The sequence below is a fragment of the Canis aureus genome, chromosome 12, assembly GCF_053574225.1.
Source record: "Canis aureus isolate CA01 chromosome 12, VMU_Caureus_v.1.0, whole genome shotgun sequence".
NCBI lineage: Eukaryota > Metazoa > Chordata > Mammalia > Carnivora > Canidae > Canis > Canis aureus.
Window position 1 is genome coordinate 52,893,908 of NC_135622.1, and position 72,089 is coordinate 52,965,996.

Consider the following 72,089-nt stretch of genomic DNA (forward strand, 5'->3'; position numbering starts at 1 on the left):
TGGATTTCTCTGTGGCCTGGGTTTCTTCACTTTGCTTTCAGTTTCAGATTTCTTCTCTACCAAATGATGATACTGTCATATACCTTTCAACTTTGTCAGCACGATGTGTGATTTGGGTAAAGCATCCAACTCAAAGCCTGGCAAAGAGTTGGTGCTAAATAATGGCTCTCTCACTCATTTTCTATCTTTTGCTCTCCTTCCCCCAACTGACACACACCCTTCTTTCTCTCTCTCCCTCTGTGTCTCTCTCTGTCTCTTTCTCTCTCCTTACATCACACACCATTCCCTCCATTCCTCTTGGATGCATGTTCTATACACACTGTTCCATGGATTTCATATCTTAATGATATTGTCCTTCATAGTAGGGCCACACAAAGCCCTATATTATCCCAGAAAACTGACTAAGGTCAGATGTGGTGGTGCCCCACTGCTGGTTCAGAGCAGAGGTGTCTCTGCTGCCAGGTGAAGATGCCCTCTCTGGGGCAGACCAACACTACACAGCGGAAGCAAAGGCAACCAATCACTCACTGAGCATGTGGGGTTTATGCTTTCTTTTACAAAAAGCAAATGGAATTAATAACGAGTATGTCACTTAGTAATTAAAATTAGATCCTTAAATAAACAAGTCAATAAGAATGATGAAAGCTTTAGAATGGAAATTAAAACAAGAAATATTTCTGTCAATTTATTTTGACCACATAGTTCAATAGGTTATTTTGAGCACAGGAAAACAGCTGGAAATAAGACATACGAAGAAATTCCAGAGTCTTCTGTCTCCAATTTACTTTTTTGGATAAGGATCCTATTTGTGGGATGCTTTGCAGCCATGTCTTTTTATGAATGAACTGAAGAAGCCAGGTGAGTATATTGAGATTCAAGAGGTGGACCCGTGGAAGGACTTGCTTTCACTTTATTTAATGAAAGAGTTTGGACTAAGGTTCCATTGTTGATTTGAGATGCTGTAGTGCAAAAGAAAGTACCAACAGGCAGATCTGGGACATATCCCCTGCCCTACCTCATATGAGCTATGTGACGTTGGTCAGAATCTTAACGTGATCTTCGGAGTCCTCATCTATAAAATATAGCCAACAACTTCTACCTTATGTATTGTGGAGTTTAACACAAAATAATCCAAAATAAAGCAGGTAGTACAATCCGAACACATAATAGGCACTCATAATGATAGTTCGTTATCATTGTAATAATTATTTTATCATTATCATCATCACATGGAACTTTCTCCTGGTGTCTGGGTCCTGTCTCCAAATAGGAGCTCTTCCAGCCTCCTTCTGCTTCAGTCCTTTGGATTTCCCCAGCACATATGGGCCAGACCACACTCAAGTCACCTTGTGAGTTTTGTATCATTTTTGGTTGTTGTCTCATTGCCCTGGGAGTTCATGCCATCTCCTTTATTAAATTGTATTCTACTTAAAGAAAGGGATTTTCAATATTCTGTTTCCTTTAGGGTGCCTAAGAGTGTCAGCACTTGTACCTAGTCAAGATTTCAAGGATGGTGCTACGGGTAGAACTTTGGATTTGAGAACAGAAGACCTGGGCTTGAAGTCCAGTGTTCTTTCTTTCACATCCCACCATGTCTCTGGAAGAGTGTCATCAACATTGATGTTTAGGGACATAGGAGTCCACATCCCATACCCGCCCATACCCCTCAAGCACATGATGCACTGATACTGAGCCCTTGCACAGTGAGACCATCAGATTTGTGCTACTAAAAAACCTAAATAAGACCATGTTCTAGTGGGAGAGGATATGTTGTGGGAATGGAAGTTTCAGGAGAAGTAAGGATGTAAATGTGAGGGGCCTAGAGGTGCTAAGGGAGGAGCATAGTGGGTTGGCTTCATCCCACATCTTTCAAGTGGTTCCAACCTACCCCATCACCCAGCACAGGGAGCTTGGAAGATCCAGCCATGCTCCATTGTGCCCTGGCTCTGATAGTGACCCAGAGAACCTCCTCCACATGTTCCTTCCTACTGCTGCTTTTGCTCAATCTTACTGTCTCTCCCACATTTTGACTATGTTATCTGATTCCTCAAATAAGCCTGGGGCCCTCCTTGTTTGGACAACCTATTTAGACCTTTTCTCCATTTTAATTATCCACAGATCTCAACTTGCACAGCCCCAAATACCTCCCTTCTGCAACATGGTAAGAGGTGATCCTGCTACCTGCCTCACCCCATAAGACCGTGGCATTTGCTCAGCTCCCCCATGAAAATGCTGGGGAGTTGTCAGGGGCAAGTGGAGAGGAAGGGCTGGGAGGAAGGAGCAGTCTGCTTAAGTCATGTGTCAATCCAGTCAGAAACTCTCATAATGTCTTGCCAATTTCAGGATTAGCGCTGATACTGGTTTATAATTGCATGTCAAATTGTTCAAACTCATGAGCCTCTTTTTTATAATCCTTCAGATTTTATGTAGTCTTGTGAAGCAAGAGAACATGATAGAATTTAGACCTCACCACTCTTACTCTTTGCCCAGGTCATGTGCGGAGAGAAAATATCCCATGTTAAAGGCAGGTGGCTGGATCGCCACCAAAAAATGTTTGTAAATTCCACAGTAATTTGTGAAAAGTCCAGGTGATTACCAATGCATTTTTGCCAAGACATGCAAAAATTTAAAAGGGGAAACTAAAAGCACAATTTGAATTGGTAATGGCGGGTTCAAACAGTACAGAATGAGTCTGTCACAAAACTAAAAATCCACGGAGTTGCAGCAGCCCTCCCTGAACAGCCAGCGGAGGACTGCCTCTAAGATTAAATGTTTACCTTGAATAGGACTAGTTTGTTTTGAAAGGGGAGATTTTTCCTAGAAGTTTTATTTGCTGCATTTAAAAATCTATTTTTAGCATTATTTCAAGTATTTTCCCCAACACCTTATTTGTAGTAAGACCTTTATTCTTCTTGCCAACTCAGGATTTTCAACCTTGGTGTTTTTCAGACAACGGTACCCATAGTTGCTGAGGGATTAGGGATTACTGTATGTATTTCCTTTTTAGCACCAGGCTTGCATTTTAGCTGAACGCATATTAGGCCAAATGAGCTAAATGATTAGGTTGGCCATATCTGAGCCATAGAGTATGTACTGTATAAGCAAGCCAGATTTTTATTCCAGAAAATAATACCTGCTAAATCAAAACACAATTGATACATATCTGCCAATGCTTCTCTTTTATTTTTTTCCCATCTATTCTACAAAAGGATTTGAAATGATGGTTATTATTTCACATGCATCATCAATTTAAAGCAAGATTTCAGATTTCCATCTGGTGATAGAATTTTAATCATTCATTCTCTGAGTCAACAAAAAACTAAGGAGTGTGTTCTTATGCCAGGCATTGGGGGTACTACGGTGAAAGTAACACGATTCCTCAATGGACTCAAAGAATACAAGAATGAAAGATCCAGAATTTCAAGCCTCACTACAATAAACAGAATAACTCAGTTATTCGTTATTTATCTTGACAGATTCCCCATCACAACTGCATTGAATAGTGTTTTCTCTCTCTCTGCTTCAAATAAATAAATAAAATCTTTAGGGAAAAAAAAAAAAAAAAAAAGGAATGACTTTCCATTGTTGACTCCAAAATAGGAGGCGCTCTGTTTTCACCGGTTTATTGTTGTTGTTTTGGGGTGTTTTTTTTTTTTTTTTTTGGTTGGTGTTTTGTTTTGTCTTTTAGTTTTTATTGTGATTCCTTTGTTATGGTTGTTGCTCTTTGTTTCTCTATCCAATATCAACATTTTCTTTAAAGAAGGAGAACTGTTATGAAAGGGTTAGAACTCAAAACCCAGAAATAAAAATAGATAAAGGTCCATAGGAAAAGTTTCTGAACTTACCACCCTGCATTCCTATCCGGGCTGTTTGATCTGACCTATGGAATATTGCAGAAAATTGCAGAAACATCCCAGTTAAGGGAGATAACTCAGTAACCACCACAAAACAGGTCTCTGAATTCCAGAATCTTTTGTGAAAAGGTCAGGTGATTGCAGATGCATCTTGGTAAAACTTGCAAAGACAAAGAAAGGGAGGCTGTATTTCTTTCCAATCGGGCCCCAAATCTACCAGTAAACAAGATGCCTAATCTATTTACCAAACCAGGCCAGCTTGCCTGCCCACCCTTGGCTCTCCAGACAGAGTTTCTAATTCTAAATGTGGCTTTTATAGAAATTTAGAATCTCCTTTGCAGAGAAGAAATACCGAGCATGTAAGGCAACCAAATAATTTATTGCCCAAACCAGTACACTTATGAATGTGGAAGAGGCACTGTTAGTAATTATTTCTAGGGGGCACCTAAGTGGCTCAGTCAGTTAAGCCTCTGCTTTGGCTCTGGGCATTGGGCTCCCTGCTCAGCGGGGAGCCTGCTTCTCTCTCTGCCCCCACCCCAATGCTCATACTCTCTCTTTCTCTTTTTCCTTTCAACTAAATAAATAAATCTTTAAAAAAAACAATTATTTATAGACAATAGATATTAATTACAACTTCCTAGGGAAACTGGGATATGTCCTCACCCTAGGTATAGGAAAAGAGCTTTGTATTTGAGGTCAGACCAACCTGAGATGGAGTCAGCACCCTACTTCGTACAGGCTGAGCTGATACCTTTCTGTGAAAGACAGATAATAGGGCATGTTTTGCAGCGTGTTGTTGTTTAGGACTCGCTGGTAAAGCTCATGGCACCTGATAGGTTTTCAACTAAAGGTAGCCACAACTAGCAGAGCAACCCTATGAGATGGGTATGACTGTTATCTGATTACAATGTTCAGGAAACTGAGGCACCGCATGGCTGAGTACGTTGTCCAAGGCCACAGAGCTTGAGTAGTAGAGCTGAGACACACACTCCACCCTGGCCAGTCTAGTTTCATCACCTGCCCTTCTATATTGGCTTATCTGTCAGTGAATGTGAACTGTGTAAGGCAAGTCTACCTGCATGTGAGGTAAGTGCCTTATGGAAGAGGCAGTGAGATGGGTGGTGGTTTGGGAAGGGGTGGAGGTGGAGCGAGGGAGGGGAGGGCTGCCAACACGTGACAGGGTGACTCCGGAAGATTGGGCATGGTGGATTCGCAAGTCTTAGCACACTTCCTCATTTCCCTTGGCACTGCAAAATTAAATACCCTGAAGCTCACTTGCTAAGTGACCATAAAAGCCCCCCTCTCTAAAATCCATTTTCTAACCTGTCAGGGAGGATGTTGGAGGAAAGAGGCCCCCAGCTCGCCTGCCTGTTCTTCAAGATGAAGGTATTTCCACTTCTCTTCAGAACTTGACTCAACTTTTGGCTGTGCCTCTGAGGTCCTGGAAAACCTCGAAAGGCCCCGAAACAGCCGGGGCCCCCAGGAGGAGTGGGCTCGCCTTCTCCTTAGAGTGCCTCTGGGCAAGACACAGCATCCTGGGCTATGTGGGCGAGGAGCGGATTCCCGCACACCCACACCTCGGCCAACCAGAGAAACTGACCACCCAGGCTCGAGCCTGCCCTGGCCACATCAGACAGCAGCCTGGGTGGCCTCTCTGTCACTGCAGGCAGAGCTGTCCACCAGGATTAGCTGGACCAGCCGCAATGGCTCTTGCCCAGCTCCTTGTTCCTGGGGTTTCTGATGCAAGGCATTCATCTCTGAGGTCTTCCGGCTGCTTGTTGGTATGGAGCTCCCTATGAAAAGCAATAAAATCTCCATCAGGGGGGAAGAAAATCTGTTCTGGCAAGATGTCCTGAGCCTGCATGTGGATCAGACTTCTGAAAATTTATGAGTAGAAAGCCCCAGGGAGATGCTCTAGCCCATTTTCATTCATTTATTCAGTCATGTATTCAACAGACATTTCTTTAACATCTATTGCCGGATATAATACTAGATGTTAGGGATTGAAAGATGACTCAAACATAATCTTCATTTAAAAAGCAAAACGAAACAAATTGAAACGTCCTAGTAAATTGAAGAGCAATCACGAAAATAAGTTATTTCTCTCTAATAGAAGTCAGATCCAGAAATGATATTCACAAAGGACTACAGGACCCCAGAGGGGAAAAGCCAACTGGTATCTCTGCTCAGGAAGGGGAGGAGGGCAGGGGTCATAAGGCTGTTTCTTAGGGGCAGGGATTCACAGCACAGGTCTTAGAATAGGAGCTAGAGGGATGAAAGGGATGAGAAAAAGCCATACAGGCGGAGAAGTGTCCAGGCATCATTCATATTGATGGATCTGCAGCATAGAGTGTGGAGGAAGGACAAACAAGAAAGGAGGCTGGGGAGAGAAGGGCTAGCTCAATGAGGACCTTACAACCAGGCTAAATAAGCATGGCCTTTATCTTTTGGGGGATGGGGAGCCATTGCAGTGTTTTAAGTGAGCCGGTGTAATGCAGAGATCCCTTATGGAAGGACCATTCCAGCAACTGTGCACACTCAGTAGCTCTAGAGGCAGAGACTACTAGTGAAGAATCAGTGACCCACCGGGAGGATGTGAGCCCTTACCTGAGTTCAGAGACCAATATGGAGAAATGGCTTCTCTGAAGTCACACGGTGGGTTTGTGACAGAGCAGAGTAGAGAATTCAAACCCTCATGCTAGACAGACCAATGTGCCTCCGGCTTAGTAATGACATAGGCCTCGGAGAAAAAGGAAGGCTCTCAGAGAAGGGGCACAAGACTAGCTCAAGGTGGACTCTGTCCACCGGTTCTGTGACACTTTCCCAGTCAGCTAGGCATTCTGAGGCCCAACATTCATGTCTGTAAAATGAGATCATTCTCCTTGGTCAGCTTATCCCCTCAATCTGCTGTAAGGCCCAAGTGTGAAGAAAAGGAAATGGTTTTGTAGAGTAGGAGACATGCCTAAGGAAAAACAGAAAAAAATGCCTTGGAAGCCTGTGTTTTGGGGGCTCCCCTCCCCCAGGGATTTGAATGCCTAGATTAGAGACATTCCTTTCCATTGAATTTTTTCTTTACTTCACGTTGGCCGTGACAATCGGGCTGTGGTTGAGCAGTTTCCCATTCCTGGAAAGAGGAGAAAGAGAAGCCATTGCCTCCAGTGCTATTAGCGACAGGCCTCATTTGAACATATGATACCCGTGATATATTCAATCATATCTTAATTGACAGTCACTGGCATTGTAAAATTTAAGGTTCTCTATATAGCAAATCCTTTGATATGATGAAGGAAATTGCAGTCCAAGTTACAGAAATAGAACTGGTACATATATACAATGACAGATCAATACATTCTGAAGCTCCCTCTCAACTTTAAGGTGTAGACTTGCCCCTAGGAAAAGTCAATAGGAAGCTAATATCATGCTTTCTGTCTCAGCCTTTAGCGAGAACCAGCTATCCAAACCCTAAATAGCAGTTGAAACTGGGCCAGTGTCCCTCCATCTGTTCCCCACATAGCCACTCGCTCCATCTTCTGTGACCAGGGGGGAGGTGGTCTCCGTCTATTGTTTCTTTCATTTGGGTGGCCTTTGGGCTCTTTCTCATCACGGACTTGGATTTCCCTGGAGGTTTGTTTGTACTCCTCATTTCAGACTATCCTTCTGCCTCTGAAGTGAGAAATAAGCTGCTTCTCCCTTTTGCTATCCTGGAGGGAAAAAAAAAAAAAAGTGACTTCCCTGGATGAGTAGGTGATCTGGCTCCATGTCTGTGTAATGGCTATGCGACTCCAGGCTTACATTTTAGCTGAGCTCAGATTAGGCCAAATGAGCCAACCGGGCAGGTTACTTTGGTTCTTTGGCAATTCTCTTTATTGGGGCACTGGGCAGAGAGGTCCTTGCCCGCACCTGCAACTGGATGACAAGTCGGGGGACAGGTTTCCACAATAATTCCCCCAACACAGGACTACAAACAGACTTCACTAGGTGAACTGTGTGTGCGCGCATGTCTGCGTGCTCCTTATACTGAATAAAGCTCTTTATCTATCAACCATCAATATCCCCAAATCATACTGTTCATCACCATCTAATTACTAATTTGGGGGTTATCTTATGTGTGATTATTGGTTGGCCTGTTCGATAATTACTATGATCTGAATTACTATTAACTATTCTCACAATAACTTTGGGTTATGTTTATATAATGTTTACAAACAAGTCTTCTTAGAGGAAGAATGTACGCACGGTGGCAAAGTGAAGTGTGGTGTTTTCCAAATCTCCAGCTAGACTAGCGATCTGCATGGTGGAAATGTAGATTGTCCCAGCCTGGACCCTGCCCCCGCAGACTTCACCTTCCACACAAGCTCTCCCCTGAGGCAGGCTGCTCTCCTCATTTCCCCACGGACCTGTCTTTGCTCACACAGTCTTTTACACCAAGAATGCCCTCTGCATTTTCAGAGCACAATCTAAATCCTGCATTTCACACAGATCTACTAAGACAACAGCTGTGATATGGGAAAAGGGACACAGGCCATCTGGCCTGCCCCTGCCCATGGACCTGTCCTTCTTGTCTGTCTCTATCTGGTCTTGTGAAGGTTTGAAGGAGGCACAGATGAAATCGGCTTTGAATTGGGGAGGTGGGGAAGAGAAGCTCTTGGGATTTTAAATAAAGGGAGTACCTACCTCTACTGGTTATTGAGGACCACCTGTCTTCCCCAACCAAATCCCAGTACTTCCACAAATCCCACTACTGTGACCATAGTAGTGGGATTTGCTGAGCCACACATTTCTAAAAGACGGAATGCAGTTTATTGTTTCTGTGGTCCATTGCCAAGCACAGTGTAAGCACAGAATAGTTGCTCAGTGAATGTTATGCAATTATTAACTCATTCTTTGTTGAATAAATGCTTACAGGGGTTGCCAGCCTGGCCTCATGTACACTCAGTAGCTGGGAGCGCTCTTTCTCATAAGATAACCCTTTGCACGTGTGAACGGTTTTTACCATCAGAAATTTAGTCCTTCAGTTGGTTCTAAATCCATATCAATGTAACTTCCATGCCATTGGCTTCAGCTGTGCCCTGCAGAGGCACTCAGAACAAATAACCTCCTTCAGTGGAGGTGTGCAGGCAGTGACATGTTCTCCTAAACATCTCTACTCTGTGTCCATCAACCCCAGGTCCTTCAGCTACTCCTCAGAGCATGTGATTTTGAGTCTTCACTATGACTTTTCCTGATGGACTACACTCCCTACGACTCCCCTCAAAGTCCCAGTGTTTCAGCCTAACAGAAGCTCGTTCGAGGGACCAAAGAGTCTGGCAAGAGGCTCTTTTGGAGGAGAAAGGAGGGCAGATTGTAGCCCTCTCCTGAGTGGGACAAACTGATTCTCTCCTGGAGTTACCAGCTCATGGCTCCGTGTTTCTGAAGAGCCTCCTGATACATCAATTGCCTTTAAGGTCAGCGTATGACTGTCCAGGACGACAGAAGTGTGGCCACCTCCCCACCATGGCTCACTCACTTGGACTGAGGGATTATGAATCTAGGGATAAATTCTCCCTTGTTCTCTAGCCAAAGCAGAATGAGTTGGGGTGCAAAGGGGAAAATACATGGCTTTGGTTACCTGCATGTCTGGATTCCCTGTGCACAACAGCAAAAGGTGTGCACATGCCTGGGAATTTTCTAAAATGTGTTGTTTGGATGCTGAGGCTGGGCAAACACGAGTCCAGCTCAGGAACCATTTTGGTCACCCCCTTACCCCCCTCTCTGTCAGCCTCCTATCCTTGTGATCATCAGGAGCCAAGAACTGGATCTATAAGCTCAGAACCTCCCAGAAGTTCAAGGTCAGGAGATCTTTAAAGGTCATTGTTTCTACCACCATCCATCCCTCACCGACTCCCAAATAGAAGACTGACATTACTTACACCGTATCACTCTTTGATGGCCATCAAGCCTCTGAATATGGGGAATTCGTTATCTTCAGAAGCAGTACCATCTTGTCTTGCTACAGATTTTAAAGGCTGTACTTGGACAAGCAGAGATATGAGAACGGAGACTGGGAATCAGGAGGCGGAGGTCTGGCGCCCTCTCCTTCACCACGTGACACTGGAACTCTGCCAGTCATAGATCTGAGGCTCTAAAAAGACTTTAGGCTCAGTAATGTTTCACCAATAAGCATGCTGCAAGTAATAAATAGCATTATTTATTACTATAAATAAATAGTATATAGGTCATCATATCACATGAGCATTCCACTTACATGCTGTCAACCTTGAACATTGTCTCTCTGTCCTTGTCTCTCTTTAGGCATTTACTTTCAGGCTCTGCAATTATGTAATACATATGGGGACAAGGGCACCTGGGTGGCTTAATGGCTGAGCATCTGCCTTTGGCTCAGGTCATGATCCCGAGGTCCTGGGATCTAGTCCCGCATAGGGCTCCCCACAGGGAGTCGGCTTCTCCCTCTGCCTGTGTCTCTGCCTCTCTCTTTCTTTGTCTCTCATGAACAAATAAATAAAATCTTAAAAAAATACAATTGGGGACAAAGTGCCATCAGATAAAATCCTCTATATTGTGCAGAAATAAAGAAATCGTTTACACCTATGTACTGCATTAAAGTTTATATAGGGGGTTCACATGTTTCCTTGTTTCCTCTCTTGATTCTCACAATGAGCCTTGACTACACCTCCATTTGCCAAATGAGAAAACTCAGGTACAGAAAGAGAAGCGATTCACTCAAATACTTGCAAAGAGATGGTAGTGGATGTGGGACTCGAACCCAGGTCTGGCTGACCCAAGTCTGGGCTGCCTTCCCATGTGGCCAGCAGTTCAACAATGCCAAACTAATAGTCTATGTAAAGGAAGGTCCTTTACAGGATGGGAAGACCTTGGTAGGTGAGAGCGCCCATGTAATGAGTGACAAAGAATTTTTGAGGCAATCAACACTGAGTCTCCTAGAAATTGCATATTCCAAAGCAGTTCTAAAAATGATTATAATAAGCATTTGCAAATTATTTTGCAAAAGACTCTGAGTGTCTTCTATACTCATTGGAGTTGAGAAGACACACATTGCCTTCTGAACAAAGGACAGCCTCTGGTCTGTGCTGCCTAGAACCGGTGAGCATAGCAAGCCAACTTTACTTTAAAGGTGGAGTACTTGAGGAATACCTGGGTGGCTCAGCAGTTCAGCACCTGCCTTAGACCCAGGGCCTTATCCTGGAGTCTCAGGATTGAGTCCCACATCGGGCTCCCTGCAGGGAGCCCACTTCTCCCTCTACCTATGTCTCTGCCTCTCTGTCTCTCACGAGTAAATAAATAATCCTTTTAAAAAATTTTTAAAAAAGGTGGAGTACTTGAGAAATAAAAAATGTTATTTTGACTATTGTTAGGAATATGTTTGCATAGAGAGCTGATTATTATTGAGAACGTGGAAAATGGTGGTCAAAGCCTATTTGAAGTACAAATCTGATGAGGTGCCTGGTTGGCTCAGTTGATAGCGCATGTAATTCTGGATCTCAGGGCTGTGAGTTCAAGCCCTGTGTTGGATGTAGAAATTATTTATTCTTAAATAATTTTTAAGATTAAAAATTATTTTTGAAAAATAATTTTTAAATTATTTTAAAAAAGGAAATACAGATCTGACATAACAGTTAATTTTTAAAGATTTTTATCTAATACTTGCTATATATTAAGCCCTGTGCTTGGTGAGAGGAGCCCAAAGAGGAAGGGACTTCTTATCCTCTTGACCTTCTTGTCTAACCCTCAGACCTTCAAATCTTTATCCATTTACTACAGACATTTTTACATTCATTTTTTTAAAAAAAATATCTATTCAGAGCAGTCAAATGAAAAGAATGATGGTTTGTTTTTTTAAGATTTTATTTATTTGTTTGACAGAGAGACAGCACAAGCAGGAGGAGCAGCAGGCAGAGGGAGAGGGAGAAGCAGGCTGCCCCCTGAGCAGGGAGCCCGATGTAGGGCTCCATCCTGGGAACCCGGGATCATGAGACGAGTAGAAGGCAGATGCCCAACCAATTGAGCCACCCAGGCACCCTGAAAAGAATAAGGTTTACCTTAAAGTGTGATTGATAGTTTTATCCCTTAATTTTAAAAAGTAGAATTTCCTGAGGTCTGTGTAATAACTGAAATGCTTGTCTCTAGGGGTTTTGGATGAATTTGATTCCTCAGTGACCCCGGGGGCTCATCAGTTCAATGGCAGTGGTCCCCTCCTGAAGGCAGCAAGCTGGTTCAGACCATGGTTGGCAGGTCCTTGCTATTCTGAGGGCTATGACAGTAGGACACTTGGCATGGGTACCCAGCTGGCCTAGCGTTATCCCAGCCTGTGCTCTATAAACTCTCTTTACTCCGCTGAGTTCATTTCTGCGCAGACTTCCCAGATGCAAAACAATTGCATAAGTCTCTGCTAGTTAGCTTAATTGGCATATTTCAGGTTAGTCATATAAACCCAGTTCTTTTTATATTTTGCCAGTCTTTCATAGTGTAACAGGACTGTTCCCATGTTAAGAATTTCAAATAAGTGTTTCCTGGTGTGATTAGAATCTGACTAGACCACGCTCAGCAATTACCTGCAAGCACGTTGACGCTTGTGTCTGATGGTGGATAACAAGAGTTCTAAAGGCACCTCCATGCCATCCTTCATCGCCTCCTTGGAGCAGGAAGGGAACCAGCTGTACTGGGGTGGAGGCTATACCTCGGGGAGGAGTTTTGGGGGCTTTGGAGCTGTTACATGCTGGGCCTCCCCGCATTTTGTGCCTTTTTCTGCCACCACACAGGATCAGTCACCAAATATACCGCTCCTTCAGTTTTCTTGGGTCCTAAAACTCTTTCCAATCTCCAGGGCTACCACCCTTCACTCTCTGTCTCTGGCCTTAATGACAATAATAGCTTTCAGCTCATCCCCCTCAAACCTTTTGCTTGGAGGAACCTCTGGGAAATACAAATCTGAAAACCTCTTCCACTCTTTCAACCTTTTCTTAAGGGGTTCCCCACTGCCAGTAGAATGGGCACTGAGGAGAGTCCACAGGCTTTTTTTCTGGCCTGGGCCCTGCCCACTTGTCAAATCTCATTTCTTTCTACTGCCACCTTTCTCCTTAAACTCCAGAAAAAAACTAATCCCTGCCAGAGGTCAAGAACCATGAAGTTCAATCTCTTAGGCAGGACGATTGCTGGTTTTGTCAGCTGCTGGTGCTTAAGAAACTCAGGCAAGGTTGCACTGTAGGACAGAGATGGAGTTTATCTCTGGGACCCTTCTAGTTTCTCATCATGGAAAGCCCAGAAAGATTCCATCTAACTCTGGCAACGGGAGAGGAAAAGGGACCATTTAAAAATAGTCCAGAGTGTTCTCCATGCCAAAGGACTACTCTAGAGGCAAGGCTTTACCAGAGCCTTATCCCATCTGGAGGAGGCATTTCTCCCACTCCAGCCCGTCTGGTCTTCCTGTGTCACCTGAAGGGAGTAAAGAAGGTAAAATAATAATAATAATAATAATAATAATAATAATAATAATAAATGTCTGCTAGGAAACTTGTGTGAATTCCAAGCATCCTGGGAATCTTAAGTCTTCAGAGGAGGACCTTGTAGGGAGTTGAGCTCATCTGCAGAACCAAACCTTAGCTGCCCTGCAGGAGTCAGAATCCTACTGACCTCCAGGTTCCCTAGCCCTTTGTTGATTCCTAACTCAGACCTTCTTCCAGTCTACTGTGCACTTCAGTAAAGGATGAAGCAGCAGTACCTGGGCATGGGGGCAGTCAGGGAATCCTGTGAGGAGAAATGCCCCAGCAGTAGCCCCCTCCCACAACAATAGCCTTCCCAGGTGACCACTGGAAGTCCACTCTTCCTTCCTGGCTTTCACAGTCAGGCCTCAGGGATGGAGTCTTCTCTTCCAGTCAGCCTATGCTCAGGGCCACTAACTAGGAGCCCAAAGTCCATGACTACATGCCAGTTTGGAGCATACGTGTACATGTATAGCTTTTTGAGGTCAAGCGATCCATTATGTTCTATCTAACACATTCTTGAATCTGTTCACCAAAAAAAGGCAAAGTCTACCAAAATGAAGTCCCTTTTTTGGAGTGTGCCTTGCAGGGGGGTGGGTATGTATTTCTAAAGAAAGGTGTTTAAAATAAATCTGACCAGAGATCAGCGTCTTTCGCAAGCTGAGACCATAAATGAAACAGCCAATATTTAGGGCTACATAAGGAGTTAGAAGCACACGGTGCAACCAGGACCTTTCCTTCACTTCCCTCCACATCACAGCCGCCATAAACAAGACATAAATGATCAATGGGAAAACCGTTTGCAATTTAAGAGACAAAAATAATATCAGTAACATATAAAGGGCTCTTGATAAAGCAAATCTCTGAATTTACAAGAAAAAGGGGGGGGTGGTTAAGAAAAGCATAAACAGGTTTGTCTAGCAGGAAAAAAATGTAAATGGCCAGGAAATATGAAAAGTCATTCAACCTCACAAAAAACTGAATTACAAAATATGAATGTATCATTTTTAATCTCAAGAATTGACAAGGACTTAAAAAACAAACAAAACTGATATTGATGAGTGTCTAAAGAACTGGTTCTCAACCCTGGCTGCTCAGTGGAATAACCCAATGGACCTTATAAAATATTGATGCCAACATCTGCTTCTGACCACAAAGGATTAGCTGCTATGGGAATTCTTCTCCCACCACAAACAGCTAGAAAATGAGGTAAATAGATGAAACAACTCTTTTTAGATACTGAGCAAGAGGCAGAACAGGACTGCTATCCCTGAGGGAAGAGAAACAAATGAGATGAGCCTGATGACTGCCCACATTGCTGCCTGGAGGCAGCCCTCAGGACATAGAGCAGAACAGAGAACCCAAACAAAACTCAATTCACTGAGTTGAAGACAGAGAGCAGAGTTCCAGGAAGCCAATTTGCAGGATCAGAGTTTGCAGAGTGAATGCTAAAAAAGAGAAAATGCAGAGAGATGTCCAGAGATCTGCAGGGAGGTTCCCTCCAATCATTGACTAGTGTGGACGACATACTTGGGAAAAACTTTATGAAATGAGTGGGGAAGAGAGGGAGGAAGAGCAGGAGGCTGAGCAATTCCAGGGGCTCAAGAAGGACTGTTCACAGCGGGTACAGTCATCTATTAAGGTATCCACTCGGTAATACATCTAAATCAGTCCTAGACTAAAAGTTACTCTAGGTTGTTTCTAACAAAGCTTAAAAGCTGTCCTAAGGAGGCTCAGGCTGATGATGCTAAGTAACTTAACTGCATGAAAAAAAAATCACACTAATTAAAAGATTGCAACAAACTCCAAACCCCAACATTGTAAAGCGCACAATGTAGATCATCCAATAAAAATTAATGGGAATACAAAGATCTTTGACCAGCAGAAAAATCAATCAGTAGAAACAGACACTAAAATGACAGATATGATGATATCAGCAGATAGAACATTAAAACAGCTATAATAAATACACTCTGGCAACGCAAGAATGTAAAGGAAAACATGAATGTGATGAGAAGTTAAGTGGAAGATATAAAAAGACTCAAATGGAACTTTTAAGAGATGAAAAATGCATTATCTGACAAGAAAAACACATGAAAAGAAATTTGCAGCGCATTAGACATGCAGAAGAAACCATCAGTGAATGAAAAAAATATAGCAATGAAAATAAACTAAAAGGAAACACAGAAAGAAAACTAATGAGAATAAACAAATACATAGAGCATCAGTGACCTGTAAGACTGTATCAAGGACGTAAGCCAAGATCCAGAAGGAGAAGAAAAATATAGGGGAGGGATGGAGGGAGAAGCGATGGCTGGAAGTTTTTCCAAATTTGATGAAAACTATAAACACACAGATCCCAAAAGCTCAATGGATCTAAACAGAAGAAACAAAGTAAGCCACAGCAAAGCACATCATAATGAAATTTCTAAAAACCAGTAATAAGGAAAACTTTTTAAAGCAGACAGAAAAAAAATCCACAGTAGGAACAGAGGAACACCAACACAAAATCACAACAGACTTCTAACAGAAGCTATGCAAAATAGAAGATAACGAGCAATATTTTTAAAAGTGAAAGAAAAAAATGCAAATCTCGAATTTATTACCAACTGAACTTGAAAAATAAAAATGGAATAAAGACTTTGCTTAGAAAACCTGAAAGAATTCACCTACGTGAGGTATGTACCATTTAAAAATGTGAAAGGAAATTCTTGAAGCCGAAGGAGAAATCTGGATCTATACGAAGGAATGAGAAGCACCAAAAATAGTAAATACATAGGTAAATCTTAAAGGTATTTCTCTTTCTTTCTTCCTTCCTTCCTTCCTTCCTTCCTTCCTTCCTTCCTTCCTTCCTTCCTTTCTTTTCTTTCTTTCTTTCTTTCTTTCTTTCTTTCTTTCTTTCTTTCTTTCTTTCTTCTTTTTTTTCTCTTTTTCTTTCTTTTTTCTTTCTTTTCCTCTTACTTTCTTTTTAACTTTCTTAAATTATAGAATAGTTTAAGGTAAAAAAAATAGTAACTATCCTGTGGGTTTATAACACACAAACTGTATGACAAGAGTATAGAGGACTAACGGGGAAAATGGAAGTAATTAAAAACAAAACAAATTAGAGTTAAAAAAGGATCCTAAAATATGCAATTAAAAATACACAAAAACTCATATAGAGGGGAAAAGGCCAAAAATAGGCAAGAAGAAAACTGATACCAAGCTAGTTGCTTTAAACTCAACCATATTGACAACTACATTAAATGTAATGATTTAACAGTTCCAATAAGATGCAGAGATTAATAGATTGGTTAAAAGAAGAAGAAGAAGAAGAAGAAGAAGAAGAAGAAGAAGAAGAAGAAGAAGAAGAAGAAGAAGCAAAACCCAACTGATCCATAGATGCGCTTTCTACAATGAACCCACTGGAAATATAAGGATAAAGGTACATTAAAGAATGGAAAAAGATATACCATGCAAATACTAACCCTTAGGAAGATAGAGTGTCTACACTGATGTCAAAGTAGTTTCAAGGGGTGCCTGGGTGGCTCAGTTGGTTAAGCATCTGCCTTTGGGTCAGGTCATGATCCTGGAGTTCTGGAAACGAACCCCGCCTCTGGTTCCCTGCTCAGTGGGGAGACTGCTTGCCCCACTCCCCCTCTTGTGCTTTCTCGCTCACGCCCTCACTCTCTAGATCAAATAAATAAATAAAATCTTAAAAAAGAAAAGTAGTTTCAAAATGAAAAATAGTACCAGGGATAAAGAGAGACTTTCATAAACATTATATGGCAAATTAATCAGGAGGTTATATCAATCCTAAATCGGTATAAGCCAAATAACAGAGCTCAAAGAAATCTTAAGCTGTAACGGTTATAATTGCAACAAGAGATAAACAAATCCACAATTATACTTGGACATTTTAATACTTTTTTCTCTGTAATTGATAAAACAGAAAAATCATGAAGGGCAGAGCAGAATAGAGCCATACCATAAACCAGTTTGATCAATTTGACATTTACGGAATATGTAATGCAAAAGTAACAATGCAAATTAAGTTCAAGAGTACATAAAACATCTACCAAGGTAAATCATGTTCTGGGACATAAAATAACCTCGAAACAGTTTTTTTTTTTAAGACTATTTATTCATGAGAGACAGAGAGAGAGGCAAAGACATAGACAGAGAAGCAGGCTCCAAGCAGAGAGCCTGATGTGGGACTCGATCCTGGGACTCCAGGATCACACCCTGAGCCAAAGTCAGACGCTCAACCGCTGAGCCACCCAGGCTTCCCATTTTCTTTCTTTCTTTTTTTTTTTTTGTAAATCTTGAAATAGTTAAGTAAATTGAGATCATATGACATAGGCTTTCTGATTATGGCAGAATTAGACTAAAAATGAGTAGCAAAAATATATTTGAAAAATAACTCAAGTATTTATAAATTTAAAGCCAAAAAACTTAATTATTTCTGTTAAAAAAAGAAATTATAATGGTAGTTATAAAATATTTTGAACTAAATAAAAATAAAACAACATATTGACATTTGTAGGATGTAAAGAAATGGTTAAAAAGAAAAAAAATGGTTAAACCATGGTAGATCCAAATGGCTCAATAATCTGAATTTTTTAATATTATAATATATAGATCTATATTTTTTGGTTACAAAAAATGGCTATGAGGTATTATTGAATGAAAAATACATTATGGAAAACATGTATAATATCTAACGTATAGGACACTTTTGTAAAGGGACCATATATTTGCCATTAATGTATGACATGATGATCATCACACTGTTAGCAAGGTTCCTTCTTAAGGGAAAGACTTCAGATGACTTTTTATTTCTCTACATTTTAACATGTGTGAATTTTGTATGACATACAAGTATGTTTATTGTCAGAAAAAAATAAAGTATATTTTTATGATTAAAAAATGAAAAATCATTTATTTACTTACTCAAGGCATTTGTCAAATATTATCTACGTGCCTGATTTTGCTAGATGCTGGGGATAGAAAGATGAACAAATAAGAGTGGGGTTCCCTCCTCCTGGGCATGGCACTGTGAGTACAAAGCTGACTGTCCCTCATTTCCTAATCTGCACAAGTGGGTATAATCGCAGTATATACCTAACTTGATTATCATGAGATAATGGGTGGAGGGGCTCTTGCCCTGCTTACCCCTTTGCCTCTGTAGACATAGGGTGGCCCTAGCCCAATCCTGGAGATAAATAGGCACAGTGAGGAAAGAAAGGTCTCAGTGTTCTTTAGGCTGCCTTAGCTCCTGTGCAACATGGGAGCTGAGATGAGAGCCAGGGGGCCTGCATGGGTGACTTTGCAGTGATTAGCGGTGGACAACCCAGGGCCATGAGTCTCATGGAGGACATGGGAGAGATCTGCATGGTCAGTGAGAAGGGACCAGGGCCTCAGGCAGCAAGAAGCATCACAGAGCTCTGGCCAACCTCAACTTTTAAATTTGCCATTTTTAAAAACCACCCATAACCATTATTTCATAAAATAAGGGGTTTCCAAAAGTCAGACCGATATTACCTCAGAATAAAGAACAGAACTTTTTTAAAAAGTTAAATAAATTCTAATCAACGTAGCTTTATGAACAACCTGCCACATTGCCCTTCCTTTGTCTCATGTAGCCGTGGACCAATGAAAACTTAGCAGGATGGGCCAGGCCTTGTCCCTGGGTCCACACTTGGAGTGCACCGCTATAGATCATTTTATGATATCTGAAAGTAATGGAGAGTTGTAAGACTTTAAGTAGAGAAGAGAAGTGATGCGATAGTGTCAAATATATAATGCAGACAGCTCATTCAGGCCTCAGTATTCAGGAGGGATTATGTAGGAGAGGGGGAGGCAGGGAGGCCAGTTAAGAGGCTCTTTTAATTGTCTAAGTGAAAAGCCTTAAGGCCCTGAGTTAGAGAAGACCATTGAGTATTTCTCTAATGAGACAGTTATTTTGACTTTTATCCCCCTTCCAACTAAAGTAAACCCTGCATTTTCTTTTTAAATCACCAATAAAAAAAACTACGTTAGGTCATTGGTTTTCATATTTGGAGTAAGTACTGGAGGCACCACGCTTAACTGAGACTAGTATTAGGCAAGTGTTTGTATTTGATGAATTCGTCAGGACATTTCTTTGAGCCTCTGAATGATATGTTAAGGGTTTTCTTTAAGATCAGCTCCTCAACTTTCTTTTTATTGGTTGGGAGCACTGTAGCTTTGGCCTGTATGTGTCACTCTACACTAGACTTGTGTTTAATTAACACTGACAAAATTAATGTTATTATAGTTGGTATTTTATTAGAACATGGGGATGCATTTTTCTAAACTAATTTTATCTACTTCTAAACAAAATGAGTTGAGATGAAAGTATTGTCTCGAGACATGGATTTTTTTGTCTTTTATGCAAAGTGGATTTTGGTACTGAAAATTGAGATAGCCTTGAAAAATTAGTTCAGAATAACTTTTACACATGTACCTTCGTTGCTACCTTATAAATGAAGTGTAAAAACCACTCACGTAGTTACTGCCTCATAAATGAAGTTGAAAAACCACTTGAATTTTACCAGTTACAAAAGTGTTTCTGGAAAACATTGAGAAGAAATGAATTATCACCATCTTGTCCCATTAGCAAGGAAAAGTGAGGAAGAGCATCAAAGCAGATATGGTTGTTTTGTGTTTTAAAATTATTCCCTGGGTAATAACTAGTTCAATGGTGGTTAATGGTGATTGAGAAACTAAAAATGACTCTACATGTGCCTTTGGTTTTGTAGAATGGAGATGACTAATTTTGAAGGGATGTCTTTTGCTGCATGGATTTAATTTCAACAAACATTTGCAGAATATTTACTATACATTAGGCCAGAAATATTTTCTGTGGAGAGGGAGAGGACGAGAGATGAAGTCAGCACAGTTTCCACTAGCAAAGAACTCTTCTAGTGGTAGGTCCAAGCATACAACACAACTCTATAATTACAAGGCAGAACTAAGTGAGGATTGTGTCTAATAATAGCTGTAAATGGTGGGCTTCCTGAAGACAAAGGCTTTCTTTCTATTGACAAACACTTCATGACACTGTTGTGTGACAACAGTGTCATGAAGTGGAAGCCCAGTTATTGACAATGAGTATTAATAGATTCTAGACTGCATACTCCGTGAAAATAAGGGCCAATTATTATGCATATCTGTAGTCTCAGTATCTGACACAGACAAGGCACATGGTAAATGCTCAATGAACTCTGTTAAATTACTGAGCTCTGAATTAATAAATGAGCAATCAAATGTTGAAGAGCATAGGGAAAACTCACAATTCAAATTTACTGGGATAATTCAGGACAATGAGGACAGTTTTTAGAATCAGTGCCAATTCTTTTATTATTTTTTATTTTTTTAAAGATTTTATTTATTTATTCATGAGACACACAGAGAGAGAGAGAGAGAGAGAGAGAGAGAGGCAGAGACACAGGCAGAAGGAGAAGCAGGCTCCATGCAGGGAGCCCGATGCGGGACTCGATCCCGGGACTCCAAGATCACACCTTGGGCTGAAGGCAGGCACCAAACTGCTGAGCCACCCAGGGACCCGAATCAGTGCCGATTCAATGTATGTTTGCATATTCTAAAGGGCTCTCTAAAAGATGAAGGCCTAGAGACAGATATCAAACTCAGTCATCTGGAATCCAGCCAGGCAAGATAGAAGTCCCAAAAACGACTTCCTAAGCCTAACAGTATGAAGTTGGCTCTGTAATCATATGGGCACCTCATAAGTGGTCTCAGCCCACCTCTCCAGAATTATCTCCCTTTATTCAAGAGCCCCTAGCCACGCTGCCTCTAGGTTGGTCTCCTCTCAGCCCCAGAGTTGCCCATTCCTAATCCTGCCACCAGTGATGCCTATAATGCCCTAAATGCAATTCACTGATGAACAATAGGGAGCTATAGCAGTTTCTGGATCAGAATACTGACGTGACATAATTTATATTTTAGAACACAGTACAGATAGGCTCCTGTAGTAGTTAGGGTATATGTTTAGGTGCTTTAACGAGCAGAACAGGAGTGCCTGGGTGGCTCAGCAGTTAAATGGTTGACTCTTGATTTTGGTTCAGGTCATGAACTCAGGGTCATGAGACTGAACCTTCCATCAGGCTCCATGCTCAGAGGGGAGTCTGCTTAAGGTTCTCTCTCTCTCCCTTTTCTCCTCCTCTCTTGCTCTCTGTCTCCCTCCCTCCCTCTCTCTCTGTCTCAAATAAATAAATAAATAAATAAATAAATAAATAAATAAATATGAATGAATAAATAAATAAATAAAATCTTTTTTAAAATGAACAAAATAAGTAAGACTAAAGCAAAATAGTTTTATTGTTTCCTCTAACATAAGAGTCTGAAGTGTCAGATGATCCCAGAGGCCTAAGAAGCTCTGCTCCACAAAGTCATCCAGGCACCCAGGCTCCTATTTTTGTATCTTTTCCACCTATTGAGATATTGCCTTCATCTATAGGCTAAAGCTGATTTACTGTCATTGTGTACATGTTCTTACCTGTGGGAAGAGAAAGAAGAGGTAGAAGGCAAGTGGCGCAGTACAGAAGTTGTACACATCCTCACTTCCACTGGTAGAATCTGGTCACATTGGGAAATGTAGTTTTTAGATGAGAAATCCTGTGCGGGACCAGAATGTGTGTTCTATCACTAACAAGAAGATAGGATATTAAGGAACATTTAGCTGACTCTAATATAGTTTCTTTTCCTTCATCTCTGTACTGCTATAAGCTGTATTGTCCCAGCAATGACATTGACCTACTGATATATGAATAGAGGACCAGAGCCTGACAAGTAAGGCGGTGTGTACCTTATGTACCTACAACGTGGCCTACGCCATAATTGCTTTACATATGCTATTACAATCAATACTCAAAGCAATAGTGAAAGGTAGATATCATGACCCCTAATATAGTTGATGAATCAAGCTTCAAAAACTTCATGGTCACAAAACTATGTAATAGAAACTGGCTTTGCACTCGGGTGCATGTACCTCCAACCCCCCTTCACTACAGCATTAGTGCTTAAGCCTGATTCTGGACTGATAGATAAGCTTAGAACTTTTCCCCTTCCTGGTATATGCAAGTCAAACTTTTTCCCCACATACTTAATAATTATCCATGCCTGCAGGGAAACTCAATCCACATATTGTCTAATTTCTTGTCCTTGACCATCCTGAAATTGAGTATAATATGGTGTTTCTTGACCAAGCAATATCTGAGAAACTGTGGTGATTTTAGCAAATGCTAGATTTCCCATTCCAGGGACCACACAAGGAAAGCCAAGTTGTCTTTTCTGTTTGGCTTTTTGGGTTTTTTTTCATCTTCCCTTTCTTTTTTCTTTTCTTTCTTTCTTTTTTTTTTTTTTTTTTAAATCAACTGAGAAAACATTCTGTTTAAATTCTGGATGCTACATGAGAATTCATATTTACTTTTCATCAACATCAATGAATACCCTCCTCTTCATCGGACACTGAGGATCCTGATCTATTAAACAGGTCTCCTGATCACTCCTTCCATGGGGCCAGGATGCAATTTGCTAGCAAATTGGAATCAGAATTGGGTTTTTAAAGAGAACCTTCCCACAGTTATAAACATCCTTAATTTTTACAGCAACACATTGACTTCAAACCGGACTCCTAATTATTGCAATATTTCCTTTAAAAGCCTGCAGTGTAGATTCAGCAAGGTCCAGACATCTGCTTCAAATCCAGAAATTTCTTTCCTTTCTCAAAAAAGGTTGCTCTCCTCCAATTAGCCTCACCAGAGCAGCGGGAGCAAGTGGAGCTCTGTGGATGGGGTTTCATGTTTACTGGGCACATTCCAACCTCACCCGCCTTTTCCCACATGGGACCATAATAACCACTTTGCCTGTTGGACCCAGGACCAAATGGCTTTTGAAGTACGAAAGAGATATGTCTTGAGTCTTTTTTTAAATATCCTCTTGCAAACCTTGGTTTATCATAAACAGATACAGTTTACCTAAGGCAATGCATTCTTTACCATTTCTATTTTAAGTATTGGACATAAATTTTAAGTATTGGTGAGAGAACACTTTTGTTGTTGTTGCTGAGGCCTATCTTTACACACCTGAAACACAAAATTCTGGAGGCTATTTGGCAGGAGTTGATGGTTGGAGGCAGTAACTGTTATTATCTAAAACCCTATGGGCATAGTAATGATCATTTCAACTGATACTTAAACCAGATTTCAAAGTTTGGACTTCATAAAAATATACATTGAGATTGCAAGTCTATTATTTAGTATAAATGACCTTATATGAAACTTTTACCCTCCAGGCTCAGTGTATGTCAGCCTCATGTCTCATTTTTTTCCCATCTATAAAATGGAAATTCTGGGGGTTTTAAGAGCCAATGTTAATCATGTCTCTTTCATCAATTCACCTCTAAGTTTAGAACAGATTGGTCACAGAGGGGCAGAGAACAAAATATCAATTCATCTTGATAAAGTGGATTTGGAGAAAGAGGCTCAGTATGGCATGTCCAACTAGAGCTGTCCACTGGATGATTGCAAGTGTGGGTCTGGAGCTCAGAGGAGAATCTGGGCTGGAGATAAGACCGGTTATGAAAATCAGCAGTTTATGTCTTGTAACTGAAGCCATGAGAGGAGATGAGATCACACAGAGGTGGCCCAGATCAAAGAAAGAAGATGCAGATTTTCAGATTGGCAGAGCAGAAGGACACGGGCAGTGGCCTGAGTCACAGGTGGGCCAAAGGGACACACTCCCTTATGGACAAGTTTGGGTTGGGAGATGCTAGTCAAAAGCAAACCTATTTCCCCTGTTCAGCCTGTTGAGATTTTCTTTAGACCCAGGGGCAAGATCAGCAACTGCCCAGTGTAGTAGAGTGGAAGTGTGGTTTGGGATATCCCTATGCCTGTGTATCTCGTGCTTTGGTGGAGACTTGCTATCTGTTGGCCCCAACACTACCAAAATGCTGAATAAGAACTATTCCTACCCTAAGCATCCGCCTAAAATTCCAGTGCAACAACAAATCTCTTTACATTGCCTTATTTGTTTGGATTTTGTTATGCAAACAAATGACATCAGTTCTGACACCAGAGTCTCTCAAGAAAGTCTTTTGTCAGCCACGGGTCCTGATTTTCGTTTTAGAGAAGTTCCCCCAGAGTTTGGGTGCATCCTTCAACCAGAAATCAAGCTCATCCAACTGAACCATGGGAGTTATGTTACAGGAGGTCCAGGATTACTCTGGCATCTCAGAGCCTCTCCCTTTAGGTAGCCTGTACACAGCTCAATTTTAGGGGGGGTTATTTACATTAGAGGGTATGTGATTATCACCTTATAGAGATTAAGCAAATGGCATCTCCTGAAGTTGAACAGAACACAATCTATGGAACCATATGCAGAAGTTCTAAACCCAACACAAGACCCTTTTCTTGCTTTCACTAAAGCCAACCAGATGCCAGGGCTCAGTCATCATTCCCACTGGTGCAGGTAGCTTTGTAACCTTCAGAAAACATCATTCTCCATTCCATGGATAAGATCTGTCAGAGGGAGGAAATTAGCTGAGGTTCTTCCATCCAGTGAATTTTAGCTAGAGTTAAGGAGATCGGTCTTCTTGCAGCAGCCATGACTGATATTTTTCAGAACATTGGTCAATCCCTTGTCCTTGCTAATAAAGCTTCTTAAAGGGCAGCCTGGGTGGCTCAGCAGTTTAATGCTGCCTTCAGCCCAGGGTGTGATCCTGGAGACCTGGTATCGAGTCCCACGTCGGGCTCCCTGCATGGAGCCTGCTTCTCCCTCTGCCTGAGTCTCTGTGCCTCTCTCTCTCTCTATGTCTCTCATGAATGAATAAATAGAATAAAAAAAAAAAAAGCTTCTTAAAGCTTTGAATCTGGGCATGAGAATTAGCCAGCCAAGTGGCTCTCCTTCAGGTCCTTAGTTTTCTCTCCTTTAGCTCCATCTGTCTCCCACTACCCAGAGGTAATGGTAAACCACTCCCCTTTCATTGGATCTCTAGAAAAGATATAAATCAGCTGGCATGACTCTGAAGGCAGAGGAAGAAAGAGTACAGAAAATAATCTAAAGAGGAATAGTGAGAAAAGAACAACTAGTATAACAGAAAAACCTGAATCGCCTTATCCTGGTAAGATGCACCTAAATCCCAGATAGCCCGTCCCTCACTGCCTTCACCCAATGTGGGTTCCCCCCCCAGATATCTTCTTTCTTGGGATCCCAGAATATGTCAATCTCTGAAATGCATGTCAGTATTTCTGGCCTTTGTCTCCCTTTTACATATGTACCAGTTGATTCTAACTGTGTTTGCCATTCCCACCTGTGCTCCCTGGACCCTCCAAGAGAGGGTGGAGGTTAAGCACAGAAAAGAGGTGTGTATCTTGTGGTCCAATTATGAATGAGTGATTGTGATTCCCTGGAGTCCCAGCTACTCTGACCAGAATTCACATGCTTCATATGGGATGGTTTGTTTCTAGATTCCAAAACAGTGTGCATTTCTTAACCCGTAATGGAACCATGTTGGTAGTAAGCCAATCTTGTTTGGATCCAGTGATGGCCATTATCTGTCTGAGTGACCTTAAACTCCGTTGTGAGGAAATGCGTGACCCTCAAGGAGTTGAGACAGTCAAGACCTGTAGTGGAGGAAGGAATTCAGCTGAGTTATTGTGGTGTTCAAATCTGCGTAGAGCCTCTGGGGCAGAGAGTGCAATGAGAGGACACGGTCCCTGACCCTCAAGGAGCTCTTCATCTAACAGGGTAGAGAGGTATGTAAATATACAGTGGACAACGGGATGATAAGTGCTACGGTGCAGCAGACACACAGATCAGTTGCTCTTATGGTCTAGGAACTGAGTTAACAAAGCCTGGGAACAAGTTTTTGTAGGACAAGAAAGATAATGCATTAGAGGAGGAGAGGGAAAGGCTCAGGGAACATTTTAAGAAAAAAATCTAGAAACTTGACTAGAAGAGGCGTGTCGGGAAGCAAGGAGGAAGCTTAGGAAGCTGTCATGGAACTCTAGCGATAAATGATAATGGATTGAAGTAGGGTCACACTGGTAGAGGCAGAGAGGAGGTGACAGACAAAATATTAGGACCTTGACCCCAGAGGACATTTTGATGATCTGCAGGTGTGCAGAGATTGGTGATGGAAGAGGATGAACAATGCCTTGGTCCTCTGAATGAGGAAAAAGGGAAGGAGGAGCAACTGGAGATAGACGCATGAGATTGGACTCCCATTCCTCCCCCAGCACTCCCTCCTCAGACCCTAAGGTAGGGGCAGTACGGAGAGGATTTGCTGGGAGAACCAGGAAGATCCCAACAACCGCAGGCCTTCACTGTATAGACCTCTGTCCTTAGAAATAATGTTCTAGATGCAGCTTTTAAGACATTCCAAAATCCTGCAAAAAAGAAGAGGAAGGAACTCTGAAAATTCAAATAAACTTATCTAAACAGTGCTACTAACAACAATATCTAAATAAATGGAAATGAAAAATAAATAAATAAATAAATAAATAAATAAATAAATAAATAAATGGAAATGATACCAAGTGATTGTTTAAATGTCTAAACAGTTGATTTGTCTATCCAGTGCTACTACCACCACTAATAATAATAATATCTAATAATAGTCTTTTCCTTCTGCACCTTTTCTGCCTCTTTCCTAGGATAAGGGGCAAATACAGTGTTGCAATCATCCCAATGGTACTTCACCCTACTTTCCAGTCACATCAATTTCTCCATTAGGTTACGGTTGTTTTGAAACTTTTATGAAAATACCATTTGTCAACACAAAAAAACCTCTATGATTATGTATTTTCCCAAATATTTGCATATTCATTTCTGTTTGTTTATTTGTTTGTTTAAGCCAGTGTGGAACCCACTGCAGGGCTTGAACTCATGATCCTGCGATCAAGACCTGTACTGAGATCAAGAGCCAGACGCTTAACTGACAGTCATCCAGGTGCCTTGTGCCTTGTTGTATATTCATTTTTTAAATAAATAGCATTCATGCCTACATTGTTAACTTGCTGTATACTTACTTGTGTGTATTATAAGTTATATATCAAATAAAAACCTAAAAGGGGGAAAGAAGATGTTCTAATATTTTCCCATATTCCTAAAGACCATTTTGTGCAGTCTCTGTGTATGCCTATCACACCACACCAAAAATAAATCTTCATCTAGTTAATTTGTTTAATAGAATTCAATTCAGAAATTATGCTTTTGTGAGGTAGGGATTCCTTTTTTTACCTTGAAGTGATTAAAATAGGAGAAGATGGAAGCTGTGGCAAGTGCGTGGGTGACATGATGTCTAGGGGCTCTTCTGCTCCTGCTGCTCTAGAGTGAGTGTTTCACTCTGCAAAGACAGAGAAATACTGACCTGTGAAGGAGGCATGGCCTTCTGGGATTCAGAGGCATCCCTGGTACCCACATTAACTGCCTGGGCAGGGAGTGGGGCTAAGAGAACCAGCCCCATGTTACTCTTCCCCTTTGAGATGAAAGGATATGCTTCTTACCCCCACATTATTCCATCTTCATACTTAAAAGATCTCCCTGTGAGGCACCTGGGTGGCTCAGTTGGTTAAGCCTCTGACTCTTGATTTTGGCTTAGGTCATGGTCTCAGAGTTGTGAGACCAAATGCTACATTGGGCTCTGTGCTCAGCATGGAATGTGCTTGAGATTCTCCTTCTCATTCTGCCCCTTCCCCAACACATGTTCTCTCTCTGTCTCTCTTTCTCTCCCTCTCTCTCTCTCTCTCTCTCAAATACATAAATAAATAAAATCTGATTTAAAAAAAAAAGTCTCCCTGCAAGTGAAGGTGTCAACTAAATGGGCAGTTTCCCACTTGGGGTTAAAAACGTAGGCATCTCTGTTTCTTAATCAGGAAAACTTTATACTTTTGGATTTAGGGGAAATAGGAACATATGTGATTTCCATTCTTTCTTCTCTGAGACCTGTTCAGGTATTAAAATAGAGACATTGGCACGACCACCTTAGCACATCCCTCTGCATCAGACAGCCCTGGTTGAAAACCCGCTTGGTGATTATCCACGTTCCTGAAGAAATTAGCTTAATTCTTTAAATGCATTTCTAAAAATAGACAACTACTACTCTCTTAATAGAATTTGGTGGGGATTAAACATGAGAACAAATACAAGCATTTATCACAGTTCTTTGCCATATAATAGGCATGGGGAAATCAACATCAGGAGCTACTCCAAGCCCTGAGTGGCTTCCATGGTCCCCTACAGGCCACCTTCAGAAAGGTGAGTGTTACATCCTTTAGTAAGTGTGTGAACTGTGAACTTCGGTGAACATAATTACGTGTGGCCTGCAGCAGGGCTGGAGAGGAAGGCCAAATTGCTTGAACTCTGGCACTGTCAGGAGTTTTGGGGGACCACATCTACGCTGAGGGGCAGTTGGGAAACACATAGAGAGGGTTCTCCTGGAGTCACCGCAGGGTAACAGTGCTCCAGCTCTCACGCCTGGCAGTCTGTTGATAACAGTGATGTTTTATCAGTGAGGGCTCAGCTTTTCCTTTGGTTAAACTTCCCCTTTACCACACTGAGCAAAGCCATTGTCCTCAGAAGGAAGAGTTATTGTGGTGGGGAAACCACTTTTTCAGGGGAGTTGATTGTGGCCAACTTATTCCTTGGCCCAAAGCAAAGCCAGAGGGTTCATCCAAAGAAAGAAATAGTTCTCATGAATCATGTTCTCAGCCTGTGAAGGGCAGTTGACTGAGGGAAGATGCCTGTTCCTTTCCCTACAGGATGCCAAAGCTCATAACTCTTTCTGAGGCCACGGGGTCTTTCTGTCCTGTGGGGCCATTCAGAAGCAGGGCGATCAGTGAGGCCTCCACCTGCGGTTTGTGGCCTCTATGTGGAGTGCCTACAGTTTGGATCAGCTCAAAGACTGGACTAATAAACCTCAGGGACCAGTGGGCCCTGTCCCATCAATTCTATTAACCAACTCAGAACTTTGGGCAGTAGGGAGAAAGTCTTCATTTTTCTAATGCCTCCTCGTGCTCTGTGCACTTAGACAAAAATCCTTGTTTGTTTTGATGACATTTTGTGAGGCCTGTGGTCTAAAGTATGTTCTGCATGAATGCAGATACCTTCTACCTAACAGGGTTGACCCAGGGCAGAGATTGTGCTGGGTTATTTATTTATTTATTTATTTATTTATTTTTAAGATTTTATTTATTTATTCATGAGAGACAGAGAGAGAGAGAGAGAGGCAGAGACACAGGCAGAGCGAGAAGCAGACTCCATGCAGGGCACCCGATGTGAGACTCAATCCTAGGTCTCCAGGATCAGGCCCTGGGCTGAAGGCAACACTAAACCAGTGAGCCACCCAGGTTGCCCTGTGCTGGTTTTAAACTATGAGTGTTAAGTGTGTTTTCAGGGCATCTAGCATATCACTTTTCCCCTAAAACTGGGACACAATTTATCTTAATGGTTGAGAGTATAATCTCATGATTCAAACAAACCAAGATTCAGTGTCTGGCCCCATCATTTATGGAAGATATTTTGACAAGACATTTCATTTCTCTAACTCCAGATTTCTTTATTTATAAAGTAAATAAATCCTAATAACATTAGGATTTAGCAAGCTTATAAAATTATGAGCACTTCATGTAATAAATTCTTGAGAAACAGCACAATTTTTGGTACAGGAGACTCAAGAAGCATTGGTTTGCATGTTAACCATGAGCCCTACACCTGGGAACAAAGATCAGCCTAACATGGGCTGATGAACTGAATTGTGTCTATAGGACAGAGTCACACTTGGCGGACATCCCAAGCCAGGGGTATTGATGAAGAAATATGAGTTTGTCCAGCCTATGTAAGAGTCTAGGTAACCCAATGGCCACATTTTATCCACCTACCTGAAGAGCTTATTCAAATATCTCCCCCTTTCCTCAGGAAGTTTTCTTTTTTATTTTATTTTATTTTATTTTATTTTATTTTACTTTATTCTATTTTATTTTTATTTTTCATGAAAGACACAGAGAGAGAGAGGCAGAGACATAGGCAGAGGGAGTAACAGGCTTTTCACAGGGAGCCTGATGCACGGCTCAATCCCTGGGCCTGGGAATGTGCCCTGAGCCTAAAGGCAGATGCTCAACCACTGAGCCACCCAGGCATCCCATCCTCAGGAAGTTTTCTCCAACTTCCTGAGCCAAATTTCTCTGAGCCGAGACTCATAATCCCTAAACTTCTCTCCTTCAGAGAACATTCTTTGTTACAATCACATCTTTTTATTTGTAATGTTTATTTGAGTATCAATCAGCCCACTCTTTCTAGGCTCTGAGATTCATGAGTGCAGAGACCAACAGTTATACCTATTTATTCCCCCAGCACAGGATGGGAAAATAAAAACTCCATTGTCAGAGCAAATGTTGAAACTAAAAGTTCTGATCACCAATTACAATGTGTGGAGGAGTTTTTTGCCACAGCATCACCAGGCAACGTTCAAGACACCAGCTGAGTGTCCTACAATTCAATACAATTTTGACACTATCTACCTGGAGATAGTGTCAGATCCACTGGTTAAGGGCTCAGTCCTATAAGACTACCCCAGCCACCCCCCACTTCAGATGCCAGTCCCAAGCATGGATTATCACCTGTGCTTCTAACCGCCTCCTATAGATTAGAGGTTCCTATGACCCTCTCTTTTGGTTTGATTAAGTTGCTAGAATGGCTCACAGAATTCAGAGAAAAGTTTTGCCTACCAGCTTACCAGTTTATTATAAAAGGATATGACTCAGGAACAGCCAGATGGAAGATGGCTGCATAGGTCCGGGTAGTGGGAAGGGTACAGAGCTTCCATGCCCCCTCTGAGCACTTCACTCTCTCCAAATCTCCACAGGTTCACCAAACCAGAGGCTCTCCGAGCCCCATCCTTTCAAGGTTTTGTGAAAGCTTCATTACATAGACATAATTGATTAAATCCTTGGCCATTAATGATTGAACTCAATCTCCACTCCCTCCCCTTCTCCACAGAGGTCAGGGGGTGGGGCTGAAAGTTCCAACCCTCTATTCAAGGTTGGTTTCCCTGGCAACCAGCTCCCATCCTTCCCGCTTTCCAAAAGTCACCTCATTAACATCAACTCTGTTGTTCTGGAAAGGAACTTGTTATGAATAATAAGACACCCGTTTCACCTTTGTGTCTCTGAAGCTCTCAGGAACTGAGGACGAGAGACCAAATTTGTATGATAACAATATAATAATGTTCCCATTGCTCTTATTGCTCCAGAAATCCCAAGGGTCTTGGGAACTGTGAGCCAGGAATGGTAGAAAAAAGACCAAATATTTATTTCTTATAAATCACCATATCGCCGACACCATTATTTCTGAACACCTCTCCTATGAACTATTTTCTACTGATTCACTCCTTAGACCTATGGGTTAGTCTTCCTTGAAAAATGAGCCATCTCTTCCCTTCCTAACATTCAAAAGGCTTTCTGTCTTTTTTTTTTTAATTCCCATCTTTCATTTCTGCCCTGCCCTTCCAGGAATGAACAACTAAGGCTCTAGGCAAATCAGACGACGGTTCAGATAGGTCATTCTTTGAGTGCCCCATCCTTTCCCACCAGATGGCCTTTACTCTTGTTCTTTCTCCTGCCTAAACTGCATTCTCACACCCCACATCCACCTGCCGATTAACACCAATCCATCAGGTGGAGGTCACGTATCCCTTTTTCCCATAAAATTGTCCGTGACTGTCACTGAAGGGAACTCTTTGGATATCTCACGGGGTATTCTGTGCTGCTTTCTTTTACTGAACATTCTAGCTATCCTAGAGTTACTTGGATCTACAGTTGAGCAGAATATATTGACCATATGCTTTGATTTACTCTCCTCCAACTAAAATACTAACAAAGGAAAGAACAAGTACAAACTCACAATGACAAAGAGAAAAGAAGAGGAAATATTAAGCAGAAATTAGATTTCATCAAGTTTTTAGATAAAAATAGAATGAAAAAGATGCACTGGGGAGGAAGATCATCTCTCTGTCTGATCTTTTAGGGGCACTAATCCCATGCACCTGGGCTCCACCCTCATGACCTACTTACCTCCCAAAGCCCCACCTCTAAATACCATCACATCAGGGATTACAGCTTCAACATACGGATTTGAGGGGGGACACAAACACTGGCCCACAACACATAACATTTTTGGAATTTTGAAAGTAAGGTTAATAGACATTTAATACATCTGTTAGAGCCTGGTAATTATTGACAAGAGTTGAAAAACTGGACTAGTGGAAAAAATCAGTACAATTATTAAGACCAGATTTTTAAAATGTACAAGGGAATATTATCACATTGCATCACTTGGGCCTATAATAAGAGATATTTACTTAATCATAACAGTGTAAAAAATCATTTCCGATTTTGCTAAAATGTTTTTTTTTTTTTTTTTAAAGATTTTATTTATTTATTCATGAGAGAGAGAGAGAGAGAGGCAGAGACACAGGCAGAGGGAGAAGCAGGCTCCATGCACCGGGAGCCTGACGTGGGACTCGATCCCGGGTCTCCAGGATCACACCCTGGGCCAAAGGCAGGCGCCAAACCGCTGCGCCACCCAGGGATCCCACGATTTTGCTAAAATGTTAATACTATTCTATCAGCAAGGTTTGGCAAAGTTTTTCCATAAAGGTCAAGATAGTAAATGTTTTAGATTTTGTGAGCTACATATTAACTCATATTTATATTTATAACTCTTTAAAAATGTAAAAACCATTGCTATCTCAGAGATAAGCTATTGGCTGGATTTGGCCCACAGGTGGTAGTGCACAGACCCTGGTCCCCTGAAATAGAGGGAGGGAAGGGGATGTATGTGGAGGGGTGATAGGGAAGGAAAAGGATAGGTGACAAATCCTCACCTCCTAGTAGGGAAATTTAATTGATAATGTTTAAATGTGTTCATCAGGAAAAATCAGTATAAGTGTATTATTTAAGAAAAGACAATGTGCTATATCCGAAGAGAAACAATGAAAAGACTTGTAAGGGTTGCCTCTGAAGCTTGAGATCAGGGTGAGGGATGAGAAGGTTCCTTTGTGCATGCCAATTTCAAGTAAAATTAATTAAAGTAACAGGAAGAATTGGTTCTGGTCTGGTTTGTGCAATGGTTGCCTCTACAGCCCCATCCCATTTTCCCAGTGTGTACCAGCAATGTGGTTTCATGTTCACCTGAGAATTCTGGTTTCTAATAGGCCAATACTGGTACCTCTGACTCCTTCAAGAGCCAGGATCCAGATGGCATTAGATCGCAGGATGGCATTGCACTGACAGTAGTGACAGAGCCAGCGTTGTGCATCTAACTAAGTTGGCCCCATGGAAGCTTTATAGTTTAAGGAGAGGCTTTCCCTCTCTCCTGTGGGTATGGACAAGACAGTGTGTAACCTCTCTCTACTACTGGCAACCATTGCGAGCCAACAAGGGCTTCAGGTTGGAAAAGAGGCTGTGGTTGGTAGAACAGATACCTGAGTCCTCAGTGACATATTGAAGCAGCCGAATAAACCAAACTTGGTCCCTATCCAGCTTTTATGTATCCTCCTCCAGATTTCAAGTGCCTTAAGACCTTCCAGTGACCTCTGCATTCCCAGCACCTAGCACTCCCATTCATTGCTATTGTTAAGTAAATACATGGCTATACCCACAGGAACAAAATGGAGAAATGGTAACAATAATTCAGAAGAATAGAAGGATGCAAATTTAAGTCAGAGAACCACCCCTCCACCTCCAGCATAGGACACACCAGAGGGCCGGCTCTCTACAAAGCTGTTTCCAGCTGTTGTCTCTACCGATCCCCAGCTCCGCGTTGGAAGACTTGACCTCTCTCCTTCAGTCCCCAAACTCACCTTGCGCCATGACATAGAGGCTAAGCAGCGCCAAGTGAATATCAGAAGTCACTTGTCCCTTTTCTGATCTATGAACTCTAATTTCTACTGGAAATAGTTTAGGACCAAAAGAAACATTGAAATAAAAAGCTTAGTTCCATCAAGAGTTATACTTAACAATAAGCATTTTTATTCCATTCTTGCTGCTGTTTGCTACATGGGATCCTCTGACTTATTTCCTATTCATGCCTGGGCTGAACAAGAACAGGGATCTGTCCCCTCACCCTCAGTGGCGTGCCACCTGAGTCTCTCTTCTGGAGTCCACAACTATGTGAACACCTGGATGAGATGGCCCTTGACAGAAATCACTCAAAATGGCATTTCTATTCAAAACAGTGACTTTTTATTTGGGTTTCTCAATACTGAGCAAACTTTCCATTACAAGGACAGGATTGTTCTCAGTTATGTTGACCGAGTGATATAAACTGAATTATCCCGAGGGAGAGCTCCAAATGAGAAGTTGGCGGGGAATCCCTGGGTGGCTCAGCAGTTTGGCGCCTGTCTTCGGTCCAGGGCATGATCCTGGAGTCCTGGGATCGAGTCCCACGTTGGGCTCCCTGCATGGAGCCTGCTTCTCCTTCTGCCTGTGTCTCTGCCTCTCTCTCTTTCTCTCTCTGTGTCTTTCACGAATAAATAAATAAAATCTTAAAAAAAAAAAAAAAAATGAGACGTTGGTGGGAGAAGTCCTGGGAAGCCCAGGGCCTACATCGGGGATCATAGCCCAGAGGCTGAGAAAGCTCTGAGTGCAGGCCAGGGCCAGCTGTCTCCTCAGAGAAATGATTCACTCTTCAGTGACTGCACAGATCTCCAAGGGGCATTTCTTATGAAGAAATCCAGTCTGATATGGGCTGGACGTATAGCCAGAATATGGGTGGATAAAGAGATGAAAGGACATATTCTAATTTCATTTTGGAAATGTTCCTACTAATGATTCATTTTCCAAAGATTTCACTTTTGGAAAAATTTTGTGACCTATTCATGTTTATTTCCAAGGTGACACTAAGTATTATAATAACATTGTTCTGCCTGCATACTGGGTGGTATGGACTGAATTTGTCTCCCTCCAGATTCATATATCGATTCCCTAACACTCTTTGTGACTATAGTTATAAGTAGGGTTTTTAGGAGGTAAATAAGGTTAAATGAGATCATAAGGGTGGGACCCTAATCCAATAGGATTGGTGCCTAAGAAGAGGAGAGAAGCCAAGGTTGTGTGCACACCAAGGAAAGGTCACATGAGGACCCAGAAAGGAGAGAGATGGCACCATAAACCAACCCTGCTGGCACCTTGATCTTGAATGTCCAGCCTCCAGGACTGTGAGAAAATAAATTTCTTTTTTTTTTAACTTTCTTTTTTTTTTTTTTTAAGATTTTATTTATTCCTGAGAGGCAGAGAGAGAGAGACAGAGAGAGACAGAGACAAGGCAGAGGGAGAAGCAGGCTCCATGCAGGGAGCCTGACGTGGGACTCGATCCCAGAACTCCAGGATCACATCCCGGGCTGAAGGCAGGCGCTAAACCGCTGAGCCACCCGGCTGCCTGAAAATAAATTTCTATTACTTAAACCCCCCAGCCTGTGCGATGTTGTTGTGGCATCCCTAGCTCACTAATACATGGGAGCTCATCATTTATAAAATTGATTCCTGTACAGCATTTCCATCTGTTCCTTACAACAGTCCTGAAAGAAGGATATTATTATGATTATAATCCCAATTTTACCCATGAGATAGCTGAGCTTGAAAGATCAATGCAGAGATTCTGATAATAAAAGCAGACCTCTTCTAGAAGATAGTAGTGATTGAACAGTGCTCAGAGATCCTTCTTTTTCCCTCTTCAGCTGCAAGTGGCTTCACTGTTGGCTTACCCCAGTACCTGGGTGCCTCGCATGACAGCTACCCGTTGAGATGAAGACACTATGACTCTGGATGGCCTCCAGGAAACTGCAAGTATCTTACCTAACCAGGTACAAGTGCACTGAGCTCCCTTTAACAGACACATCTGCATTCATTTCTCTGCACTCTCAAGACAAGCTGAGCTCATCTTAAAGGCAGAGGCTAGGACTGCTACTGCTAGTTAAGGAGATCCAGGAAAAAGATGTTGGAGGGACAACTTAGGAATGGTTCAGGTAGGATGCCAAGGAAGAAGATGGAGAGGGTACCAGACTAAGCCATGGGTCCCAATGGAAAAGGATGTACTACCCATGTCCGTCAGCACAATGGACAATAACAGATTTTTTTAATAAGAACAATTCTGGGAATGCACAAAAGTCTGTACAGCATAGGGGCTTCAATCACTATTTGATTAGAAATGACTGGTCTCTAAAATGGGCCCCCAAAAGCCTGTGTCCTTAACAACTAAGAGCTTTCAGTAGTAGATTTATGGTCTTGTGGTGTTTTTGCTTTGTTTTGTTTGTGTTTTTCATATGTTGCCCTAAACAGCCACATATAAAGAAAGCACTTTCCTATACCTGTTCTCATTGGAACCTCAAACAATCTTGAAGCATATGTGTGATTAATTCTATTTATAGGTAAGAAAGGGGACTTCCAAGACAGGAAACTAATTCCTCAACTTCCCAGGGCCTCTTAGAAGTAGCACCAGATTTTTTTTTTTTTTTTTTTTTTTTTTTTTTAAGTAGCACCAGATTTTTGAACCCTGGTCCCTGACTCCTTTTCTGTGCCAGGCTCCCTTCTTTCTTTAAGTGAAATTCCCTTAATGGATGAAGGTTAATTCTGGAAAATGAGTGTTCCCATACTTCTGTTCTTAGGACATCACAAAATACAGTGCCTTTCTGGTGTCCCCTTGGCCTTGGAGTGAGGACGACCATGTGCTGGGGCTAGAAGCTGAGCTCAGATGCATCAGGATCTGTAGCTGTTCATGGTCAGTATCTGACCTGATTGGTGATAGTTCACACCCTGGGTGCTCAGTGCTAAGTGAATTGCTTGCATCTTTTCCTGCTGAGGAAGCAGGTAGTGACCCAGGCAGGAGGAGGAAGGGCTCTGCCTTCCTAGACCAGTGGGAAGGATGTGGCTTGACTGGAAACCTTAACCCAACTAGTGTTCCTAGTCTTTATGGTCTGGCCCCAGCTGCCTCATCGCCCCACCACCATCCCACACTCTCCTTTTTGCCACACTGAGCTGAACACTTCATGAGTGATTCACCCCACAGCTCTGGAGATCTAAAGTGTGGAATGAGACTCACTGGCTAAAGTCATGGTGTATTCCTTCTACCAAATCCCTTCTGCCATGTAAAGGTAATATACTCACAAGTTTTGGAGATTAGGACATGGTCATTTTGGGGGAAAACATTATTCTACCCATTATGAAGGATCACAGGTCAATGTGATATATAATCTGGAGCTCGGAAGAGAATGTACGTCAGAGGTATGCTCTAACGTTGTAGGTTTTGAGAAAATAATGGAAGCCATGCCGGTAGGCAAAACAATCTAGAGGAAGAGCATAGATTAAGGAGGAATCAGAGATGCCAACTAAGCACCGTGGTCCCCTAAACACCATAGAAGCACATAGAGGAAGAAGAGCCAGCAAGGTGGGCAGGGGAGTTGAGTTGGGTTTCTACCTCTCAGACTTCTCAGAGGCTCCTTCTATTTATGGCCCCAAATTCCCCATGGCTGGGCTCCTGTTTGCTCCTACTGCAGAGCCCACGGCCTGTCTGCCTAAAGAGAGCTCTGCTAGGGACCCCACCATGTTTCTGTCTGGCAGTCCATATCCTGCCTTAGCTTGTCTTTCTAGTCTAGACTTCTGTCTAGACTTCCAGGAGCAACCATAGGACACCAAACCTAAACATACCTCCTGTTCTGAACCCACCCTCTTCAGCCCCTGGGAGAATGCTGAACCACCTCGGCATAAATTTTCCAGCCCACCACGTCTACTGGTTTCAGAATCCTAGGTCTCACATTAACACTGAAATCTTTAGAAAAAGAGTAATGAAATGAGGGACACCTGGCACTCCCCTGTCAGCCCTGGAAATACCAGAATTTAAGTTAAGGGCCTCTTAGGGTTTTAGAGATGTAAGTTTATCAGAGGAAATCCTACCTCTTGCCATGGGGAGTAATGCCAGAAAAACTCTTACCCAAGAGGTCAATAATTTCAAGAGTTGTGGATATATTCCTAGATGATAGGCTGGTGAGGATCCATGAGGCAATATACGAAGATAAAGAATAGTCCTAATCTTTAAAGATAAAACCTGTTCTGTAAACTATTATCGATGCACAATTAGATCAGCAGTACAGAAACTGAGAATAAGTTTCTAGAGGATTGTACAGTAATTGATAAGATCATGACATGATATCAAACTACATGATCATTTTCCTAGTAATGTATTTTTATTGTATTTTATAAAAGTAGCACAACAGAGGTTTTAAAACTTTGATCTTTCATCATGGATGATTTAAGGAGCACAGGTGAAGAGAGTTACAAGGTCCACCCTCAGTTTTTCGTCTTCGAAGTCCCTTCTGTGTCAGAGAGAACACAAAAGTAATTTCTCCTCCGTGTCTGGGAATGGAGAGGGGTAGAAAGAGTCAACAAGGAATCTGCTAGCTTTATAATCCAAACTCCAACAGTTTGGTAGGCTGGAGTCCAGCTTTGGATTCATGGCAAAACTGATTCATAGCAAATGGTAGCCCTCTAGTTATGTGCTTTTTTTTTTTTTTTTTTTTTTTTTTTTTTTTTTTTTTTTCAGGGAGAAGAAGGTAAATGCATGCTTCTGTAGAGTGTTTGGGAAGGAGGGATCAGTCTTCGTTACTGCTGTCTATTGAGTAGCAGGGCCAGAATATGAATCCTACCAGTCTGTGGGTCTTTGCATATGTGGCCCCTCTTACCTGGCAAGCCCTTCCGGACTATCTCGCATTACTGTGATGACATTTGCACCTCCTTCAAGTGAAGTTCATATATTTTTTTCCTCCAGGTGCCTCTCCTGCTTCTCCCCTCCACACATTCAAGTTCTATAGCAACGATGATAGAGCTAACTGTGCAAATAACTGTTCAATTTCCATCTTTCCAAACATTTTGAGTTTTCTGGGGGCAAAGACATAATCTATCCTCTTCACTCGTATGTCCTCATTGCCTAGCATAGCTCACAGTAGCTTTTTTAACACATATACAGAACAAAGGAATGTGTGAAAGAATAAACAAATGGATGAATGATGGATGGATGGATGGATGGATGGATGGATGGATGGATGGATATAGAACAGCTCCTTACCTAAAACTGGAAAAGTGGTCTATTCTTCTAGTTTTCTGTCTTTGTCACCCATTAATCCTGGCTTTGCCAACTCTGACAAAAAAAAATATCAGCAGGTAAAAGATGCTAATTCCTTGCTAGCAGAGTCATACTGTGCTGACATGGAAAACTTCAGATGGGTCCCCCACCCCTAGCTCTGTGCTTTCCCCGGAGTGGTTCCTGGAGGGTGAGGATCAGTCATAATCATTTGCTATCATAAAGTAAATTTGCAAACCTTTGTAATGTACCATTGCAACTTCCTTTGAAAAACATATACCCAGATAGTCTTTAAATCCTGAACAGTGTTTTGTTTCATTCTGCAGATATTTAAGAAATGTGCAGCAGGAATTGTTAATAATAGAAGGAAGAGAGTGGCCTCTTGTGTAAACCCCAGAGTGCTGTACTTGTGCGTGCATGCATTTACCGCCATTAATGATAATAGGAGTGAGGTGCATAATGGGTGTTCCTGTAAATCTATCCAGAGGATAATATAGCCCTTAATTTAGAATGGCTGATAAAGTGTGAATAAAGGCCTCTCATCTTTACCACTTCTCATTTCTATTAAGAAAGGAATCACAGAACATTTTAGGGCTCTAAACTAATTAACTGTGCATATGGATTTGGAGGGCACATGCTTTGTGCATAATGGGTGATTCCTGAATCTACATTCAGAAGAGGCTGGAGCTCAGGGGCTGGGGACCCCGAACAAGACTGAATTTCAAGGGTGCTGGCTCTGATTGGAGGGCGCTGTCTGCTTTCCTCTTGGCAAAAGAGAGGAACTGCTAAGTCAGCAGTAGGGCGGAAATAAGGCAAACAAGAGAGCTAGAGAAAAGAGATTAAATCCTTTGAAAGACCTTAAGTGTCGGTGTCATTGCCTTAAAAAACCTGACCGCATGTGGGGCAACCCTGAACCATGCTCTTAGGGTTGACTTGGCCATATAGCGACTTCTCAGAGATCCCGATGTAAAAATCTCATTATGTTTAGGAAGCAGAAATGAGCAAAAAAGGAGAACAAAGAGATTTTGATTTAAGCTAAACATATAAAAGATGTACATGCTTTCCACTTGCTATATCATATTTTATTTATTATTCACCTAGTGCTTGATGTTTACCAGGACCTTCTGGCTAATGTCGACATTAGCTGATGTTTGGTCCTGAGCTGTGACATACATAATTAACAAACAAGATAAATATACACTTTACCATCCTGATACAAATGGGATATAACTGGCAAAGTTAGGTATTTTTCCCCACATTCCTTCCTTAGAGAGATATTCACAATCAGAAAAAGAGAGAATTAAAACAACAAACTGATACACTTCCAGAATACAACAAAAGATACAATTTCTAAAAAAGCCACTAATTCAAAACTAAAGAAATTATTTGATATGAACGCTTAATAGGCGTTCAATGAAGATATGTTCAATTAAGTGGAATTGAGTTGAACATTCAAAGAAATTACTCATATTCAATTCAAAGTACTGCTTTTCAAATGTCAGGAAGTTGGAAGCTACTCTTTTATTCACAATTTCCATGTAGTTTAGGGGAAAAGGTATCTGTCTTCTGTTATTTTTTCCTCTCCCCTCTGCAATTAGAAGGTTATATAATCTTATTAAGACAGTCTCTTTTGACTTTTTAAATGACATGAACAACGTAAAGCAGATAGGTCTTTTTCGAGAGCAAAAAATTAAACCAAAAAAACAAACAAAACAAAACAAAATAAAAACCCGCAAAACAATACACAGAGAAACTTTGCATTTCCAGCAAAGGTCGTGAGTACCACAGCCAGCTTAGGGGAGGGTGGGCACCACCACCACTCAATAGCAGAACTGTATCATTTTTGCCATATTCAGTGATGTCACATCTGTGACTGCATCTTCTCCCCACCGACCCCAAATCCTGAACCCATTTAATTTTTTCTGTTGACATTCCAGATATTCCCTGGATACTTTTGATTTGAGGGCAAATGTAGTAAATCTGGAGGATTTCCAGCTTGAAGATGACTCGCTCGCTACCCCTGCTGCATAACTTGGTGCCTTTGCTACTCATAGTTTAGGTTAGGCAACATGTGACCCCAAGGCACGTCTGTAAAAATGCCCATGGAGCAAGAAGGAGACTCATAAGACTGCTTTTTCAAAGGGCAATAAAACGCCCAAATCTACCAAGAGCTCGTGGGCCCTTGCACATGACAATTAAACATTAACAGGCCCCAGGGCCCTGGGAGCAGGGCCTTGCAACCCTTTGAAGCCCTGTTTGCCAATTAAACACCGGCTGACATTAGCGTCAAGGTGGCAGGGATCCAAAGCAGAGATAGAAACGTCAACCACTTCAGGGGCATATTCATTAGCTCCCCAGACATTCCTGGCGTGGCCTGTTTCTTGACTATTGCCAAATCCACACCCTGCTCGGGAACTCAGGGGCTCTGAGAAAGTTTACTCAGATAAGCTTATTATGGAAATAGCACTTTGTCACCGGTTACTACTCACTCCTTGTTCAATTATCTTTTATCTGTTTAGAGTATTTGCCAGCTCTCTCAAGGCTCCCCAGGATGAAGCCCTTGGATTGAAAGCCCTCACTGGGGCTTGGGGAGGGGGGCGGGGAGAAGGCGAGGTACCACTCTGTACTTGTCTTTCTGGTCTAAGAATGCCGGGCTCTCTCCAGAACTTCGGAAGCTGCTGAGAGTACAGTTGACCCTTGAAACACACAAGTTTGATCTACATGGATCCACTTATATTTGATTTTCTTTTTTTGGTAAATACAGTCCAGCACTGGAATTGTATTTTCTCTTAGGATTTTCTTAACCACATTTTCTTTTCTCTGACTTACTTATACTATGGGAATACAGTATCTAACACGTATAACCTACAAAATACTTGTTAATCAATTATTCACATTATCAGTAAGGCTTCCTGTCAACAATAGGCTATTAGAGGTTAAACTTTTGGGGAGTCATAGTATAGGTGAATTTTTGACTGTGCAGGAGATCAGTGCCCTTCATTTCCCCACCCCCTGTTGTTCAAAGGTCAGCTGTACTAGAAAAAGATCTTGAACTGTTGAATTACTCTACTGCACACCTGAAACCCATAGAACACCTTATGTTATGTTAAATTAAAATGAAAATACAAAAAAAAGAATACAAAGGAAAACTCTAATAAAAAATAAATACATAAAATCTAGTATTTTCTTTTTTAAGATTTATCTATTCATGGGAGAGACACAGAGAGAGAGGCAGGGACATAGGCAGAGGGAGAAGCATCCCAGGGAACTCATTCCTAGGACCCCAGGATCACAACCTGAGTTAATGGCAGATGCTCAACCACTGAGCCACCCAGGTGCCCCAATCTGGTGTTTTCTGATTATGGGGAAGGGACCTCTCCTTGAGACAGAGACTTAGGTGCTCTGTGGCCCCATGGCCAGCAGAAATAGGGATGAAATGTTATTTCGATTATAATAGTGAGCATTTATGGGGTGTTACCAGGACTGTATGGAATTTCACTCACTCCCCACCAGTCCACGAGCGAGGATGCTCTCTCTCCTCACTTGTCCATAGCTATGAAATCAACGTTATGGAAATCTTTTATTGATGACCCTTAGTCAAATTCCAGTCTCTCCACCCCCTCCCCCCACCACCACATTTCCTACTGAGTCATCTGAGTCAACTACTGTCGTGAATTGTCATTTTTGCGTTCTCACACCTTCAAACTTCATGATTTCTCTACACTCATCTCAGATGTCAGGATACCAGTTGCACTTTCACTGCTACACTGATCTTTAAATATATTCACAGATTCTTTTGATAATGGGGTGGGGATTAATTCCTTTCCCTTGGAGTGTGGGCTACACTTACTGACTAACAAATGGAACATGGCTGAAATGATGGAGCATGACTTCCAAGGGTAGGTCATAAAAGTCTTTGCAGCTGCCTTCCTGCTCTTTCCCTGCATTGCTTGCTCAGGTCGAAGCCAGCTGCCATGTCATGAGGAGACCCAAGGAGCCCTACAAAGTAGTCTGAGTGGTGAGAAACTGAGCCTTCCTGTCCAAGGCGAGCAAAGATCTGAGGCTTTCTATCAACAGCCATGTGACTCAGCTTAGACACAGACTCTTCAGCCCCAGGTAAGCCTTGGGCTTGACTTGTCCCAGTCAACAGCTGGACAATCACCCCATCTGAACCAGAACCCCTCAGCTGATCAACTACATAATCAATTACATCTTGTTTAAGCCACTATTTGGGATAATTAGCCATGAAGCAATAGATAACTAATATACCTGCCTCAGCTCATTGCTGAGAAATTCCTACGGGATTCCAGGGCGGAGAGTCAGAAGACCTGAATTCTACTCTCAGCTTCATCATTTACAGGTTGTGTGACCTTAGAAAGTTTAGCTGTCTGCTCTGGACTTCAGATTCCTGTGGGAAAACTTACCCTCCTTCTCTTTCACAGTTGGTATGAGAGTCAGATGAAATGTTTTGGCAAATCAAAAGTTTTCTGATATCATAACTATCTTTTTGTCATCCAGAATTTTGGCATCTCAAAGCTGTCTACGCCCTCCCATCCCCCTACACAGTCTCAAATCACACACCAGATGCTCACAAGGTGGCGATGGTGTTCCCTTTCCTTCAGTGGATGTTCATGCCTGGAAGCATAAAAGCAGTACTGTGTTCAAAGCAAAGATTAACTGGGAAGGTACCACATTGGCCCCAACTGGGAAAACTGCTGTCACCAGACGGTCACAGAAAGAGATGACTACATAGTTCCCTGGAAGAGGGAGAAGACACAGAAATGTCATCTGGGTGGCATACAAGTTGGCAGTGATGATTGAAATAAGGCAAAAGCTGACTGACCTCTTACCTCTGATGGTTTCTTTAGCCTATTGGAAATGAGTTATTTTCATTTTGTCAACTCTCCATCGTCCAAAATACCCATCCCACCTTCAGCTGGAATGTCAGTTAACTGGAGATGAATCAGCCCCCAACGCACACACTCAAGAGGCACATGAAGCATCCACCTCAAAGTTTCCAAGGAGTGCTCCAGGCTGAGGATACTATCAGCCCAGTTTCCACCCTCTTCTGTGGATCTAGCTCCCCCGCCTGTGCCTTCAAGCTCCAGCCAAATTAGTCATTCCTCCTCAATGAGGTATCCTCACTTTTGCTCCTTGTTAGAATGTCTTCTCCATATACTAATTATGCAAAATAAATCTGTGGACCTAATATACTCAGTTAGTTGCCTACAGCACAATGTGATTCTGGTCTTTCTTTCTAAAGGCATCCAAATTATTTTCAAGAAGTCACCCCCACCACGTCAGCTCAGCTCCAAGAAAAAATCCTAATTGGTACAAGCCAAGCCAATCATGGTAATTTCCCTCCCGTTGACAGAGGTAGGTTTAGTGTTGGACATGTGATGAGACTCTGGCCAATAACCTATAAGGAAAAATCTGCTAGTGGAATTCTGAGAATATTCTCCTTGCTCCTAAGAAGGAGGCAGAAAAAGAGAAGACCCCGTTTTTCCTTTGGGTTTTTTGTTGTTGTTGTTCCACCTGGATTTGGCTCCTGGAACTGCTGTGTCATCATGCTGCCATCCAAAGCTCAGATGAAGACACAGCTGAGATAAACTGCAGAGAAGCAGAGCTGGGCCCCCGGCATCGATGCTCATTGAGCCCACTCTTACAAGCCATCTTTAGTACCCAGGGTAGTTGCTTTGCTATCAAAGGCAGTTAGAGTCAGGATGTCCTGCTCCAGATGAAGGTTTGCCCCATTTCCTCCAAAATACTCTTCAAGGCTTCTCTCAGCTTAGAATTCTGGTGCCACTGCCTGGGCAGGCAGTTCCATTGGTCATCACTGGACTCACGGCTCTGCATCATTTTTCCACTGTTACAGCATTACATCCCACCCACCATTGCCACTGGCCACACTGGGAATCTTAAAGAGAGTACACGTTTCTGTCTGTGTTCCCTACACCAGCACCCATCCTGCAAGTGAATGAGTTCAATTAAGCCCAGAAGTTTCTATTCAACCATGCCTTAAGCCAATGGGTACCCACAGGCCTTGTAGTTCTGTGACTTAGGAAGGCATGCCAGTGATTCCTCATATCATAAGTAACATGTGTTCTAAGATATTGCCATCTGCCCCTATTTAGAGAAGTAGCTAGCATTTTAAAATCTTCTACCTCATAGCAATCACCTCATTAGAAATGAGTGAATCCAGTCAACAAAGCCATTTGCTTTCTTTTCAAAGCCACTACTGTTTATTTTTTCTTAAATATGTGAATTGGAAATTATAAAACCTACTCCAGTGTGGTGAGAATTGAACAAAATAATGTATGCAAAACCCTAGCTCAGTGCATGGCGTATAGTCAGAGATCAATGAATAGCAGGGGTTCTATAGAATGGATGGCACCTGAATAGTACACGCTAGACCAAATCTAGCCAAATCAATGAAAAGGAGAACCAGTTCAAAGGGATTACTACTAAGCAATGAGCTATCCAGGCCTTTGCTAAGAACAGAGATTAGTTGTGCAGAGTGACCAAAGCCTTAATAGGAGACATGAAAGGCTGACACGTATCATTGTCCTGAGTCTTTAGAGCTCTAAGTGGAGGTTTTATCCTGTTATGATCAGGTAATACAATAAAATGCCTATAACTTGGAAATCAAATTTTCTCTTCCACATAGAGGCCAGAATGAATGGAAATATGTCATTGTTTTCCATGGCTGAAATCAAGGACTTTCCCATGGCTGGTTTGTACTCTTCATTCTCCCAACTAAAATTTTCCTTGAGCAAAGGAAGTTGAGAGAATGGCCTGACGTGGATGAGACTCATCACTATTAACCATAAGTGGTGCATATTCCCAATCTTTGAAGTTTCAAAAGAGTGAGAACCCTTGGAAACTTCTCTTTTTTGTCTAAATGAAAATTAGAAATGAGTGTTTGTATTGAATTCAGGCTTGGGACCAGTGTTCCCAATTTCCTTCTCTCTCCTCCACCAAAAGCAAGTTGATGATGACCCATTTTTACTCTGGAAAGAATTGTTTCTACGGATTTGGTTGAGAATGGCGTGCCAGAGACCAGGACTGGAGTTTAGGTTTGATTCCCACAAGATCTTGTCATCTCTCACAGAACAAAGGCTTTAGCTTCAGGTTGAATAAGCAACCCATGGGCAAAGGGGACCACGGGTCACATTGGACAAGGAGACTTGGACAAGAGTGTGGGAGCTCACATAACCCCTGACTGTGGTTCTTCACAGACTCTACATCACATATCTCAGGGTGCCTGACCACACGTGCTCAGGGAAGCCTTGTGAATTAAACTGTTGTTGTTCTGATCCACATTTTCCCTTCACAAGGCCAGTGTGACGTTTACTGTTTAATCACTAAGTTTAATGAATTTAGAAATGGTAGGTCTCATAAGAAATGGAAACAAAATTAGAAACATTCTGAAATATTCATAAACTTTAGAGGTTTCTCTTTAGCTATATTACTCTGAATGTTTTACGGCAATGAATTAGTCACTGCAGGCTGAGAGAGAAGAGAGAAAATATGTTAGTGTTTCTTCCCATTGAGTAATATTTAAATACACTGAAGATCCTTAAATATGTGCATATGCCAGCATACTTCTGAATCAGTTGTTCAAGGGACCACTTAAAAAAATCTAAAGAATAAAAACTATTAAGAACATACTGGACAAAAATATTTGGGTGCCCCGTGGAGATAAAGTATGTATTCAATTTATAGACTCATCACACTTTATAACCAAATTGGGTAATACCTACAGCTGAGAAGGAATATTACCAAACTCTTCTATTATGGTGTTTCTTACCTTCTATTCACAAAGAAAAGTGTTGGGGTAAGGCTTAAACTTTATTACTGATAACGATTCATGAAAGAGTTTGATGAGTTTGAGTCTCTAGTGCACAATTCAAAACTTAGAAAATTCATGAATATTTTGTTCTTACTGTGATAATTTCGATCAACTGCTATGGCTCAAAACAAGAGCCCTTTGGGAGTCTTTCCTAAAACCATAATGTTAAATCCAACCCCATTTGTTACACACACCACTCCTTCTCCATGGGATTGTGATGGTACTTTTATTATAGTCTGCCATCTGCTTCGAGGTGAGAGCTTCTTTCCATTAAAATGTTAGTTGAGTCTTGTACCAGTATCACATATTTAATATTTTTTAATGACTGTAGCTTTTGGAGGTTTAATATCTGGGAGAAAAATTCCTCTACATTCTTTTACTTAAAGACAATCTAAAACAAACAACAAATATTTCAATTATTTATCTGTTTATCTTCCCGGTGAACTGCCAAATTGTTTTATCAATATTTTTGAAATCTTTATGGTGTATTTGACATTGATATTATATATATGTATATATAATGCAATATACATACATTATATATGTATTTATAATCTATAAGTCAGTTTTCAAGAAGTTGATATATTTACAATATGTAGTCTTCCCTTTAATGGATATCATGTATACATTTTTTCCCACTTATTTCCTTCTTTTATATCAGCAAAATTTTGTTACTTTGTTTCTTTTTGTTTTGCTCATGTCCTATTAAAGTATTTTATATTTTTATGAATGCATTAATTTCTTATTATAACATCAATTTATTGCTGAAATGCAAGATTTTTGTATAAAATTAGATCATTTGCCTCTTACTGAACTCTTGATAATTTAAAAGAATTAGCTTTGATTATCTTTGATTTTCTAGGTAACTATTGTACTGCCAAGTCAGTAAGAGCATTGTGCCCCTCGGTATTCTTTCCCTTAATCCTGCTCCATGTGCCATCGTGCTACTCAGACCTGTCCACTCCTCTCTTTCTCCATCAGCACCACCACCCTTGCCCAAGCTCATGTCAACTCTCACCTCACAGAGACCATAGCTTCCTGACACATCTACCCACCTTCTCCAGCAGCCTTCTGGTCTACCCTCAGCCCTGGCCTGGGCCATCTTTTCAACACGAAATGACCATGCTACCTGGATCCCTAAAAATGGTCATTATCTGTTTCTCGCATGAGAAAGACATAGCTCCCTACCACAGTTACAATCCACAGCACCTGGTCTTTACTTACCCCACCAGCCTCAGACCACACTATGCCCACTTCTCTATGCTCCAGCCCCACCAGCTTCGGCTCCTCCTATAACATGACGTTTCTACTCACTGTTCCGGGTACTCTTCTTCACTTAACAAACTCAAGATCTTTTGTCCTGTGCTTTATGCTCATTTCCTCAGAGGAGACATCCCTCTGTGTCAAATGCTCAAATTACATATGCTTAGAGCACCCATGGAGCTTTCCTTTGTTGCATTTATCACTAATACCATTTTACATATTGTATGTGACTAATGAAGGACTATTGATCCCTCTTCCAGATTATACAGGCTCCACGAGGCCAGGCACTATGTCTATTTTTGCACACCATTTTTTTCCCGATATTCCGTGCCTACCTGGTACATCATAAACCAGATTGATTAAACATAATGCACAATGGGTGCAAAAATGTTAGGTAAAAATTATAATAGAAGGCATTCTCATTCTCTCTGATTTTAGAAAGAATGTCCATTGCATTTCACCATTTGGTATGTTTGCAGTTGGCTGCTGATTTTAACATACTTTTTATCATGCGAAGGAAATTTTCTTCAGTTCCTCAATCATTGTCTTTCCACACGGGTGCAGGTGGAAGCTCCTTCTCGGGCTGCTACGCTAGGTCTTTTCTGATCCCATTTACAGTGCTTTGCTTTGGCACTAACACCACCCAGGAGATGGCCTTCTGCTGCCAAGCCCCTTCTGCCACTTATCTTTCCTTTTCTAAGAATCAGACTCTCTCCCCAGATATTAAATGGAAGCTTCTGATGACAAAAGGAGAGAGCAGAAATGCTGAGGGGAAAAAGAATTGGGGGTTTTTTTGAAGTGGATTATCTCAAAAAAAAAAAAGTCATCAAAAAAACAGATGTGTAGAATTGCGGGATGCACCTCTGAGGGTTCAGACCCTCACGGCACAGCCCATGGAGAGAAACATTGTGGTTTTCCACCTTCTCCCTGGGATGGTTGCATTTATAAATCAGGATCCTCGGTGTATCTGCTCCTATCGTAGCTGGTGGAATTTCTTCCCAGAGTCTCGTGAGGGTTCTACAACCTTTTTAATGTGAAATTATGAGAGGCTATGTGAGATGCTGTTAGGTGGCATTTTGAGGCAGAAGTTGTAAAATGATTTCTAGAACTATGACTGAACCCCTTAAGTGGGTGGTGGAAAGGGAGAGGTTGGATCTCAAATAACCAATAGATGCTCTCCAAAGAGCAGGCATTGATGAGGGGAAAAGAGAACGAATGAAATCTCTAGGAATCTGGACCTTGAGACTGGAAAGAAATGATGAGGAGAAGATTAGCATCTTGAACAAATATTAAGCTCTGGGATTCGTTTTCTTTCTTTCTTTCTTTCTTTCTTTCTTTCTTTCTTTCTTTCTTTCTTCTTTCTTCTTTCTTCTCTCTCTCTCTTTATTTTCTTTTCTCTATTTTTTTTTTTTTGAGATAGAGCACATGTGTGGTCAGAGGAAGGGAGTGACAAAGGAGAGCAGAGGGAAAGGGAAAGAATTTTAAGCAGACTCTTCACTGATCATAGACCCCAAAGCAGAGCTTGATCTCACAACCCAGAGATCATGACCTGAGCTGAAATCAAGAGTTGGAGGCTCAACCAACTGAGCCACCCAGGTGCCTCAACTCTGGGATTTCTTCCAATCAGGAGCTAGAATATAACCTCAAACTTTCTCTTCTTTGAGACTTACCAGTAGCTCATTTGTGGAAAATAGATATACAGACTTGGCCATGAGGTAGCATGTCTATTCCATTAAAAACTCTTGCTACATCTGACCATTAAAGCTAGGTTCTTAGATAATTAATACCATACTGGCCCTCATCCTCATCAGTCCTTTAAGAATGCTTTGGCATTATAACAGTGCCAAACATCAAGGGATTTTACAGTCCTTCTATTATATTTATTGCAAAAACTTTATGGTGAACATAGTTTGGAACAACAGTGAATTGTCTCATGGGGCTTTCTAGGAGAACTTTACCCTTGTCTCATTGCTAGCATTTTTCCTGAGCCACTGATGTACGTCCATCAGGTGTGATTGAATTGTGTAACTAAACACACTTTTCCCTCTACTTGCTACTAGGTAATTCAGACTCTCACCATGTAGGACATTAGAACATGCAACTGGAGATTAATGTTACTATTCTAATTTTGCAAAGTTTATTGTGTTAATAATCATGGTCTTCTTAAAAAGAAGACCATTAAGGTGTCTTCTTTTTAAAACTTGTTCTGTTATTTTCACCTTTGTAAACTATCATAGATCTTTTTGGGCAAGGGTTAAATATAAAAAATAAGAATTGTCACATTTGGAGAGCTCCACATAATAGCCTCCACTATAACTGGAACTTAGTGGATGTCCAGAAACAACTTATAAAAAGGAGAGAGAACATCCAAAAGCACAATCCAGATCTGCCTAAACATCTCCCAGTGGCATGACTCTCACCACTATCAGATGACCAGATCAGAGATTGAAGACTGCAGTTTATTTGCTTGGTGTTCGTGTGTAAAAAGCATAGCCCTATATCTGATACATAGGAGTAAAGACTTAAATTTTGAAAGCAAAAGTGTGCTCTCCACATCAGATCTCAGGTCTACACAACCTGTCCCTCTGGAAGGAAGGCAATACTTAATATCGTAGGCTGAATGAAGGGCTGTGCTAGAACTCTAAGTCCAGAAGAGCTTAAGCAGTTTTATCTACTAAATCCTTTTCTGAGGATTCAGAATTCAAATTTTATAATTAAAATCTCTGTGAAAATAAAACAGGTGGGGAAAGCCGTTTTTAGTTTCTACTCTCCTGTCTTTGTTTAGCCAGAAATAAGACAGTGTATTCCTTTGGTATTATATAATGTTCAAGGTCTCTCTGTGGTGAGTGCAGCTATCCACAGACCCATAACATATTCAAAAGTAAGAAACCTATTAAAGAACACCACTCTCTACCCATTTGGTAGATAAAGCCCATCAGAGTATCTTTGACTACCTACCACATGCCAGCTTATGTACTCTAAGTTAAATAAAGATTTAGAAGAGATCATCTATGTGTTTGTGTTTTTCCTCATTTTGTCTTTTGAGATTCTACAAGTTTTATATAAATTAATTGTAGGTATTAGGACATGTTTGCAAATACGATTTATGCAGCATAGAGGTGTTGAAACCCACGGACATGCCTGGGAGATACATTGTTCTGTCCCAGAGTATATTAGTTATGGTAACTAGACTCTCTGGTGTGAAATTAAACACAAACACAGGTTAGCTCAACATAGCTGTTGAATCAAGCACTAACAGATAGTAGCTCAACAAAGTCAAAGGCTGTGTCTAGCTCATGTTGGAGTCTTAGGAAAGTCAATATGTCCATGGGGTTTCTCTCATTCACTTGGTCATCCAAGGGTTGGGACCCTGAACTCTTTCTAAATTGTGACTTTACCATCCTGGAGCCTCTTCGTCATCCACATTCAGCTGGCAGAGAGGAAATAAGTATGAAGGCACTCATTGTCAGCAGAGTATCTGGGCCAGGCCATCATGGCACCCATCCATTTGTCCCTATCTACCCAGCTGTAGCTCAAGTGTGAGTGCCCATCTAACTGTAGAGGGCACTGGGAAATGGAGTCCAGCTGTGGTCCAAGATTCCATCAATCACTGTTCACAGAAAAACAAAAACAAAAAACTAGTCCCAAAGGGTGGAAGTTAAAGGAAGACACATTCGAGCTCAGTGAAAGGTAACCCACTTAATTTTGAATGCCTGAAGGCGCACACTCTGTGATGTTGTCACAAGAAGCACATCATTCATCAAGCCAGGATGAGATGTCCACATGGCAGAGCTGCCTCACAGACAGTTTCAGCCTTGGGTAGGGATTATAGTCACAGAATCAGAGGGCCAGAGACGCCATCCTCTCTGACATCTTACTTGACCTTGTCAGTACCTGCATTTTTTTTACAGGCGTATGCATGCTTTTTTGTGGTCTATTTCTCAGTTTTGCCACTTGCTAATTATATAATACTGGAGAGATCACCCTACCTATCAGAGAATACAGTTCCTTGTCTACAAACTAGACCTATAAACACTTCCTTGGTTGTTATAGCTCATGAAGTAATTTATCTGAGAAGGTCTGGAACATCATAATGAGACAACACATACCGATTGAACCGAAGAGGATCAGGACATGACTTTAGATGCACTTGGGAATCTCAGTACCGGCTGTCTGGCCTTTCTCAATGCCTGCACCTTTGCACCACAAGGCTGGTTGCTCATTTTGGGTAATGACTTGGCTCCAGACCTTCTAACCCTCACAGTGCTGAACATATGTTGGTTTTAACATCAAAGTGGGTAGTGAATAGTTTCTAATTATTTTGAGTTTACTAATTAAATGATATTTCAGAGATTTGTATGATTTTTCATTCATTCCCTGGTTTTTGTTGTTGTTGTTTGGGTATGGAATCATAGGAATTACCTTATGTTGGTCTTTCGATTAAGCGTGTGGGCGTGTGTGTGTGTGTGTGTGATTTCATTTGCTCCTAAGCTCAGTCTTAAAAGAGTACACACCTTTAGCCCCACTATACAGACAAGGAAATCATGGTGCCAAAGGGTAGATAACTTCCCCAAACTGTAGACTTTATAAGATAGAGACATAACCCTAAATTAATCCTTTCTCCTGTCTCCAAAACCCTCACATAGGTCATGGAACACCAGGAGAGTACGGGAAATCTTTCCTGGTCTGAAACAACCTACAAATTCCCTCCTGAGGCTTTCAAACATTGTCTGGGAATGAGCTGTCCCTGGGATAAACAACATAACTTGCCAGTCTCCCTGCGATGGTACAACATGTTTCAGACCTTTACATCACGTCTGTAGGATTATCTTCCCCTCTGTTATGTAAAAATAGTCCTTGCACTCATTACAGCCAGCACCACCGCACATGATACCCCTTATCTGGGACTTGCAGGGAGCCCCACTCAGCCACATGCCCTGTGAACCTCTGACCGCTGGTCAGCCACATAGAAGCCAAAACATCCTGGGTTGTTCTGGGGCTGCCTCTTCCTGATGTTCTCCCAAGTCTATCTCTTGCTACCAGTGTTTTCTTTTTAAGAGTAGAGAACATTATTAATCATCTGAATTGATCACTACCTCACAGTTAATGATTCATTCCTTGGACAAATATTTGTTGAGTGCCTGCACTGAGCCAGTCTTTGTTCATGGCACATGGGATAAATCAGTGAACAGAAGAGACAGTAATCCCTGTCCTAGCCAAACTTCCATTCCAGCAGAGGGAAAAGGACAATCAACAATAAGCATAACAAATAAATGAAGAATATAGTATATTAGAAAGGGTCAGTACTATAGAAAAAAAAAAGGAAAGAAGAAAATAAATGCCTAAGGGGGCAGTTTGCAATTTTAAATAAGGTGGTTGATCAGATGCTATATGAGCAAAGATATCTATCTAGGGAAAGAGAGTCCTAGGCAGAGGAGATAGCCAGGACAAAAGTCCTGTGGTATCATAATGTTTGGCATGTTCAAGGCATTGAAGAAGACTGGAGTGGCTGGAGCAGAGTTTGAGGGATGCAGAAGAGTAAGAGATGGGGTCAGAGAGGCAGGGCCAGGTTGTCTAGGGTGGAGTCACACTTCAGCTTTTACTCTGAGGGAAGCAGAGAGCTATTAGAGAGGACAATGGAAAGAAAGAATATAAACTGACCTATTTAAAAAGGAGGAGCCAACTATTCTGTCAAGAATAGACTGAAGACATGAGAGGAGGCAAAATCAGGCATGGAGAAATGAGTTAGGGGACTGTTGTAGTAACCCAGGTGAAGAGCAATGCCTGGGATCTAGCTGGTGGCAGTGGTGGGGCCAAGGTGGTAGGCATGCCCTCCTAGAAAACTGGATATAAACTGTGGAAGAAGAGTTACAATTGACTTTTAAGTCTGAGGCTTAGGCAACTGGTAGTAGTGCCCCATCTCCTGTGGGGCAGAAGGAATGTCATTAAAGACTTCTACTTTGGTTATGTTGATTTTGAACTAGTTGATGGGTATTCCTTCCATTGAGAAAGATCCAGGGCAGAGATGAAAATTAAGGAGTTTGCAGGATAGAGACTGTGTTTAAAGCCATGAGATTTTTGAGAGTATCAGAGGAGTGAGTGAAGAGAGGACAGGGGGTGGTCAAGGACTGAAGCCTGGATTTGCCAAAGTAAGACTTCAAGAGAAGCAGAAGAATTGGGGAAGGGACTGGGAAGGATCATCAGGTGAAGGGGGAGATGAGATGCAAAGGCATCAAGTCTGAGGTCAGGTGAAGAAAATGAGGGGGGAGGTAGAGGTGGCTGAAAGCCTTAGCTACTGTTGGGAGATCCAGCAAGATGAGGACTAAGAACTTACCATCAGATTCACCAAACTTGACTTAACAAGAGCAGTTCTGGTGTTAGGTTAAGTTCGGAGGCGGGAGGAGGGGGGGTGCCTGGATGTCTCAGTTGGTTAAGCGTCTGAATCTTGATTTTGGCCCAGGTCATGATCTTGGGGTCATAAGATTGAGTCCCTCATTGGGTTCTGCATTGGACATGGAGACTGCTTAAGATTCTCTCTCTTCTTCCCTCTGCCTCTCTTTAAAAAAAAAAAAAAAAGAAAAAGAAAGAAAGAAAGAAAGAAATTAAAAAAAAATAATGGCAGAAGCAAAACAGTGTTGGCAACGCTTTTGAAAAGTTGCCCTGCCAAGAAGTACTATGAAATGGGCAGTAACTAGTGGAGTAGGAGGAGTAGGGAGGTTTTGTTGGATTATGTTTTCCAAGATTCGAGGAAGAATAGCACATTTGTATCCTGGTGGAATGATCCAGTAGAGAGTGCAGTATTCACAGCAGGAATACTGGAGTCATGGGCAGGCATGGATGGACCCTAGAGCCCATAGTTCATCTATAATAAGAAGCTCTGGGAATCTAGGGCTGGAGGAAGTAAGTTTTCCTCCATTGGGCCAGACAGCAACTATTTTAGGCTTTGCAGGCCATATGTTTTCTGTTACAACTACTCCACTCTGCTGATGCAGCGCTAAAGTGGCCGTAGACTATATGTAAACAAGTGGGCATGGCCATGTTCCAATACAACTTTATTTCCAAATACAGATGGTTTGGATGGGCCATAGTCGGCTGACCCCTAGTCTAGGCTATACTCATGTCTGTTCTCTACTTCTGAATTCAAACTGGCAGCGATCTGGAAGATGGAGCTCACATTGAAACAGCAGGCCTCATATGCTTTGGAATTGAAATAAGAATCAAGAAGGTACTTCCACAGAGATCCAGTGATGTGAAACAATAATTTGACTCTAGATCTTGACGGCAGAGAATGAATTTACTCACCATCGTGCTACCATCTAGACCCAGGCCAGCCCATGGGATAGTAGGTGCTCAGTGACTGTTTATTGGTAGAACAAATCATCAAATGCTTCTCTCCCTCCCTAACGCATACCTCTCTGGTTTCTCAACTAAAATACACCCTCCCTGCTGCCCTGTACGAGGGCCCAAAGAGAAGATCTGAAACCCAATGAAGTAACGTGGATTCTTTTTCACACTGCATGTTTGCTTTTTGTGTTGATTGGTTAGGAAGCAGTGAAAATCTGTGAAGGAATTTGAACAAACTCAGTATGCCTGGAGACAGGAAGAGGGAGTTTGGTCATGGCAGAGCAGTGGATTCTCTTTACAATGGGGAAGATGACGACAATGGTGATGATGATGATGGAGAAAATGGAGCTCCCGTGGGCACTGCTTCCCTCCTGCAGAGAGGCAGCCTTCCACAAGAGAGCAAGAATAGGTTTGGGTTTGAATTCCACCACCACCCCTCTCTGATGTACGAGCTGCTCACCTGTGAACTAATCATTTAGGCTTTCCTGAAAGATCTGTCTCATTAATATAATTGGAAAAATATATAATCTCGCATACCCAACAGCGTCTTAGGGAGGAACAGATGAGCTCATGGGTGACAATGGAAAACAGTCTGTGTGCCAGGATCAGCATCAGCATTAATCTCTGCCCTCCCAGACATTCCTCATTGTGTCTTTTGTAGGATCTCCACCCCCCACCCCCAAGACTTCTATCTTTGACAAGGAGAGGCTGACCAAAAATTACTTTGTTAAAATACAGTAGTAGGAATTAGCCTCAGGTACCACTGCATAGGAGCAAATGATACGTGCTATCAGTGCTAGCCTGGCCTGGGCCCTTGTAAGCCATCAGTAAAACTATCTGCAGGGCCAGACTACCTGACCTTGATGGCTTTTTGGTATTCTTCTCAACCCCTCTGAGCAGAATCTGGCAATATTCTTCTTCTGCTCTAGCTGATGTCCACTGGGGTGAACTTTATCATCTGGCATCTGTGTTGGCAGAAGGCTACAGCTTCCCGATGCTACTATCCCTCAGATACATCACTACCGAAAGTGCCCAGTCTTCTAACTGGTCACTTCTCATCCGGTTTCACCTGCAGCTGAATCCCAGCTCTGAACATCAGGCTGATGCTCAAAGTCCTGACACCCTTTCCTCTTGAGTCCCATTCATGAGCACTGATGGACCTTCCTAATTTATGCTTAACACAGAAATCCTCACCGGATGCTAGATCCCCCTCCCCCATGCATTTTTCCAGCCCCAAATATCAGCCCATCGGTACTGCCCCAGGCTAAGGTTTTTATGCTCTTTGGAGACTCTATGCTCTTCCTGAAAAGAGTCAACCTCATGCCCTGGGCTTTTCTATTTGGGAAACTATATCCCAACAGCCTCATCTCAGTCCCCTTCCCTCCTGGGAGCATTCATTATATTACGGGGATGGCCAAAGTACCATCTCCAATCCCATCCCTACAGCAGAGACAACTTCTGCTCAGCAAGTATTTCTTGTACTTCCCTAGACTTTCCAGATTTCCTTGCAATTAGCTTGGGCCACTGTAACAGCTCAGGTCAGAGTGTGCAGAAGTAGTAATTTGCATGACCTCGGGGATGAAGTTGTTTCAAGTTCACGTGCCTCTTCTGTTCCTCTCTTCCCAGGTAGTGAGACCCTTGGATGCAACAGTCCTCTCAGCAGGGCCACGAGATGCAGGCAGGATGCCCACTCTCATCCGATGTCATCTGAGTGGGAAATAGTCCTTATTGTGTTAAACCATTACAACTTCAGAGTGTGACTCTTGGGACAGCTAATAAGAATTTTCCTGACCGATCCATCCTCCAACTTAGACTCCGTGAGGAGCATGCCTTCAAATGCTGTCTCTTACCATATATGTAAATGTGTTCAGAAAAATCCTCCTTGCAAGAATGTAGGACAATTATGCCTGCTTCTGTGAACAAGAACTACCCAGAGAATACTTTCACATCTTTTATAAAGCGAAGTTTCAAACTCCCAGGTTACGACTAGATCAACAAATGTCACAAAGAAAGTTGGATTCTTGATCTCGTAGCACAACACAAACACACACTGCTGAGATCTGGTTAAGTAGCTTTTGTAATGCTAAACCCCGAAGACCAAAATACAAATCTCACTCTCTGTAGTCAGATACTCTATGAGGCGATAATGATGCTGTTTAATTGTTTCATCGGTGCCTTATTGCCTTTGTTCTGGAAAGCATGCGGTGACATCTCTTCTTTTGATGTGCTTCCCCAGCGTCTGTGTTACACGAAGACTCTAGCCCGTCCTCAGATCTGAAGGCCTAACGAGGATCCAGAAGGATTCTGCGCAAATGCTGAATAACAAGATAGAGAGAAGAAGTGCTCTTCACAGCCCCTTGCCAGACATGCATTCACGGGGACCACATCCCCAAAGTGCCATCAGGAAACACAGCAGACATTTATTTAGCACCTACCTTGGGTCAGGCACTTCACGAGGAGCTTTTTTGCCCGAACCTCCACCGCAACTCTACAAATTGGCCATGCTACACCATTGTAAAATAAAGGACACTGAGTCTCCGAGGGGCTTAAAAACTGAGACCTGTCACACTCCAAAGCCATGCTTTTTCCATGACATCATGGGCCCTTTCAGATGTCGTTGCCACTAGCCAGATGCCTTCAAGACATTTGGCTGTCGGCCAGTCTAAGAAGGGAGCAGGGCAGGGACAGGAGCTAGCCTCTTGAGCACCTACTAAGTGCCAGGCCCTGTGCTGAGGCTTTTCCCAGCTCACCCTGCTGCCTGACCTTGCTCCTGGGGACCGGATCCCTCAGGCCTTTCCAGGTCACACGCGCCTCCTTTATTAACGTGATAGCTGCCACTGCACTTCTTTTTAATGAAATATATTGGACCACTCAGTCAGTTGTTTGGGTTCAATGAGAAATTGATGCCTCTTTATTCAAAGCTCTGTCAGAAGCTTGGAAAACATCACGCTACTTTGAAAAATGAGGGTTTTTTAAGATTTAAAAAAAAAAAAAAGCCCAATGATTTGAGAACTTCTCTGGTTGCCAGTTGGCCCGGCTCCTTCCTGGGGAACCTGGCGCCACAGGCCAATCGGGAGCCACCATTGCAATAAAAGCGCCCCTCTCCCCCTCCATGGCTGCTTTCAAGAGTGATTAGCTGGGAGGGATTCATAAGCCTTGGTTTTGTGTTGTTTTGTTTTGGGGGGTTTCTTTTTTTCCTTGCACTTGGAGAATAAGTTAATTATGATTGGTTAAAATTTGTGTGTTTTTGCTTTTATCCCTGAACCACAATTAGAGCTCCTGACAGCCTCCTGGCCCTCAGAAATCCCAGCTGGTATAATAATTGATAACCGTGGTTATGAATAGATTGGACGCAAGGCTGTAAAAGAATGCCCAGCCACTTCAGAGGGTCATTTATAGCGTGCTGAAGGGAAAAGAGAATTTCAGGCCGGGAAAGCTTAGAAACAGAACGAGTTTTTATCAGTTTCCTTGACACTGGCAGATCAAAGCCTGGGTTGCACTCTCTGAGGCTTACAGATAATGGGGTGGCCGCTAATTCATTCTGCGGCTGGAGCTGAGGCCTATTCAGAAGGGTAAACCAGGGAGTTTTCATGTTGCTGCTTTGTAGTCTTTATCACGGTACCAATGCAAGAATCACCTTTTTATTTTAATGAGACATTTGAAAAGTATTTGATTCCCTCTGGCTAGGGGCTCCTTCCCCCGGCTGAGACAGTAAGAAAGAGTCGCCCAGTGGAGCCTCATTTTCTGAAAGCAATAGTATCTGCATTCCACCCACCACCCCCGCTTGTCAGTTTAATAATTTCAGTGCAAGCAAAAGCCAGGCAAGTGGGAAAGGCACAGAACATGTTTGCTGTAAAAATCTGAACTACTTTCACTTGCTTTTTGGCGAAGACTGAGGTTGGCGGCAAAGATATAAGTTCGAATCCTTGCTGCACTGTCCACTGTGTGTGCAACTTGGGGGCGAGGCCGATGTCCTTTTAGACTCTCCTCTCCTTTCTTGGGGAGGTGGAAATAATAGCTCCCGTGTCATGCTGTTAATGATGCTCGATGCTGTGCTCTATCTGAAGTATTCAGAATATCTAAAGCATAGGGACTCAGCAAGCAAGCATTCTGTGGTTGAACAAATGAATGGGTTGTCTCCACTGAGCTTCACTGAACTCTCTTAACTGTGTTGAGCAGATATTTTTAATGCCATAAGCATTTGTTAAACATCGTTGTAGGCTGAATGGTACCCCTGCCCCCCAAATTCATGTGTTGACACCCTAAGCCACAGCTCAGATATGAATGTATTTGCAGATAGAGCATTTAAAGAGGTAACCAAGTTACAGTGAAGGCATTAGGAGGAGCCCTAATAAAATATGAAGAGGAGATGAGGACGCACATACATAGAGGGGGAAGACCATGTGAGGACATAGGCAGAAGGTGGCCATCTACAAGCCAAGGAGACAGGTCTCAGGAGAAACCAAGCCTGTGGACACCTTGAGCTCGGAATTGTGAGGAAATAAATTTCTGTTGTTGAAGCCTCCTGCTCTGGGACACTTTGTTACGGCAGCCCCAGCAAAGCCATACAAGCATCTGCTATGTTCTTATCTTTGGTTTACAAATCCTAACACTGAAGAGTTTTTTTTAGGCTTATGAGACTTTTCCTCTTTTGGCAGAAAGGATGTAAGGATTGCAGACAGAGGGTCATGGCACTATCGTGCAGTCTTTGGAGCTATTGCAATGTCCTCTCTGGATCTCAATTCTCCCATCTAGAAAATCAGAGGATTTGTAAAAAGTGTCTTATTACAAAGAAATGACACTCAAACCTTTGCCATTGCTCCCACAGTCCACCCGGCCTCCCATCTCCCAGCCTATGGCTTCTCTTCTCCACTCATGTCATGGGTGCTCAGGATGCAAAATTTGTCACTGCCTGAGAGCAGCTTCAAACCATAAGGCCCCCCATAAACCACCTAGACCTGCTGTCTGTGCAGGTTTAGAGAAAGGGAAAAAGCCCAGGAGAATTGCAAAATGAGACCCTGGTCATCAATTGTTGTTCCTGGACAAGTCCCTGACAGGCCCCACCCTACTCAAGCTGGGCCTGGCAGCCCGCCAATCCCCATAGGCCACCCCCTCTGCCCCCAGGAGAGGAGCACAGTCTGGCACTGGTGACAGCATCATCTCTGGGTGGCTGTGATCCAATTCATCATAAATAGATTGTCCGTTCTGGAATGTACCACTGAGACATGACCAGATGCTGGTTTCATGGAAGGTCTCAGTCAGGAATGGATCTCAGGGCTTCCAAAGAATCTCATCCCTGGATTCCCTCTCCCGAAAAGCCTCTTTTTTCTACTTTCCTCCACCTGAGACCAAACTGCAGGTGTCTGGTTCTTTGCAGGCCACGGACCCTGTCGGTCAGTCCAGAGCCGGGCAGGGAGGCAAGATCCCTATGATCTGGATCAACCAGGCTGGCTTCCTCCCACCCATCAAAGAACAACTAAATGGGAACAAAACCAAATCCTACGCCTTTTCTTGATCATCCACAAGAGTCTGGCGGTGTGCTGCATGGGGGATCAGCTCGCAGTAAATATTTGTGAGCAGACTTTAATTTCTCATAAGTTTGCATATACATATGAAACAGCTTCCTGGCATTTTCAGTTTGATTGGCAGGCCCGGCTAAATAAATCAAAATACACTAAGTAGTTTAAAAGTATGGACACCAACATTCAGAAGTAAATCTGACCTCGTATATGAAAAGCACCACAGTTTCCCTGGAAATTTTAATTCTGCCTCAAAGATTAGAAATTGATTATCCTGGTCCATTGGCAACCATTCCCCAACTGAGCTCTCTGCCTCCAGGCTCCAGGCTCTCCTTCACCCTGCTTCCGGGGTGCTCATGAAAAAAACATACATCTGATCACATCATTCTCCCTGCATAACGAGGAAAACCAAACTTCTTAATGAAACTTCGCTAATTTCCATGATATTGAGCCAGTCGATGTTCCCAATCTCATCTGCTACCTCTCCCAGTTTTTATCGCCTCCCCACACACATTTCTCTGACCTCCATGCAGTTGCTCTCATGCTTCCTTCAGCCTGGAGTGCAGTTACCTACATTCCCTACCTGTCAAAATCATACTCACACTGAAGGCTCAGGTCAAATTCCACTTCCCATCTACAATCCATTCCAATCTCATCAAGAGCCTGTGACTCCTTCTCCACCTGTCTGAACGATTCCATTCACCCTGGCACCAGGCATGTTTTGAAGGGGGTGGGTGGGGAGAAGGTACATAGTGAAGGAGACAAAGATGAGGGTGTAACGCAGATAGAAATGCTTTCCATGTGGGTTACCTGGTTCCGTGCAGGACTCTTGAAGGACAGGATCTCAACTGAATGCTTTCATTCCAGAGTTTTGACCCTGATTTCTCGGGTACTTAATCTTCACAGAATCTCAGTGACCGAGTCAAATTAATTAAAAGTACAAACGATTGATAAATAAATCAGGACATTCACCCATTCACTGATACTATGAGCTTTATCCACATATGGATGCTAAAGTCCTTGAAAACTCCATTTGCGATGCCACACCCGTATCTCATCTGTGAATCCTGGTAGCTTAGAATTAAAATGATTTCCACACACGTTGTTTTGTTAGCCTATACACAGAAGAGAAGTAAATAACATGGGAAGGATATTGCTGCTGAATTTCAGGAGGTGAGTGTGCTAACCCTCTGGAGGTTGGCTTCTCCAGCCAATCAGTGGTTGAGGGCCTGGATGCATATCACTTGGACAGGGGTATATGGATTCTGACGCTCATCTCTCTTAACCCTGCTTTTCTATGTTTATGGCCCTTCACTGGTACCTTTTCCTTTCATGTTATTACTGCCTTCTGAAATTGTGATCCAGTGACAGGTCTCATTGGCCTGGAAACATTCTGCTTCCTACTGTGCCCTGAGTATATATTCAGTTACTCTTCAGAGTTTCAGGTGACCTTGGGAGAGTTACCTTCGGTATTAGCGTTATTTGTTAACAGATGATGTCACCCAACCTTGCCTGAGAGCCCCGTGAAGAAAAGGTTTGTGTTCCATTATGTCTATTCCATTCATTAGTTAGCTCAGGGCCTGGCATAAAACACACGGTAAATCAACTTTAGAATGAATAGATGGTATGACAGATGGATGTGTCGGTGGAGGGATGTTTGGATGGATGCATAGATAGATGAATAGATGAATGAGGGAATAAATGCAACTGGAATCCTGATTCTATCCTTGCTTTAGAAGGAGATTGAGTTAGAAAACAAACAAACAAACAAAAAGCTTTTGACATGCAGCCATGATGGATGTTGTAGAACTTGCCACATTAACAAAGCGGCTGGTTTAGAAAAATCCAGTTAATGCTTTTGCCTACAGACCACCTAAAATTACCATCCAATCACTAAATATCAGCTGTCCGCCTTGGCCAGGAAACTGTGTTTTGAATTGACCCAACAAATCTGTTAAGCGAGAGCTGTTAGCTCTACTACAATTCCTGGTGTTGCAGGCATCCACGCGTGAGAAAACGCAGATCCCTAAAATCAAACAAAGCACGATTGATTCTGTCTCCAGAAATTCAGAAGGTCTCTCGGTCTCTTTCATGATTTGCAATTTGAATCCAGAAAATCAGCATTTGAATTCTGACTCAGCTACTTGGCTGTGTGACCTCTGGCCCCGCTTTACCTCTTTGACATTAGTTTCCTCATCTGTCAGACGAGGATAATCATTTCTGTCCTGCAAAGCTGATGGTGTTAGTTTGAGTAGGGTAACATTCATAAAAGCTCATTATATGTAATACAATATTAAGGGAATGATCATTTGTAGTGGACGTGTATTGTCTGCCCATCGTGGTCCCCTCCTGGGGAACGCTACTGTCCCACCCTGGCTGGTCCAACTGCCCACTGGAGAGCATCATCTTCTTACAGAATCAGCCTCCAGTAGATACAGGGATAGACTTGTGACCCAAGCTGGACCAATCAGTGCCTTTGCTCAGGTTTTTTTAAGCCCAGGAATGAAAGAGAGACTCATTCCTTCTCTGACAATGACACTGGGCAGTGGGAGGCCTAGGAGGGCCAATAGGCACAATTTTGGCAAAACAGAGAAGGCTGGCCTAAGCAGGTGGAGAACATTTATCAAGAGAGGCCCAGATGAGAGGGCAAGGAAGTGTAGCGTGGCTCTGCAGTGCCCAAGGCCCTGGCTCGAGATGTCCTTAAGGCTAAGCTACCCCACTTTTTTTTGCCTGCATAGGTGAGAGGCACCATGTGTCCCTGTCCAAGTGAAGTCAAGCAGAGTACTCTCAATCCCCAAACAAAACATCCACAGGGAAACAGGGTCATTGATAATTCATCACTTATCCCTTCATTGTAAGCTACAGGAAGACAGGGACATTTATCAATTACTTCGCAGCTGTCTTCTCTGGGACTGCACAGAACAGGCATGCAGTTAACACTTGTTGAATACAGCATTATATTATTACATTGATAATAAGCACTGATATATAAAGAATTTTAATTATTAGCAAGCAGAATCTGGCGGGTTTAGAGAATGGCAATACCCTTCTCAAAGTCTTCCCGTTTCCACACAAAGCACATACATTTTCATTATTCCATATGGTGTCATTTCAAAACAAATAACTCAGGGGCACCTGCGTGGCTCAGTGGCTAAGCGTCTGCCTTTAGCTTGGGTTGTGATCCCCGGGGTCCTGGAATCAAGTCCCACTTTGGGCTCCCTATGAGGAACCTGCTTCTTCCTCTGCCTGTGTCTCTGCCTCCCTCTGTGTGTCTCTCATGAATAAATAAAGAAAATCTTAAAATAAATAAATAAAATGAAATGAAATGAAATAAAATAAAATAAAATAAAACAAAACAAATAATTCAGAACAGCATTTGCAAGAACAGGGTAGCAGTCCATAATTTTAACTTCAGTCTCTCCACAACTGAAGGGATATATTTACTGATCACAGTGGTTAAAAACAAAAAACAAAAAAGCAAAAAGAAATCACAGTGGGTGCTGGAATCAATGCTGAAACCAGCTTTGCATTTGGCAAGTTAAACTCTCAGATTCTCAGTTCCCGCATCTGTCCAATGGGTGTGATGATGTAGAGCATGGTTTTTTGGAGGATTCAATTAGATGATGAAGATTAAAATGCTTAGTACCTAGTAAGTGCTTAAGATAATAGACTTTGCTATTTATATCCGTATGTTAACATTTATGCCTACGTAGACATGTATAATGTGCAGTGTTTTATCTTAAATGCCAATGGATTAAGATTGCTTCCAAGCAAGTTTTCAGGTATGTATTAGAGTCTAAACCCCATTTCACTTCCCCCCTCCCACCCCTGTCATTCCAAACCAAAGGTGAACTTTGGAAAACTTCCTAAAAGCCATTGGAAACAGGCTTTCGCATTAGGGCAATTTGCTTCCCAGACATGGACTCTATAGACGTGAGTTCACAATCTCTCCTCGGAGCTGCTCCCTGCGGCGCCTTGAGGCATCCCCAGCAGAGGTGTCACTCTGAAGTGCCTTTTCATCCCCCAAAGCCATGCACTCAATCCTCACTGGTGTCCAGTCGTTGCACCAGCCCCCCAGCTGGGTAAGCGGCAGCTTCCCCAAACCCTGTTCTCCGTAAGTGCTGGGAAAATCCTTGGAGGAATTATCAGGGATCTGACTAGCTTTGAAGAGCTGGCCCTTATCTTTATGGCTTCTGCTGGGCTGAACCTAAGTATAAGAAAGGTCATGACCTGCTCTTCCAGTCTCCTGGAGGAGAGAAGAAAAGGAAATAGCCAGGAATTACAGAGAGAGATTCGAAGTCAATAAATGAAGCAAGCTGCCAGCCACTCTGAGTGGCTATCCCATGTCCTGTACAGAGTTGTCCAACGGGTCAAGTGCTTCTGGTCCTCAGGGTTACAGGACCTAATCATGTTCTGACAAACCATGGCCCTGCTTTGGATCAAATATGTGTGATACAATTTAGCCTCCGGCCCTCTGGAATCTTCAGCTGAGTGTCTGTCCTGGGCTTTATGCCACTGCCCCTATGTGTCCTTCAGATGTTCCTGGCCCCCAGCAACTGGGAACCAGAGCAGGTATTTTAGTTTGTTTCCCACAGTGAGATCTCCTAGGACATGCACATCTGAAAATAATTTGACATCTGATATAAACACCTGCTACTATCTTTATAATCACATGTATCTGCAAAGTATGTGCCTATTTCTTAATGTCTCTATATAAGATTTAATATTAATATTATATTAAATCTATTGGCATCAGACAGTAGGTTGCAATGCAAAGTAAATGGGTACAGCCATTAGCTAAGTCTATTCCGAGTATCTGTAGCTGCTAGCATGATTACAGTGTCATGAATAGTTGTGATAAAAATATTTATGAATACATGTATATTATATCCTATATACAAACATCCACACCTCTGTATGTAAACACGGGCCAATAACCTTATATCTAATTAAAATCTGAAAAGCTACGTTTGGTTTGAATTTAGAATTGATCTAATCAGTGTATTTATAAAAAAAAAAACCTGATATAATAGACTATTGTAATGTAAGTTTTAAATCCTTTAAAGAAACGGTAAAAGTTTTGTGATGACTTTGATGGAGACAAATAGCTCTTACCTTCTTAAAATGATATTTTCAGGAGCTCCTGGGTGTCAGTGTTGAGCGTCTGACTCTTGGTTTCAACTTGGTCGCGATCTCAGGGTCATGATCTTAGGGTCGTGAGATCGAGCCCCAAGTCGGGCTCTGCACTCAGAGCAGGGTCTGCTTAAAAGACTCTCTCTCCCTCTGCCCCTGGCTCATGCCTGCATGCACACTTGGTCTCGCTCTCTCTCGCTCAACTAAATCTTTTTAAAAAATGATACTTTCATTTTTGACAAGTCTTGGGAACCAGATGGCATTAATTTCTAAAACCTACCATTCACTCAAATAAAATTAACAATTAGTAATAATAATAAATAACAGAAGCTACTATTGAACACCTACTATATGCCAGCACGATACGAGGCACACTACAGATATTATCGGTTTAAACCTCACCACAATTATGCTCTTTCTGCTGCTAGAACTCCCATTTTACAGATGATGCCATAGTTTCAGGGAAGTTGAGACAAGAACACAGCACTCAGTCAAGGTTCGGTCTGAGGTCTACGTAGTGTCGGGGTCCTGTCCTTCCGCCGGTACCGCACCACCCACCAGCCACCCAGATGAACATTCGAGAGAACACAGGCTGCTGCTCCCCTGCTACCTGTCCCTACCTTCTCGATGTCTCTGAGGACGTCCACCAGCACAGAGAACAGGAATGCCTGGAGCAGCGCTCTAGTACTTTCACTGGCTGCATCAGACTTGATTCATTAAGAGCGTGAGGCAAATGCACACACTGAGCCCCAGAAAGTGCTGCCTCCACTCATTTTCTGAATGAGCCCTGTATTTCCAGGAAAGCATAAGAAAGAGGCAGGAAGAAAACAAAACATCATCATTAAATCATCTTGTTGTAGCCATACATTTTGTTTAGGAAAATGCTCTCTCGTTTAAATGATAGTGAAACAATCCATTATCACACACTTTCCAAGCAGTGGAGATTTTCTGAGGCCGAGCTCTATTTCTAAATGCCTGTGTTCGAGTCTCCCCAAAATAACAAAAGCAAACCCTCTTTGTTCTGGATGGTGTGCACATTTCATTTGGATACCAAACCTGCTTTCCAAAATTCTCCTTTCCCAACAGCTTCAACTATGAGGTCTCATCTGCCACCACCCTGGGTACAGAAAGCAGTTGCAAGGGAGAACAGGACATCTGACAACAGTCACCGTCCGTCCAGGGAGCTCTGAGTCACCAGCTTCCAGCTGGCCTACCGTGTGTTGCTCCCTCCTTCAACCCTCAGGAAGTCCTCCTCTCTGGAAGGCTGCAGTCTCCCGAGGGTTGAAGTCATGAAGAGGCATGAAGGTGACTGAATCGCTGGCAGCAGGAGCTCACAGTCCAGAGAGGGGAACAGACAAATAAGGGAGTGGTCACTATCGTGGTGTGACAAGGACTTGTGACAGTGCAATGTGCAAAGCAGAGTATGGGCTTCCCAAAAGATGCCCACCTAGGGACAAAACATCCAAAGGAAGAAGCATCTCACCCGTTTCGAGCTGGGGCCAGTCTTTGGGACACTACACATGATCAAGTCCAAAGGTCCAGAAACAGGGTAGCCACAGCTTCCCAGGACAGAAGCGAGAAAGCAAGATATTGCATGCATCCTGAAAACATTGCTGGGAAAAACCCAGAGCCCCTTGGAGAAAAGAGGAGGAGGAGGGGGGCATCGGACTCCGGGCTCATGCCAGCCTCACCGACACACAGCCGTGTAGGAAACAATGACAGCAGGACCCTCGCAGCTGTGATGTGCCGCACATCTCTACCTGTGTTTCATTCATTTGCTTTTCACATTAGCCCCATTTTCAGATGAGAACTCTAAAGCTCACAGCAGGGAGATTCTTGCTCAAGGTCACAAGGAAAGTCAGCCACAGGGCCTGAGTGGAGGCCTGTGGTGTGAAGTGCTTGGCCCTCCTCCCTCTCTGGTCTAGGCATCCCGACCACCACAGGAGGGGATTTCTGATCCCCTTCGGATCTGGAACCTGATGGGCTGTGATCTGGTGTCCTGTGATCTCCAGGCTCTGAAGAGATCCTCCTTCTGCACCATCTGCCTCTTCTTCTGAGCCGGCAGGTACAGACCTGCCCTTCTCTCTTCCAGGTCTGGGCCATTCCAGAAATATTTCTGACACAAGCTGGCTTGGGGGATCTGTGGGAGTTTACATATTTGAGTGTGTGCAAGTATGTGCACGTGATAGGCCTGTCTATTCGTGAGGGTCCCCATAGGGAGCGTGCAAACGGTCATACGCGTCTGTGCGAGCATGTTTACGTGCACAATCAGGTGCCGGGGTATTTCTTCTGTTTGTCACATACAGTGTGGATGTGTGTGTGTGCGCGCCCATTCTGTGTCATGTTCAGCGTACGCGGATTCCTCTGAGATACATGTGCAGGTGTCTTTGCGCACGCGTGCTGTATGAATGTGTGCGTATGACCCTGTGAGTGTGGTATTCTCCGTGGTGTGCAAATGTGTTAATATCCTTGCTGTGCGTGCAGATGTCACTATGGCATGCGCGTATGTGTGTATAAATGTCCCTGTGATTTGAGGGTGTGTGTGTGCGTGCGCGCGTGTGCTTCCATGCCGATTACTGCTGACCTGGCTTTTCCATAGCATCAAGAACTCAGCTGACATAGCAAAAACAGACAGAAGCCTCGGGAAGAAGCCACCGTGAGCATTGCTCACGCACGGGATGAGAAGCAGAGCAGCTGCTCATGCACATTCTAGTCGGTGAGGTTTCCCAGCCCTTGCTCGCCAGGACAGCCCTCTGGGGGAGCAGGGCCAAGGGATAGCCACAGGCACTCACGCAAGGGGTCCTGTTGTCATTCTGAGCTGGCTATGCCTGAAGACAGGGCTGGTCTAAGAGGTCTGAAAAAGTTGGGGAGGTGGAGGACCTTGGGGTGCTCAGGATGAGCAGCGGGAGGGAGGGAGGTGTTCCACGCAGAGAGGGAGCTGGAAGGCAGTGGAGGGGGACCCCCTAGGAGGGTGGTTGCAAGTGTGTGCATGAGTATGGTGCACATGCGTATGCCGTATTCATGCGCGTGTGTGTGTGTGAGTGCACGTGAATGCACATGGAAAGGTTTGTACACACATACTTACCCACAGGGTTCACATATTTCCATTCTCTCTCATCCCACTTCAGCTTATGGAGCGCGGCACACATGGCCCTGGCGACAGGGCGGAGGACAGTCAGCCCTTCCCAGCCTCTCCCAGGGCCCCTCCACCCGGACCCAGACGATGCCACGATGCCACCTGTCATCTTGCAGCCACCTGGGGCTTCCCTGCCAGGCCCAGGGACTGTCAGGAACCACACCACCACTCCGGGCTGGCAGGCCTTTGTTCCAGGCCACTCAGAATGCTTTTATCTGCAGGTTTGCCTTGAACAAAAATCCTGTTCAAATGGTCTAAACCTGACGATAAACCCAACCTTTCAGATTCCAGTGTAAACTCCACGGCCACACCAGGGAGGAGAAAACACAGAATTCCTGTGCGTTTCAGAAAACCTCTGTGAGTAATCCCTTGAGCCTCCCCACAGGGCTCCAGCCCCCTAATGGATGCTTTGATGACAGCAGATAAAGGCCAAAGGTACCTTTATTCTCTCAGAAATTGCTCCAAATAAACAACCTTGATGATTAAAGCAATAGAAATCCCAGGAAGATTGATGGCTTGGAAAACGCTGCTGAGTGAATGAATAACTTCCCCCTTTATTTCCAAGAGCTAATATTTGTCCACATTTGCTGCCTTTTAGAAAAAAGTGCAACCTTCTTTATGCTGAGTGTTGGTCAGAGACAAATGGTCACCATCCAGTTATTACTTGAACTTTCAACCAAGCTCCATTTGTGAGTGACGGCGGCTGCTGTCAGCATTCACCCATTTATCAGGCTCAGACCCGGGCCCTGCCCACGGGACGTCGTAGCTGCCTATAGACATTCAGGGTGGGGCCAGGCCCTGAAATTCCTTTCGAAGGCTCTGAAATGCTCTATCTCCTCTTCTGTTGCCCCAGTGTCTCCAGGTACAAGTCCTGAGACATTTTTCAATGGCCATGCTCATTCTGGTCTGAACAAAACCTGCCCTGAATGCCAAGAAATAGCCTTCAGGGAGCAATGGTGCAGCTCTGCCCCGGGCTGACAAGGGATTGTGGCTCCCAACCAGGTGACCAGGACTCTGCTCCATTGGTGGATGGACCGTATCCTTCATGGGCTGAACCTGGATGGCAGGCGATGTGATCGGCCCAGCACCAATGCAATCAGCAGCCCTGGGAAGAATCTGATTCATATAGCACCGCAAAAAATATTCTGAGAAGTGTCTCGTGGCTAAGGCACCAAAGGCCTGAGGCCGAGTCCCTAGCTCAGGGGCTCAATTCCCCTTCTTCCCATTTTGAATAACAAATATCAACTCTCCTGAAGCAGCTGCTCAGCTACCTGCACAATGTCTGCCCCTGAAGAGCTTGAATCTTGGATCCTGGGATTGCCCTCCACCCCAGTTGCAGCTCTCATGAGGAACGACCTCACCTCAGGTGATCTCCCAGTTCATGGATCAGCTCAGTTCCTCCACATTTCCTTCTACCCCATTTCAGCCACCCATTTTCATGACTTCACCCTACAACTCACCATTACTGGAATGGAGCCAGCTCCAGAACTGTGAGTGCAGACCTCTGGCCACAATTTCCTTGATCTTCTAGCTCTTTCTTGTTCTTCCCACTGCATCATCATTCCATTTATCTAACTTCATTGGGACCTCCTTAAATGCCCCCTCCCCATCAGCTTGTCCTGACCCCAGCTGTTCTTTCTTCAAACTCATCTAGTTTGTAAAAAAAACGAGATCCAGCCAGCCAACCATGGGCTCTGCTCCCATACCCAGAATGCAGTGCACTAGTGTAGAAAATACCAGGCACGCGGATTACCATCACCACAAACTGTCAGTCTGCAAAGATGCCTGACTGGAATCCTTCCACACTTCCAGTGCCTGGCTCATGCCCATCCTCCAGAGCCCATATTAAATGCCCCCCACTTTTCCAGATCTCAACCTTATAAGCTTACCCTAGCTAATAGCAAAGATCACTTGTGGTATCACACACAAATAGAAAGCACCAGAAAGAAAATCCCACAATATCTTGCCAAATTACCTACCAGCTTACCTACATCTCTAGTCCTTCTCTTTCCTTTTGGCACTTTTAGAAGATGGGCGAGGTGTCTTGCCTAAGCCCAGGCCTTCTAGGCTGGTTACTCTCTTTATTCTGCTCCTGCCAGAGTCACCAGGAACTTCTCCACTGCAGAACCACTGGATGTGTCTTATGACCATCTTCTCCCTTGAATGTGTTCAAAACCCCTGATCTTCTCTTGACTTCTGTATTCCTATGCTCTTCAACATGTGTGATGGCTCTCTCGGGGCTCTTCAGCCTTCTGCACATGTTTAGAAGATGGTCTTTTTGGGGATCCACATTATTTTTTTTAATATACTCTCTCTAAACATTATCATCCATTCTGGGGT

At 42.7% G+C, this 72,089-nt stretch overlaps 1 long non-coding RNA gene across 4 annotated transcripts; it reads right to left on the reverse strand.

Annotated features, from left to right (window-relative positions):
* Positions 1-3,149: 3,149 nt before the first annotated feature.
* Positions 3,150-31,389, reverse strand: LOC144281208 (uncharacterized). 4 transcript variants are annotated; one of them, XR_013349713.1, is made up of 7 exons: positions 31,107-31,389; positions 27,614-27,719; positions 21,870-21,988; positions 9,764-10,018; positions 6,462-7,555; positions 5,178-5,647; positions 3,151-4,609 (listed from the first exon to the last, which is right to left on the reverse strand). It is a non-coding gene; the product is annotated as an uncharacterized LOC144281208 (long non-coding RNA). The 4 variants fall into 4 exon arrangements; XR_013349712.1 differs by having other exon boundaries at positions 3,150-5,647; XR_013349714.1 differs by lacking the exons at positions 3,151-4,609; positions 5,178-5,647 and having other exon boundaries at positions 5,774-7,555; positions 9,764-9,975.
* Between the last annotated feature and the right edge of the window lie 40,700 nt (positions 31,390-72,089).